This window comes from Maylandia zebra, linkage group LG1 (genome assembly GCF_041146795.1).
Source record: "Maylandia zebra isolate NMK-2024a linkage group LG1, Mzebra_GT3a, whole genome shotgun sequence".
NCBI lineage: Eukaryota > Metazoa > Chordata > Actinopteri > Cichliformes > Cichlidae > Maylandia > Maylandia zebra.
The window spans coordinates 32,344,401-32,416,489 of NC_135167.1; the positions used below are offsets into that span (position 1 = coordinate 32,344,401).

The window sequence follows — 72,089 nt, forward strand, 5'->3', positions numbered from 1 at the left end:
AATCAAATATTCCTTTTGGTGTACCGACAGTAACAAAGTGGACTGGCTGTTTGTTTGTGCAGTTTCCATGATGTGATGACTTTTCCCATGTTACTTTACAACTTAAAGGAGCGGCACCCTACCTGCAATTTTTTTGTTTCATGCCAGGTAATGTTCAGTGAAGCACATAGTCGGCCAATTGCATGTTCAGCACAAAAAAATAAAAATAAAAATGCCTGCCTAAACAGAAACAAAAACACCATTTAGTAATTTAGAACAGGTTATATACATGTTCCTTTTTCTGAAACATTTCTGTACGTCCCTACCTAAATAAAACTACTGGCTGGTTGATAAGGAAGAAAATTATTTGGCAGAGTCCCATTCTATCTGCCCTCCAGTTAAACTGCTTTCCTTCTTGTTGCTTCCAGGCAATATGGGGCATCTCTGAGGTTGGAATGTCATCCAGATAGGGTCACAACTCATAACTGTGTACTTCCTCAGAATTGTTAGCAGGTCTGATCTGTTTTCCAGCGAAGATTAACCCATATAACAGAATTCCAGTCCAGAGCTGAACAAGGAAGTAATGGTTAGAACAAGCAAAAGATTTTTTTGTTGCAAGAGAAATGTGAAACGGAAGAGGAGAATGTCATTGCCTTCAATATACGGCACTGTGCAAAAGTCTTGAGAAATCCATCATTTCTTTATGAGCAATGCTTTAGTGAAACTTGCAAACATTCTTGGAAATACCGGAAAACTGGACAGTAAGGTGAAAACTACACCTGTAGATCAATACTTGTAAACCTACAATAATTTGAACCAGCCAATCTGTGAGAGACACATGGAACTGTTCACTCTGGTGGCTCAGAGACACTGCCCAGTGTTATATAAACAACACAGAAAAAGGTGATCTGCAGTGTGTCCAGCGGACATCAGCAGCAGAAGCTTGAAAGTCAATATTTGGTGTGATCAGTTTTATTCTTCAGCACAGTCTGAACTCTCTTAGGCAAGCTTTCTTGTCATTTCTCCATGCTTTCTGAAGAACATTCAAAGCTTTTCTTTTGATGTTGGCTACCTTTTGTTCCCTTCTAGGTAGATGTTCCCACACTGCTTCAGTAATGTTGAGGTCCGAGCTCTGGGGAAGCCAATCCATGGCTCATATTGTTTCACTGTGTGTGTTTCTATCGAGGTATGCTTTTACTGCATTGGATGTGTGTTTGGGACCATTGCCATGCTAAAAAAACCCATATTTTTCTATGTACAGAATTCCATTAATTTTGACAAGATCTCAAACCATGACAGAGCTGAGAAGACATTCACTGTAGTACCTCATTCCCGACCTCCCTGATACATGCTGCAGATGATATGAGCCAACAATTTCTCATTTGGATTCATCACACCATGGCTTTTTGAAAGCACCCTTCCACTGAGGCCACTTTCTGATGAGGCTGCAGTGAACAGTAGATGGATCAACTGAAGAACCAGTGAAAACATTGTTCTGTTTTCATTTCCCTAAGGACATGACTTTTGCATCTACTGTATAGAAATTGTTTTTAGACCTGACACTTTTTCTTTTGTCATATGCTTCTCTAGTTACCTCAAATTTTTTAGAGACAGTTGTAGAGACTCATACTCTGACTATGATAGGCCATTGAAAATCTCCTTTCTGTCCCGGCTAACAGATGGATCCAAGTGCAGACAAACACGGGAGGTTCAACGTTCCAGCACCGACTACTCTGTGCTGCAGCGTTAAATAGTCCAGAGGGACGCTGCCTGATCAGCAACAGGTGTAGTAATCACTGCTGGCGGGTGGGCCAAGGCTGAGAGCCCACAATGAGCTCCACCCAGGCAAGCAGGAGAAAAAACAGAACAAACTTGTGGCCAACATGAGCAAGCCAGAGAGGCACAGGGACCATGACACTTTTTGGTGCATAAATCAACTATTAAATCAAAGTCGAATGAAAAAAATAGGAAAAGTATTATTTTTTGAAAGATTACTTTTAATAAAGTGAAGTTTAAAATTTGTTCTTTGCTAGGCTTTCTGTTATGTGTAGAAACAACAGTTGTTCATCCATTTAGTTGGGTAACTTTTTTATGCATGAAGGATTTCACAGATCAGTCTTAAGTGGCTTGAAAACAAAAAAAATGGTAAAAGGACTGGACAGAAAATGACTGAAATAGTAATGTCCAAAGAAAAACTTTGAAGCGCCTTCAGAAAGCCTGGAGAATTATTTCTCATGGTCATTTTAAACAGTATTTTTTATTTTGATGAGCATGTACACATAAGCAAAGTTTTTTTAAATTTTACAAATCTTAAATTCACAAAGTACATTTTTATTTATTAGGTTTTTTGTTTTGCTTTGTTTTGTTTTTTAGGGCTCTTCTTCAGTTGATCATATTGAGCATTATTGTTCTTTGTTTCCCACCATGGTATGTTAAATCCAAACACAGCGTTGAAAGCTCTGACTTAAAATAAAAGTCATGCAATCATGGTTTTAATTTAAAATACAATCAGTAGTTATGTATAAGCGTGTGGTCATGTCTATACAGTGGAATTACATGCAGAGTTATTTATGCATAAAAGTTTTAGAAACATCCAGTAAATATAGTTATTCCATTTCATCCATCCATCCATTCGCTTCCGCTTATCCTTTTCAGGGTCGCGGGGGGCGCTGGAGCCTATCCCAGCTGTCATAGGGCGAAAGGCGGGGTACACCCTGGACAGGTCGCCAGTCTGTCGCAGGGCTAACACACAGGGACAGACAACCATTCACACTCACATTCACACCTAGTGACAATTTGGATTATCCAATTAACCTATCCCCACAAGCTGCATGTCTTTGGACGGTGGGAGGAAGCCGGAGTACCCGGAGAGAACCCACGCAAACACGGGGAGAACATGCAAACTCCACACAGAAAGACCCCGGCCTGATGGTGGAATTGAACTCAGGACCTTCTTGCTGTGCGGCAACAGTGCTAACCACCGTGCCACCGTGCTAATTCCATTCCATTTCAATTAAACAAAAATGCTTATGGAAATGAATTCGACAGTTGCAGTGTGTAGGTCACTGGGTTTGAATGCCTTGGGATTTTGAAGAGGGGAACAATGGTATGAAACATGATAACAGTAAGGCAGAGGGAACAAAGAATGGTTGCTAATTGGTCTGCACAAACCCAGTGAATATGCCACTTGAAAAAAGCCATGCTGTTTTGTAAGTGTGCTACTGTTTGTCCATTCATGTATCCCCACCCCAATATTAAGGGCTCCTTTAATATTGTCTTAAGGATGATGAAACCCATAGTTGGCTTTCATAGGTGTGCTTCGTTTTCCACATTTTGCCATTGCTTCAACTTCTCCAGAATCCTTGGGCAAGATGCTAACCTCAAGTTGCACTCAGATGGATACATATTTGTGTGACAGAAAGCCCTTACATAGAAAGAGCATAGAAAAAAGTGCTGGTGTGAGTGGCTGAATGAGGTAAAGTGCTTTGAGTGCTCTGATAGAGTAGAAAAGCTCTATATAAGAACCAGTCCATTTACCATAGCTATAATCTGAAAGCTCAAAATACTCTTAAAAGTTCAACTGAACAATTTAATCGTGACTATAGTTCTACCAAACTATGTGAAAGACTAAGGCTTCCATGCATTGTACCTCATTATCATTGAATCACTTGCACCGTCTGGTTTGTGTTTTAGCCTGGTGATTCTTCCTACTGTGCATCATAGCTAATAAATTGTGAAATTCCATTCTTAACAGTAACAGAAACAAGCCTCTACTGGGTGTGGAATACAAGTCTGGACAAGAGCTCACCCACACACGCTGAGTAATTCATGACGAATGTCACAACTTCACGAATGCACCAGAACACCTGAGGCAATAGTCTTGCTGTGACGCATGCATCAATTTCCATCAGATACCAGCATATCACAAGTGCTATTATATACAGCACACACTGCCTGCAGGAAGGTGATATTCAGCTGAGATTGTAACAAAAATCTTCCTAGTGAAGTCAAAAATTGGATATTAAAACTATGAAACCAGGCCAACAATGTATTGCCTTGTTTTGTTAAAATGCCAGGCTTCTTCTGTGACATGGTTATGGAAGATAGAATGATAAGAAAGCAGTGATAAAAAATGATGTGTTGTCTCATGCATCTGTAGAACTGCACATAATGTATCATTTGTCTAACTGAGTCTTGAGCAGTTTCCAAGCCTCTCTTCTGTCATCAACAGATTTTTCCATTTCTGTGAAGGCTTTTTTACATGGTACCCAGAGTTTCACCCGAGTTTCCCTATTATTCAACTGCTGGTTGGATTGCATTACATAACACCCGAGCAATCAGTAATGATCCCTTGTATGTTTTTCTTTTCTCTTGCATGCTTCTAGCCTGCATTACCAGACATGGAGAGATGTAATCTTACACTCATACACTCCTTTCAAACAAAGGCAACAATGGCTAACTTTATTAGGCTTTTAACAGATTCAAATGTGTCAGAATAAGTTCCCGTGTGTATCTTTCTTGTTAAAAAAAAATCCACATGTCATACTTAAATGTAGGTCAATTAAAAAAAAAAATTGCACCTACCCCTTTAGTGACAGGCTCAGGTCCTTGCAAGTATTTCATGCAAACTGTATTTTTCCATTTCTTATATAATCTTAGTAGGTTTATAGATTAGGATACTGATACTGTTTTGACATTTGGTGCATATGTTTGTGCAGCACTTTCTTTCAACTTTTTCTGGCCCCTGTTAAACACCACAGAAACATAAAAGAAACACATGGACTACTACACACTAAAAAATGTTCTTGTTTTGCCTTCATGTGATACAGCCCTGCAATAAATGATAACCAAATCCCATCATGCAACGCATTTGTTAGAACTTTCACTAGGCAAGGAAAATCCTGAGCAGGAACTTTACATTGATGTAATTTTGACATGAGTGCTGTGCCTGAGGGAGAAAAAAACCGTGAGAAAGTGGATAAGGAAGAAGGCGAGTCAAAAGGTGTGTCTGAGCTCTTGTGTGTTTCTGTGACGCTAGCTTTTGTGCTGTTATGACCTGCTGCTGTATAAAAAGGCAAAGGCATGATTTATCTGGCTCAAAGTATCAGTTCACTGTGCAATATAGTTCCAGCTGACTCTTAGTTACTTCCAATCCTTGATTTTAGCACCTTTCTCTATTATGAAGATGAGGAATCTTCTTTTGGGAGTTCTTCTGGGACTCCTTGCTGCTGTTCATTCAACACCTGTTAATAGTAAGTGGTATTTTTTTTAATAAGTATTGTAGTAAATTGTTTTTAGCAGAATTTTCAGCTTTTTTATTTCAATGTGGATTTGTCTTTGATAGTTAAACTGTAAAAACAACCACAACAAAGCTATTTATTAATTGATGATGAATGATGCTGTATAAAAAAGATTCCATCGCAAGATTTAGGAGCAAAGGGTGTTCTGTCTCAGACAAAGTAATTCCTTTATATCAACTGAAAGTTCACCACTTCCTGTCGAGCCTTTCTCTTTACCCCGTGAGTCAGCACTCTCCTGCTACTACCTAAATCTCTTTATATTTGAAGTATGGCACTTCCTTAACGAGTCACATTTCATTGTTAATGCACAGGTCTCATTGGCAGAGCTCAATTAAACACAGAAGTCTTTGTGAAATGTTCTGTTCCAGGAGGTGCATTAATGAATTTGTCTTGAAACCAAAGATCAGCGAAGAGCTGTTACACATGTAATCTCATAGGGAACACCAGAGCTGAATGTGACTGGGCAGAAATGTAGAGTGGAGATGTGTGATTTGAGCTGAGCCGCTTTCTTTCATTCATCCTTCCTTTCTTTCTGTATAAATCTAAACTATACATAGTTTCATTGGTTTACTTACACTATTCCATCAGTGTATAAGTGGCATTTAACAACATAAAGCATTTTAAATATGGGCTACAAGGTTAAGGGGGACCTTTGGTAGTAGAACTGCTAACAACTCAATTCATGCTCCAAGATACTGCTAATGTAAGGTCTACTTGAAAAATACCAAGTAGTTGTAGATGTCAGGTAAATATAAGAATGAATTAACTTATAAAGTATCTTAAAATAGAAATATTTGAGAAAAGAAGCAATTAAATAAAAATTTAAATGTTTTCTATTCACCAGCGATTATAATGGTTTACCAGAAGATATGTGACTTCCTTCCTTTGTGACACAAAATCCTAACAATGGCTTAATACTTTTTGAAAGACAGAAAGCAGTTATGTTGGCCTGGTTTATTTGGCGTGGTATTAAAACTGATGCTTTGATGGAGCTGTCTCTCTTTTGTTAACACACTAATACACAAATAGTCACCTAGGTTAATTATTACTGTCTCTCACCACACCTTATCAAAGCGGGTCACATAACAAGCTAACACAAGACTTTGGGCTGAAGCAACATAAGCTCTGTGTGGTCCTTTTGTGTTTAACAAAGCTTGGTAACTTTCCTCCCTACTCATTTCAGAGCCAGTAGGTAAACACTTAAGATGATACATGGATTTTTTCCTTTTTCTTTGTCCTAGCTGTGACCCAGAACCCTGCCAACCCTGATGCAGGCTTTCTTGAGGATGCCATGACGGAGGGGTTCATTGTTGGTCCATCGCCTACGCTTACAACTGAAACACCCAAAATAAGTGCCACAGTTCAAGCATCACAGACACCGGTTTACAACTCTGAAGATATGACCGAAGGAAGTGCTGCTGGAAAGATCAGTGACATCTTAACAACGTCCATCTCACCTCATGAAACCACAACGCTGAGTATTTCAAATGCTCAGACCTCTGGATTCATAGAGAGTGCCGTGAATGATGGCAGTGGTTTAGGAGAGAACAGTGACGAATCACCGATCGCCTTCACACTCGATATCACAACAACGAATGCCACAAATGCACCGACTTCTAACTCCACAGACAGTTACATGTTTGAGGGGAGTGCTGTCGAATCAACAATACCCATCGCACTTGATACCACAACAGCAACGCATGCTCCGACGTCGGACTTCACAGAGCATTACATGTTAAAGGGGAGAGGTTCAGGATATACCTCACCTTCCCTCTTTAGCCATACCACCACAACATCAGTGACAAGTGAAGACCAGTCAATCAACACTTCAAACAACAACGTCTTCTCGCAAACTACTGATCCTACTGTCTCTACCAGTGACGTCACAACAAACCCGGATTCTGGTTCAGGGTCTGAACTGGTTTCTAAAAGCACCACTATGACATCTGGCTCGAGTGTAGAAACTAGCACTGTATCATCAATACTATCAAAACAAAATCGAAATTTTCAGCATCGGGAGAACATTAATAAAGGTAAATATTTTGTAATTAACAATAAGTACCTGTATGTTAAATTGTTGTGGTGTATATGGAGGGGTTTACAATTCTATTTTTATGTGCAATTAGCACCACAGACACAGACGCAGACGACAAACACTGAAACGACACACAAAGGACACGTTACACCTGGTGAGTCAGACAAAAACCACACTTCTGCACAATTAATACATGAATAACACTCATTCCACCTTTATAACACACCTCTCCCATATGACCAGATTGGATCATCATCCTTGGCTTTATCGTTGGTGTTGCAGCACTTGTAATACTCTGTGTTGCCATCGCAACCAGACACAAGTAAGACTCATATGTCAGAGAAACGAACAACATATCTGAGTAGATCTTCTCAAAGCACAGAATTTTAATTAATGTTTTTTATGTTGCAGGTGGAATGGACCAAACCAGGCAAATCTGACAGTGGCTTCAAATAACCTCTCGAACCAGAAGAGGGAGCGAGAGATGGAGACTTTCCTGCCTAATGAGAAACCCAAGGAGAATGGACATTCAGGGGAGTACACTGTCATTCCCCTGGAAGATGTTCCAGAAAATGGTCCCTCATACTGAGATCCAGAAACAAACCCTCTGAAAAACAGAACCGTGAGACTGTGTTTCAAGCACAATAATTTAAAAGAGGAACAAAATTGTCCAAACTGCGGAGCAAAAGGGGATTTGTGGACTCTCACACCTCTGATTCCTGTCTGAATGACAACAATATGTCTTTTCTTTTTTCCCCCACTGACTTTGAAAAACTTTGATGACACCTTTATAGCTGCAGTAAATTTTGATTAGTCTATTTATTGCATTATTACGTTTTTTTTTCTTTCTTTTTAAATTTTTAAATTATGTGTTGGTCAGGTAAAGTGTGGTAATGTCATTTATTTCAAATGGAGCTAAACTCTCTACAGTGTTTTTTTTCCCAGTTTTTCTTTGTAATTCACGTGGTTTCCTTTTTTCCAGCTGGCCTTTTTTTTTTTTTTTGTTAAAAGTGTCATTTGTTACAAAGCTATTTTCTGTAATAATCTTATTGAAGACTGTGTTGTGGACTGTAACTTATATTAAGCTGCTCTGTTGTTTTTTTTGTGGAATCTTGGAGTACTGAATGGTACTCAGGTCACTGAGTCTAGTTCCTCTTGAGAGCCTGCACAGCACTTCAGCAGTGGTAACATGCACTTACTGAACATTCATATACTGTACTGCATCCTGCCTCCTATGAGGAATAATCACAATGGTAGCTCATCAATAAACATTTATTTGCTTACAATAATCTTTACACACATGCATTGAAACATTTATACACTTTCGGTCCATTTTTCAGACGAATATTTTTGCTCTTGTGATGGTGAAGCACAAATCCCTTCACTCTTACTTCCATTTAGCCAGTCAGAGCTTAGCATGATGATGAATGTCAGACACAAGAAAATATTTAATGCATTCTCAGACAGACATGTGTACAGAATCCCAAACAAAGATACAAAATAGGAGTTTAATCATCTAAAGATGGTACAAGTCTTACATCTTTATAGAAAACACTTGCTATGGTAGGCCAGTTGACTAATAACATATCATCAACTAAAACAATGACCAATAATAAATTAAAGAAATGGAGAAGCATAAAGAAAATCAGTGACAAATGACTGGCTTACTGCAGTCTTTCCCTTTAGAGATACCCATATTCTCACATACTGAAAAACCCCCATAAGCTTGCTCAGAACCCTTAAGCAACCAAATATGCAGTGGGTCAGTAACAATTTGTACCCACACTGACAAATAGTGGACTTTTTTCCCAGAAAACAATTTGCAATCTTTCTTAAAAACAAACACATGTAATGGATTCTTTGTTAATGAATAACCCTAAGGTCACAACCTATTGAGATAACTAATGGCCCGTTAAATAAATAAATTAGCATTGTTCTAGCATAACTGCAAAGTTGTATATCATTATGGTCATTATATAAATTTTTTAAATAGCAAAAACCATTATGATGACAAAAATATCAAGTCTATACATTTGATTTGTACACTTTTTACCTAAAGAGAGTATATACACAAAGTGCAAGCAGGCACTTTTATTTATATATATATATTTATATAAGCTTCTGCTTATATGAAAAAGAAATGAATAATCCAGTTTCATCTAGTTTTGAACACCAGAGTGAAACTCACAAACATGTACATACTGAGCCAACATCCAATGACCTTGTTGTTACAGCGTCAGATTTATGCGAGTGCTGGAGGCAGAATTTAGTGTGCACTTGCTAAACAGACGTGACCATAGCTAATTAACTGTAGGTGTAATTACAAGCTTGTTATTTCTATCTAAATCTGTTTTGTAGATGTTACAAAACCTTGTGAAGAAGGCCCAGCCATCCTCACTCACAAAACTTCTGTTACTCTTTTCTATTCTAGCGCGACAATCCATACTAGCTTTCATCCAGAAATGCTTCAGTGATCATGATCATACTAACTGCACTCTGCAGGTGACATCATCAAGGCAAGGTTGTCATATAGTAAAGAAATAAACGGTTTGAAATAAAACACTGGACAATGCACTGGTCTGTTGAGAGTTTGAGAGACATCCCCACTTCTTCTCATTAAACCTCCAGTTTTTTGTTCCTTTTCTTTTCGTTAATCTCCCCCACTCTCTGTCAGAAACACACTCGTACACACATGATTTCTAGGACACAGCAGACTTTTGATTATTAACAGAAACTCAGTTATCCATACATTAAGGACATACATACAAAAAACAAAGAAACAAACATATGGATAAATAACTGGGAGGACACCCTTTATGTAATCTATTTGAGCTTTACTCTCAGCAACACATTCTGTACTTTGTGTTGCTACATTTAGAGGCCACGCTCTCTGCTTTTAAATCCTAATCTTCACTTATCAGCTCTGACCTTGTGTGTGACATCAGGGAATAATCCCATGAGCTGAACAGTCAAAGGTGATTCAAGGTTTAACTGCCATGACCTTTCTCTGCAATTCAACAACAAGACACTCTTTGCTTTGGTTTCTTTTCTTTTCTTTGCCATAAGCTTACAAATTGTGAAACCGCTGATGGTATCAACAATTCAGCAATAAAATCTGTCAGATTCTGATGCCTTTTATATCACATGCTCCTCGTATATAAGTTAAGCAGCAAGGCCATCAGTCACACACCCTCCTTTAAGCTACAAAGAAAATGGTTTGGTACAAAAGAAACATGACATGTTGCACAGAGTAGAAGAATTTGTTTGCGTTGACAGGACAGGTAGCTTGCAGCAGCACCAAGTAAGGCCCTGAGTGTTGTCAACTGAATGTTGTCTCTACAAGTGCATGGAAGTTTATTACAGTTTGTGCAGAAGTTATACAAACACAAGATCTGATCTAGGGTGAAGATTTGATCCATTCAGTTACCCAGATGGATAAAGGTATTTTCAAAATCTGTCCGACTCCTGTTAACCTCCCCTTAATGCTTTCTTTTCTTTTCTTTTCTTTTCTTTTATGTCTTCTTCTTAATATGATTGCTTTTTGTCGTCGCTTGTATTTTTGCAGTTGTGTCGGCAGAAGGTAAAAGTAATACTCATGTAAGGTGCAGCGGCATCTGAATCTGCTTTACCCGCATTTCCATGGGTCTTCCTCAACAAGAGAGAATTCTGCAGTGTTGCCATTTTTGCCCATGGTGACCTGTAAGCAATTATCAAGAACAACTAACTGTTGTGACCAAGGCACTGTTACTGACAGACTGTCAGTGGTTGGGAGCAGAGAAACCATTGCTTCATTACATGTTGGCCATTGACCTTGGGGCTGAGTTTAGTTAGTCCCCGACAGACAAAAACACGTTGTCATGCAGTGATAGACAAGTACATTAAGTCATTTTTCCAGAGTTGGCCATGTATTTAATGGATTCTCTCCCCAACCAAATTACAATAATGATATTCATCACTATACAGGCAATGAACGTGAATAATTTTTTTTTTCTGTTGTTTGTTTAGAAATCTAGCTACAGTATAGACAGGAGGCATGAAACAGGCATTTCTTAAATGAATGCATCACTTTGGATGATTGATGATGATATGGAAAAAACAGCAGTCTTTATGTATACCACTGGCTAAAATCACTTTGAAAATATGGTTAAAAATGTAAGAACTAATAATTTGGTCAGGGCTACCATAAATACATGTCCAATTAAGTAAGCAAATGAAATAAAACAGAAAAATATGCCACATGTACGAGACAATGAATTAGATTAGTGTTGAGCCTTTAAAATAAACTGATTCAGTTTTTATAAACAATAAGAACAATGTATGATGTAGAAGTGAACAAATTTTGATAAACCTGGTATCACAAAAACTGCTTTTTCATATGATCAACAGGTGAATAAATAAATATAAAAAAAATATTTATTTAGCTTTTCACCACTTTAAAGATGACATTTTTCAGTCAAGAATGACTTTTACTATTCACACAGACACCAATATGCCAACATAGGAAGCCACAGAGAAAAGAGTAACAGACACAAAAAGAAAGACAAACACACAGCTGGGAAGGATGCGCTACATACAGGTCTCTATGTCCGTTAACGTGAAATGTACCTTGCAGTCGTCTATCAACACTGAGTTGTGGTGAGCGTACATATTCTGGTTGGTGTTATTTTCAAAGAACGATTGTGTCTTTGCCATCTCAAAGTCGTCCATCCGGACCTGCTGGGCGTCAAAGGAGTCAAGCTCGTCTTTGGAAAGGTGGTACACGATGCCTGCTCCATAGGAGTCCCCAACCACATTAACAGAGGTACGGAAACGATCCCTACATGTTAAAAAAAACAAAAAGAAAAAAGCACTAGATGAATAAAAACACCATCCATGCATGCATCCATCAATTGTCTACTGCTTATTTGGGGCCAGGTTGTGGGGACAGCAATCTAAGCAGTGACACTCATATCTCCCTCTCCCCAGCTACCTCCTTCAGTTCTGGGGGAACACCGAGGCATATACAGGCCTGGGTCTACCCTGGTGCCTCCCTCGGTCCTCACCCAGGAGATGCCCAGGAGGTATCCTTGTCAGCTCAAATCACCTCAGCTGGCTCATTCTCGAGGAGTAGCAGCTCTACTCCGAGCCCCTCCTGAATGACTGAACCAGCCAGCCTTCATAGAAAGCTCATTTCCTTACTTGTATTTGTGATCTCAGTGTTTGTGACAATCCAGAGCTTGTGACCACAGGTGAAAGTTGGGACGTAGAGCAAATGATAAATCTATAGTTTTGCTTTTATGCTCAGCTCTCGCTTCACAACAGTGGACTGTTACAGCAGCACCAATTAGTTTGTCAAATTTCTGCTCCTCTCTCCCACCACTTGTGAACAATACTCCAAGATTCTTAAAATACTCCATTCCTTACATAAAATCACTTTATTTTGTTTTTAGGGAGTTTTAAATGATGATTCATTTTATCAAGGGAAAAAAGCTAAACCTAAACCTAATTTGGCCTCTATGAAAACATAACAATTCCCCTTGCTAAATCATGAATTAAATGTGATTAACCACATTTTTGGTAAAGCAGGGTTCAGTTTCACTAGTCAAACCGAGGCCTCATTCCTGCCACTCCTGATAAATCAAGAAAGCTCATAAATAAAAGCCATGATATAAAGAAGCAACTTAGAAACAAAGTCACTGACACCTATCAAGAGTTCCAAAGCCATCTCTAAGGCTTTGGGACTTCAGTAAACCACAGTCAGAGTCATTATCCACAAATGGAGAAGACTTGGAACAGTGCTGAAGCTTCCCAGGAGTGGCGGGCTGACCATAATTACCCCAAGAGTGCATCAACCACTCTCTCAGGAGGTCATAAAAGAACCCAGAGCAACAGCTAAAGGACTACAGTCTTCATATGCCTCAGTTAAGGACATAGTTCAAGTTGCAACAGTGAAAAAAAGGCAAAAATGCCATACATGGGAGAGTTCCAAGGCGAAAAACGCCTGCTGACCAAAGACAACATAAAAATCATCTTGATGGAGACTTAAGAGAAAATATTCTGTGGACTGATGAGATGAAAGTCTTTGGAAGCTTTGAATCCCATTGCATCTGATATAAAACTAACACAGCATTTCATAACGAGAGCATCATACCAACAGTTAAACATGGTGGTGGAGGTGGTAGTTTGATGGCCTGGGGCAGCTTTGTTGCTTCAGGACCTGGACAACATGTCATAACTGAACCATGAATTCTGCTCTCTACCAGAAAAAACAGGAGGAGAACGTATGGTCCATCAGTTCATGCCCTGAAGCTCAAGCTACCTTGAGCAGCACCTCTGAATAGCTAAAAAAAAAGAAAGAAAACAACCTCTGAATGCAAAATGAAGGCTCTGGAGTGGCCTAGTCAAAGTCTGGACTCTTTAGATGCATTTAGATGCTTTGAAATGATCTTAAACAGGCGGTTTATGCTCAAAAACCATCCACTATAGCTGAATTAAAATAATTCTACAGGGAAGAGAGGGCCAAAATTCCTCCAAGGCAATGTGAAAGACTCTTGCTGTCAAGGGTGGCAAAGCCAGTTATTAGGTTTAGGTAGGTAGGTAGGTAGATTTGGATAGCTTTTTTCTTCTTAATAAATGAAAGATCATTTTAAAACTAAACTTTTACTCCAGTTATCTTTGTTTAAATTTGTTAAAGATTTGAAATGCTGAAGTGTGACAAATCCCCCCAAAACAAACAAACAAACAAACAAACAAACAAACAAACAAACAAACAAACAAACAAACAAACAAACAAACAAACAAACAAACAAACAAACAAACAAACAAACAAAAAAGATCTAAGGAAAGGGGAAAATACTTTTTCATGGAGCAAATGTGTAGGTGCTAGAACTTTAGACATTTACTGTGGTTATGTGTTTTCTGAAACAATACAAATATTTCACTGTGTGACTCAATTAAATGGTTTTTCATTAAATAACTTAAAACCATAACAACCACAGTTATAACAGTGATTACACATGTTAGAGGCCAGTAAAACAGGCACTCTACTCTTTTAATATTAGCAAAAATGTGTACATACAAATAAAATGATTACTTTAGCACATATGCTCGGGAAATTTACAAAAAAAAAAGATTACTTATTTGACTACACGTGATAATATATAGCGGGAAGGATTTGTCCTTATTATTGTAACATCTAAAACTGCTTACATAAAATTTAAAAAGTAAGAACATTGAATGGTGTTAGAATATGTCTGCATGCTTTTGTCATGATAGCAGTGTTGATGTGGCGCTCACAGAAGCCAGTCGACAGCAACCAGGAGGCTGATGTCCTGAGTGGGCAGCCCTACTGCTGTTAGGATCAGAAGCATGGTCACAAGTCCAGCACTCGGGATACTAGCTGCTCCAACACTGGCCAAGGTAGCTGTCATGCTAAATAGGAGAAATTTTCAAGTGTAAGGTTTTAATACACACACATCCTTACTATCTGTACACAGCTAACACCCTATACTATCTCTACAAAAGGTTTTATGATGACAAAAGTATTTTGATAACTAAGTATTGAAACTGGGAACTGTAAGAGTGTACACTGTCTAAGTAAATTTAAACCACAACCTTATTCTACACAATGACTTTTCCTGTAAAGTGAAGGGGGATAATGCAATAAAAGAAATAATGTGTTTTAGTAATTTGGACACCATGTCCATAGGACAAGCTTTTACAAGAGTGTGGACGTTCTCCCCTGTCTCCCCAGTTTGGGTTGAGAAATGGTGACTGTGTAGGCTACAGCATGACTGACAATGCTTTTATACTAATCAAAGAACAGAGGGACTCCTTGTGTCCTATGGATAGGAGGACTGTAGGCTTACCTTACGGTAACAATCTGGCCCCAGTCGAGGCTGATGCCATTCATCTGAGCGATGAAGATGGCAGCAACAGCCTCATAAAGTGCTGTGCCATCCATATTGATTGTAGCTCCCACCGGGAGGACAAAGCGTGTCACTCTCTTGTCAATGCCCAGGTTTTCCTCTAAGCATCTGAACGTAACAGGCAAGGTACCAGCACTGTGGCAAATAAAACAAGACGAAGCTTGTTAATATGACATGAGAATGAGATTCAGCTTGGAAATTGTGCACCCAATTTGACACTATAAACGTGTAGGAATAAAGAACTCTGCAACAAATAATAGACTGTCTGTTGAGAATTAATTTGCCTGAATCACTCTTTATATTCCATTGATTTTTAAATTTAATTGCACCATTCTTCCATTCAAAATGAAAATAATTTACTCCAAACTATGGTAATTTGATTCATATAAGGTCTTTCAGGCGTTTTACTTTTGAAAACAATCAAAAACTTTAACTTGTTTGAATTTAAGACAGAATATCATAGAAATAACCACAGCTGTGACTCCAAACTTGCTTGGCTTCTTTCTTCTAAGGTTGTGGAATGGTGAGCTGGAAGGAACTGGGAAAAAGCTGAGCTCACCTCTGTAGAGGGAAGCGTGTATCTGGTGCCATTAATAAAACATGGAGATATTCCATGTGGAGGCAAAGTGAGAAAGTGTTGCTAGCAAGCTAATTCCATAGTTATCACTCCAAAAAAACGGTTGCCCTGATTATTTAGCATCTGTGATAGAGTATTTACAAAAGTATTTATAAAAGCATATATCACATTGAAAAACAAAGCCTGATTTCTAGACAGGGATACTGTGGTCCTCTGAGGGTCAAGGAGTCTGAATTCTACAATGTTCAACACAAACAGATGCAAAATTCCCCATACCTGGACGCTGTTCCCAGTGCCGTGACCCAAGCCTGGAATATTCCCATGAAGAACTTGTAGGGGTCTTCTTTTACTATTATAAAATATATCAGTGGAAGAAAAATTCCTCCATGTATGATAAGGCCCACTATCACAGTAACCATGTACATTCCCAGTTGTCTTGCAACCACCTCCAAGTCAGCAATAGAGATGATTTTTCCACAGATGAGGCAAGCAATACCAACAGGGGAATACCTGAAGACAGAGTGTGTATTTTGGTTACAAATATGTCAGGCACAGGAAAATATAGTATATAGCATTCATGTCTGTGAAGGTTCTCAGTCATCCAGGTCATTGTAGTCAAATGAGCTTGCAAAGAAAAGCGTCTGGACTTCTTTAAGTTGCTTGAAGACGTTTCACCTCTCATCCGAGAAGCTTCTTCAGTTCTAAGGTCAAATGGTGGAGAGTCTGGTGAGATATCTGGGACTCTCCACCATTTGACCTTAGAACTGAAGAAGCTTCTCGGATGAGAGGTGAAACGTCTTCAAGCAACTTAAAGAAGTCCAGACGCTTTTCTTTGCAAGCTCCTTTGACTATATAGCATTCAGCTTAGATCCTACAACAAGTTGCTTCATGCTGTACACACATATATGTATATATATATATATATATATATATATATATATATATATATATATTAAAGAGAATAAATTGTTAGGAATAGGCAACACAGTTTTGCTTTGATTTAGCAGCATGTTGTTATTCAAGTGGTTTGATAGTGTACAAGGCTCCTGTATTTACTCGAGAGTCTCTTTTCAAGCTTTAATGTTCCCCACAATAGAAGCTTTAGGCCAATCACTGGGCTTTTCAATCCAGATAATGAAAGTATTAAAGAGCAAAAATACTTATTATGGAAACCAACGCAACCTGTTGAAATGCATTAGGAATATCCCTTCAGGGAGTGGCGTTTTAGTGTTAGGGGCTTAAAATGGAGTGGGGTGAACTGCAGGTGGGGGGCATGTACTTTTAAGTTCTGATAGCTTTTTTCTACCTTTTAAAAATTGGGGCCTGCAGCTGTTTTAACCTTGTGTGGAACAGTGCTTGTGATGAACTGAACTTACCACATAATTGCACCAACGAGCTTCATAACAATCTCATTGAGTATGTTGAAAAACTCCAACATTAGCTTGGCCTTTTCGCCCATTTTCCCCATAATAACTCCAAAAGCAACAAAGAATCCAATTAAACCTGTAAGACACGGAATATGATAATTTAGTATAAATTAATAGAAAGTTAATCATTTTACTTGCTCGGAGGAAGAATTATTCAGACATATTACTAGACAGCAAAGCAACATTCTGCTATGTACAATACCTAATTTTAGAATATATAAAGTACATTTGTATGTATTGTAGACTAAATCTAAAGTGACAGGCAACCAATCATTCATTTTAAGTACTGTACAGAATGAAAGGCTGTCCTAGGTGTTGGGAATGTTCAAAATACCAACTAGAGCATTTAGTTATAGCATTAATGAAATGAAATACAAATTAAAGTGTGTAAAGAAAATTCAGCCAATGTAAAGTTATAAGTCTTTCCTAAGTTGGTAATAATGTTAATAAACATGAGCACAATGGAGAGGGAGACACCCTACATTAGGCGCCCCTGGTGAGGAGCTCAAAAATCTGTGTTTGCAGACACAGATGCCAATCGATGCCTTTGTGTTATCTGAATGTTTCCCTTTGATGATGGAACTTTTTTTTAAAACAGAACTTTTGTTTTACATCAGTAACCCTGCTAAGTGATTCCATTTATGCACTGGGCGTGCTTTCAAACCTACCCAGGACATTCATCCCACTCTTGAACTGAAGTGACCTTTTGACTGTGAACTGCGGAGGTGCTCTGGTCCTGTTAGTGGGTACTGGTACTTTGGTGGTTACTGTCTGGATCTGGACAGCAAGCAAAGAAAACAAGAATCAGTTGGAGGAACTGACATGTGAATCACATTTTTGCGGTGGACGAAGACCATCTGTGAAACTCCTACCTGCTGGAAACAGGCCTGCACTAAGTTCTCTGGGAAAAGATTTCGGATGAGATCAAATAAAGCATCCACACTGGACACATCGTCGTTCTTCTTTCCCTGTCCAAGATTGGCCCTAAGCTTGGGGTTCCCGGGATGGATGGCCAGCACCAGGACCACTCCTAGGACAGCCGCAATCACCGTTGTCGACATATAGTACACCATGGCCCTGGTGCCTAGTCGCCCACTGGATTTGGCATCCAAACCAGCTAGTCCTGTTGGCAAAGTATGTTTTACAGGATATAATAATATTTACTCAGAATGACAATAATGAATCAAAATAGGCACTAAGATGTCATTAAATTAATCTGTTTAAATTAATCGGCTACTGTAACCAAATTGCTAAAGTCCTTCCAATAAGAGCAGCATGTGGCATGTGAGCTCTAAAGTCCACTTTCAGATACATTAGGATAACATACAGATGGGAAATAAATCAAGTGATTTAGAAATATTAAGTATGAAGTCCAGCAAGGAGTTAGGTCACAGAATGCCATTAGAACAGCTCAGCTGCGCTGTGACAGTCTCAAACTCTGAACTTGCCAATGATTGATGTTTAAATGAGTGCAGTAAAGAGTGCCATCTAGCATGACATGTTTTCATCATAAGATAAAGGTGAGGACTAAGTAACCTTTTACTGATGGATGCGACTGCGGTGGCAAAATCAGGAGGTGTGTAGGAATAAAGGGTTAATGTTCTTACTGTAAAACTGCCATTTAAGTATGAGCAAACTTACAGTGCTTAACAAATTTATTAAACCAAGTATCATAAAACTAAGAAATCACAAATATTTCAGACATCTGTAAAAAAGCACATTTAAAACGTAATAATTATATTGCTATTTGTTAGACAAACAACAAACTGAATTCGTGTTTTTCTACCCGAATTTGAGCCAAACTTCTCTGAGAAGTCTGACATTATCAAGCATAACATTCAACCAATAAAACTAAAGTTTGCTTTTTAGGAATGGAAGTAAATAAATGCATCTTGATATAAAAAAAATAATGATAATAATCATGTGCTTTACTATTTTCTGTATGTTTACTAAAACACTAACATCAACAAACAAATTATTAGATTTTATAATTAAAAATATAATTTGGATTTAAGAGCATGCACACACTGATGGATTAACCATTATAGAAACATAAAAACTCATTTGATTTATTGGTATTGCTAGTTTAAAGCAGCTGTGGCCATAATAAAAGCAACGTATCAGTCTGAGAGAACACATTTTGCAACTAAAACTAAAACTTAGGGAAACATAACTGCTGTAAATAATGATGGGGTGTACAAAAAAAGACATTGTGCCACAGAACTGAATCTTTTAACTAGAGACTGATACAGTATCAGTTTGCTAGTATTATTTGCTAATATATTGGTCAGCAATATTTAGTTTTCTTAAAAGTAATTTGATATCTCATGTTGTAACCTCGGATATTTTTGAAATGAATAAATATAAAGCTATAACACAACTATAAGGCATAAAAAGGTCAAACACAATCCTATATTACAGTCATTCTGCTCAGCTTGTTAAAAAAACACCTGGCTCACAGGGAACTTACTGTAACTGTGTCTCTATGCTTCACACCAATGCGACTTTCAGCTCTATTTTTTTCTTTGCACAGTAACAGACTGTGGCTCATGCATTCACTAAAAATAGATCCCAGTGTAGAAAAACAGTAACACCTGTGTACTTGTGCAGTATGAAATCAACAAAATCTGTTCTGTGGCTCTTTTTCCTCCCACTGCTCCCCCCCCCCCCCCCTTTTTCTTCTTCTTCTTCTTTTTTTTCTTTTGCCAAAATGTAAAAAAAGCAATTTTAAGATCATTTTTTCCCCAGTTTACCAGGAAAAAAAATACACCCACTCTCACATCTCTGCTGTTGCGACTCAACTCCAAGGTAACAAGTAGCACCGTTGACCTCATTTCACGACAGTTGTCAGCAAATTCAGCAGAACATCGTATGTTCGAGTTACTGTGCCTCACCCACCTGTGACCAGACTGGAAACAACAAGAGGCAAAATAAGCATCTTCAGCATCCTCATTAGGATCTCTCCAGGAAAAGCAATGATCATTATAACATCAGGAGAGAGAGGTGATATGTGCCGCAGAAGCATTCCGGAGATGGAACCCAGAAACACACCTGAGACAACAAATAAAAAAGAAAAAATCAAACACAGAGCCAGTCATTTGTTTAACATCACCTGTCCTCCCACAGTCACTGTGTCATAGTATTACTTGTAGAAAGGTGATAAAGTGTGACAAAGTGTGAAAAATCAGACTTAATAAGGTTGCTTATTTTTCACCTTACAGCAGCTAATAAAGTAATGACACCAAAAATGTTATCACCTTGACTTCAGTCTAAATATTTTTCCAATTACCGTACATCTGTAAAAAGTTTGCAGGGAAAAAGCTCCAAAGGATGACATAAAAGTTACTGAAGCTTGTAAACTATTCTTCTTATACACTGAAATTACGTTTCAAAGTTAGTTCCTACTTTAGCGTTTTGCACGGCAGTCTAAATGCAATACAACCTAGGCTGTCATGGCTGCCTGCTAGTTTAACATCAAGAAAGAAGCTGTGAACATTTATGCATTTAAATGGCACTCAGGAGCACACAGTGAGAGCACTGATAGAGCAAGAATTAAAAAGGGAAAAAAATATTGGCTGCTTTTTTTTACATTGAGTGGAGGGGATTTTTTTCCCTCTTTTTCCCCAAAGGTGATTTTCTTCTAGAAATGCAGTAAAGGTCAACTGCAGCTGCTTCACTGGTCGGAGCCAGGTGTTGCCATTCTCCCCTGACTGCGTAACCTCGGGGCACACGATGAGAAACACCTGCCTCTTATCTGCTCTAACAGCTGATCAGATGTGGGATCAACAACAGGAGGTTCCATTGAATAGAATTGTATTTATTTATTTAATAGGAAAGGTATTGATTTGTTTAGTTGGATTTTGTACTAAGAAGGTCAATAGACTCTGTGTACTTTAATGGGGACTTCTAATCAGAAAATATCTGTGAATGACGTTAACATGGCACCGTGCTTGCGGCGTCTCTTGTTTGTTTAGTTGTTTTTCAATATTTTCTTTTTGCCTAAAATTTCCTTTACAGATTGTTCTCAAAAAGTGCACAGTACAGTTTACGATAGTTCCATTTACACAACACAAAGCTTTTGCAGCATGAGGAGAACAGTGATGGCTATGACAGTCGAAATATCCTATAGCTTTTTTTTTTTTAATATTCTTCCATCACGCACCAAAACATTGGTCTCATAAGAAAAATGGAAGGAAGAAGTTCCTTCTGTACTCTCTGGGCAGCGTTTGGCAGTTGACACACAGTGATGGATTGGTATGTCGACATACCTTGCATGATGATCCAGATGAATCTAAGTTTGTGTAAATACCATCATGATGATTACACTACCTATATGTATTTTAATAAGTTCCCTGTCATAGAAGAGCCCAATAAAACAGACTGGAAAAAAAAAGATCTGATAACATTTTATTAACCTGGCATCATACCTTACAGGATGTGAGGCTTTATTTGCTTTTATTTATTTATTTATTTATTTATTTATAGGGTCACTTCACAGGCTATAACAACTGCTGGAAACTCAATCCTCATTGCAGATTTCTATCGTTGCCCTCCTGCTGACAACACCTGCACTTTTCCATCTGCACTTGGAAACCTGCCGTTCATCTAGAACACAATTTCTCTCACTCTGTTTTAAAATCACCCATGAAGCATGTATCCAATAGGGACAGTTACAGTGTTTTTTCACATCTGTAAGCTAAAGGTCTTGGACAGCCTAAAACTGCACAGTGTAAATGTAACCATGAATAAAAGCATATCGTGGAGGAATGAATGTAAATAAATAACTTACCAAGGATGGTGAGAGTGAGAACCATGTTCTTCATAATCTTATCACAGAGGGTTCCACATGGATTCTCAGGTGGGTCTACCCCTGGTCCCAGATGGCTCTCATCCATCCTGACCTCAACTTGCTTCTGCATTTTGTTGGCACTGGAACAGGTAAAGAAGGAAGATGTTATAATAATAATTGAGACCCATCATGACATCTCCGCCACACTACTATGTTTTTAGTGTAAAGCAGAACAAATGCTTAGTAAACAAAACTGCATTGATTTGTAGCTAAGAGAACACATAATCAATGTTTAGATTGCACTCAGATAAATTGTAATTATAGCTGAAATGCAGGAACACTCAAGTGCGATGTCCGCACGTGTTAATGCAATCTCACATACTGAAAATATATAAAAACAGTAGTGTGTGAATAGATGAGAAGGCACGAAATGTCCTTGGGCAGGTTAGTTGAAAGCCACTTAAAGATAATGCTGTTGTCACTGTACTAGCAACTACTGCTAATGCAGTAACGGTCAGCACAGATGATGATGGGCTCTATGAATCTCACTGTCCCCCCATATCCAGTTGCTCCTCATTGCAACTGATTGACACCGTAGAGGGGGCTCATGCCCATCTACTGTATACACTCAAGTTTCAACAGCCAAAGGAAGTTGCAGTTAGAAGAAGTAACATGAATACAACCCAGTGTGTTGCAGGTTCAAAATCTGCGAGGAAAAGCTGGCAAAATAAGGAAGAAATTGTGCTTGTAATTGATATTACACTTCTGGACAAAAGCACTGGGTCACCGACACACTACACCCACAGGAGTTGCTCAGTCATGGAAACGCATACCAGAAAGCACCTGATGCACGGTTTTTGTGCTGATGCTAAAACCACAGGAGGTTTTATTAGTCTGCATTCAATGAGTCACCAGAGTTGTGGCGACTTCACTGTCCACTATGTAACTCCGCACTCTGTGTGTTCTCCTGCTTTGCAGTAAGACCACTCACAGTTAACAGAGAGTATCTGGCAGGGAAGAAATTTCACAAACTGACTGTTTGCAATGGTAGCATCCTCTTATGGTAACTCACTCAAATTCAGTGAGCTCTTTAAAATGACTCATGCTTTTATAAAATTTGTAAGGGCAGACAACATGGCAAGAGGGTTGGTTTCATCACATGGTAGCAAGAAGACTGAAAACACCTGAATTCAAGGACTAAGCCCAAGGGTGACCCAGTATTTTTGTCCATAGAGAGTATGCTGAAATACTAGCTGTTAAGAGAACAGATGGCTGGATGGATTGATGCTTCTATGCTTCTGACATGTTTCTTGGTTCGCCTCTGCTGATCAGTCTCTTGTCTCCGGGAGCTTTTCTATGTGGAGTATGAATGTGCTCCCTGTGGCTGTGTGGGAATATTCTAGTTTCCTTTCACAGTTGGAAGACATACATACTGAGTTAAATGGTGATGCTATTCTGGGTAAAATACTACCTCTATATTTAATTTAAACAGAGAGCAATGCTCTGTTTAAATATATGAGTAACTTTGACTTGAGGTTTAAAGGTGTTTGAGTGGTCAGCAAGTCTAGAAAAGAGCAAGTGGCTAGCTAAGTGCTGGAGTTTTCTGCAGCTATTGTATAAAAATACAAAATGTATATATTTGCTTCACTGATTCATTTTTAGTTTTGAGGATATTTTCTTGGACATGGTGCTTTGTGTTAATTTCAGATAATGAGCTCATCCATCTGACTATGTACTTCTTTATTTTACTACCTTTTGATGCCTCTGAAGCAACAAGTATCTCAGGTTTGCTGTGGTCTGGAGTAAAGCCTCTTTGACTTAAAGATCAACTCTCAGCTGTACAGCCTTTAAATCCTGTAGAGCATAGACGTACACAGTTATGCAACAGCGCGTGCCTGTGTCATTTGGGCAACCATGACCTTGATGACACGAACAACTGGAATGATGTTTTAAAACAATAAACTCTAGAAAAATCCCTTTTCACCTACTAGTTAAAGTATTTTAAATATCCTGCAGATGAAAATTCACGGGTAACAGGAAAGACAAAGCTTCAGTAATGTGTCATATATGTATATCTGCTAAATCAATAGCATATTTGATGATTCATTATTTAAAAAAACCCTTCTGTCTAAGACATGTAAGTGGGCAGGGAACATGCAAGGTAAGGACAGAACAACTGCCAAGTCAATCATGCCTGTCTGATACACTGTGCTCTGGCATTAATGACATGTAAGCCTTTTAAAGAGGATAAATTTAGCACTTCAGGCATTCAAGTGATTGAGTTATGCAACAGACAAGGGCTTCCCAGGAAAAGTCAAAGTGTCACCACTACCTACCTAAAACTGTTATGCATGCATGTGAATGCTAACTTAATTTATAGTTTGGTATTCAAAGCGAATTTCTTCTTTTCTGCAGAAGGAGAAAATCAAAAGCACTGGACAAATAATTGGATGTGAAAAATGAGTAAGCAGGGTTGGACAGTGACCTCACAAGTGAAAGGTCTTCTGGAAAGTGCAGGCTAGGTAATAATTTTATGCTTTTACCATTAAAAGAAACACACCCCTTCAATGTGAGGTTGATTCAGAGCGAACTGAAGAATAGAACAGCAACAATGAAAAACAACGTTATCTACTAAAACATCACCAAGGACAGCAGGTCTACTGTAGCTGTACAACAGACAAAAGATTGTCCTTATAGCTTTTGTTTCTTAAATGCACTTACTGTATAATGCATCAAGCCTGTGCATAAAGTTGCATGATCCTTTGGAAAGTTTCACAAAAATTGCTAAAAAACATATGAAAAAGTATTTTGAAGACACACCGTTCACTGCCGTTACTCATCTCATGAACTACCACCACATCACTACATCCTGCGAATTGTGCTTACCAGTTGGTTTGTATGCTGCTTGAAGTTGGAATTGTACTTGTAGAGAGGCACTACACAACTACTGACTTCAGTGAAAAAATTAACAAAATCATGGCTCATGCATTGGTAAATCCTCCAATCAAAGCCCCCCCAAAAGTATGTTTTTCTCCCTTTACACAAAAGCACCTTCAGTGCTTAAAATTCTGCAAATGACTTCCTCTTTAGCAATTGATGTACATCCACAATCACAGATGCCCGTTCATTCAGCTGCAGGAAGGTGCATAAAGGTGACTAACCTGGAGGTCTGACAGAAGCCTCCCAGACAGGAGGGGTGGAGTCACCTTGCTAAGATTAGCCAGAGAGTGGAAATCCTCGTCGCCATCTTTATTTTGTCCCTTCTATTTTTGCGTTTTTTTTTGTTTTTGTTTACTTTGTATTTGAGACAGAAAGGTTGCATGTATAAGTCCTTGGGGCAATGCAAATATGCAAAGTCTATTCGAGAGTATATAATTAATACTTTCAAATTCAGGGGCTGCACAAATACCATTCTGTACAACCCATTTTACTCATAATGACAGTACTGTAGATTTCATCATTCAAAGCCTGCTTTTCATGGCTGACACCTTTCATAATAGGAGTACTTCACAAGCTCTATTAACCAGTTTTTTAAATGTAAATGTACATTTTGGTGGAGATTAGGTAAAATCATAAGCATGGCCGTTTTACATAAGCAGTGCTGCTACCGTCTTTTCCCCTTGAAATTTTCAGCTTCATATGGCTCATGCTGCTATGTATTTATATCAGGTGCTGCATTTAATAATGGCTAATCAAATGTGGCCCGCTTATTAGTACTGCCTTATGGCTTGTTGCAAACTGATTTATTTGTAACATGATTTCGCTTGAATGTTAATCGCATGCTTCATTAGTACATTTGTTCAATTAATTGAAGGGTTTATGTCAAATTCTCAATTAATATTAAGCAAGAAGTTTAGAGTAAACAAAAACTTCCAAATTAGTCAGCAAAAAAGCTTGAAGGAGAAGTCATTTAGCAGAATAACGCTGGTTTATTAGAGCATAACGGAAAAACTGATTGCAGCTTTCGTGTTATTTTCATTTTGGAATATTTAATCAGACACAAATTAACACTCGTGTTTGAGTAAGATTTTGTGTCTCTCGTCAATTTTAAAGGCAGTTTTAGGATGCAGGGAGCGTCTGTCGGAGTCACAGCTTAAAAACAACAAGACTGAGATGATTGTATGACTTTGTTGAAGGAAAAAGTAAATCAAAGTAAATTAAACCCTATATATGTCTGTTATAATCCAATAACATAACACTGAATGTTTCTCTAATTCTACCGTGTTTAAATCAAGCAAACTTAGCATAGCAACAGCAGCAGCAGGTTATGCGTTTATTTGAGGTATCTGCAGAAGCTCGTGTGTTTAACACAGCTTCGACATTGATTGGCCCCAGTCTGATTGTTCTCTTGCTGAAAGTTCTTTTGGTCTAACAGGGTGACATGAACATGTTACATGCACTCATTGGTAGCAGGACTCCAGCCTTTATTTTAACAAATTAAAAAGAAAGATAGAACAAAAGTGTTGGAGTGATTGACTTTAGGTGGAAAAGATGATTACAGAGATGTGCATGATATCAGAGGAGCATTTTAACAACTTTGATAGTCGTCACACTGGCGAGAATCAAAGGAGATTTTTATTCAAAGGCTACATAGCTGTTCTAAGAAGTTGGCCTATTTTCCGCGCAGTTTGCAGAGTTGCTGGTTATAAGACAGAGTGAGGATTCCAATTACGGAGCTGCTCTCAGAGCATGAGCTAGGAGAAGAGATGGAGTCAGAGCACATGGCAAAGCATTTGTTTGTGCAACTCCGGACCTAGCCCCGCCTTTTTCTCCTCTCAGCAACAAGCCCGCCTCATGCCGCAACACCTGACAACACAAGCCACGCTTAGACTGCAGGTGTCTATAATTAACTAATCTGTCCTGAGCCGCCCTAATCCAGTGCACATACACACCGAAATGGATCAGGCACACTTGGAGAGCAAGTCTTAAGCTGTCATAGAATAAATTTCATAAAATCATTAAGATATCTTCTTTGAATTCCACAGCTAGATGGTAATATTATCAGATTTAGGAAAAATAATAATAGTAACACTCACTAATTATAAAAAAGAGCAAGCTAAGAACACCAAGCCCCACCCTTATCACAACTACTACTGCCCCTTCCAATCTACACAAATACCAGCCATTCTTACATTTGCAATCACTCCTGACTGCAGTTTGCAGTGCAGACGCTGAATTTCACCGCAAATAACCACAAGTCTGATTTTATTTTTAATTGTAATATTTGGTTTTGCAATTTAATGACATGCACGTTAAAATTCAAGCAATTCCAAGTGTCTACTATTTGCATTCAGATGTGCAAACTATATTTGTGCTGACCTCAGCTATCTAAAGACAAATTCAGTAAACCAAATGGCCATTTTATAATTGAATAAATGTTTAACTGAACAACTTATTGTTTGATGAGCAATAACATCAAGTGCGTAAAATTTAGAACAGCTGTTTCTTTTAATCTGATGAAAATAAAGCAATAGAATGGTGTGCACAGCTTGTAAGAGAATTACTATCAAATGGTTTCCTTATTGGTTTAATGTTCATTAGTTAATCAGGTAGCTATTGTGCATATAACTGAAGAGGATAAATCAAAGCCCAGGAACTGTGGGTTAGGGTTTAACAGTAATTGTTGTTGTCGCTAATGGGCCAGAGAACGAATGGCACAATGAGCTTTGGAGTATTTATATTCAGTTGCAAATGTGCAACACAAGATGCATGAATGCTCTTTTTATGTTTTTTTCTGGAGTCTGCATGGAACATGCAGGCTTAGGTGGTGAATTGAAGTTTAAGGTCCGAGCAGAACACCAAGTTGGTTCATCATCAAGTGATGAAGTGTGAGATCATGGGTATATACTTTGTCATGGATCCCAATTTCACTGTTCAGTCAGGCTAACAGTAGCAGATCTGATCAAAAAGTAGACAATTACATCAGCAAACAGTCTGTATTTATTTATTTTTCACCCCAATCAAGGTCGGGGGTTCGATTCCCCTGAACAGCAACCCTGAGGTACCCCTGAGCAAGGTACCGTCCCTACACACTGCTCCCCGGGCGCCCAGTGGCTGCCCACTGCTTCACTGAGTGAATGGGTTAAATGCAGAGAGGGATTTTCCCCACGGGGACCAATAAAGTACACTTTCTTCTTCTTCTTCTTTAAAGTTTGGTTGAATGAGTATTATGGATAAAGCATGGTGGCAGCACGGTGGCTGGTGGTTGCAGCGATTAGCACTGTTGCCTCAAAGCAAGAAGGTCCTGAGGTCAACTCCACCACCTGGCCAGGGTGTTTTTGTGTAGAGCTTGCATGTTCTCCCCATGTTTGCGTGGTCCTCTCTGAGTAATTAACTCCCACAGTCCAAAGACATGCAGTTAGTGGCATTAGCTTAATCAAGGATTCTAAACATGCCCATAGGTGTGAATGGCTGTCTATCTTTCTGTGTTAGCCCTGCGTCAGCTTGGTGACCTGTCCAGGGTGTACCCCACCTCTCACCCTATAGTAACTGGGATAGGCTCCTGCCTCCCTGCGACTCTGATGAGGATGGGTGGATGCGAATAAAGTATGCTTTTAACTAAAACCAAAGTCATTGCTACACAACTTATAATAGGACCCCTGCTAGTATGTTCTCATATTTACGGGACATATTTTAAGCAAATTAAGAAAGGAGGAATAATTGCCTCTTTTTTTCTTTGTAAATGCTACAAGGTCAAAGGAATACAACTTTACTGTAGTGCTTATTTCTACAAAACACACATTAAGTGAAAATGAGTAATTTCAGTAGGATTTTTTTTCTTTTTTCTTCTTGGAAGAAAATAAAGTCCTGTACAAAGACTAAATGTCTCATCGAGACAGATGGCATTTTTACTGAATCACATTGCAATGTCCGAGATAGATATGCAGAATCTGTTCTATTCAGAGAGTCAGAGGAATACTAAATCAAAGCACTTTATTTCTTTTATGCACCAAGAAGAAGTAATGAAGTAAGTTATGTTTTTTATTTGTCCTTTGAATTTTCCTTTACTATTGTGTATGGTTTTGCCTTGACCACTCATTTGTATTCTGAGCATTTTCAAACTAATAACACACACAAAACAGTCACCACGGTGTTCTGAAAAATAGCTTTGACACTTCAAAGATATAACAGCAGCACGAGACTTTAGTGTATAGACACCGCCAATCAGTCACGTCTGCTCACATCCTGCAAATACTTTTATCAAGAGATTCTGTGTAGAGAGCAAACCAGAGATAGTCTATGCAAAATGTTCACTTAATATCGCAAAACATGACATCTGAGAAATCCATCTTGTTTAAAATATGTGTTGTAAATAAATAAATAAATAAAAATAATAACTTAAATCAGTTCATGATAGTTTACTACTGTAACATCCTCAATTGTAAGTCATGACTGATGGACTTGATGATTTATTTATTATTTGTTGTTTTTTTTAACAAAGACATGTATATGCCTTCAAACTGCAACAAGCTAAATGTCATATAGAGTGAGTGTTGTCACTGGCTAACAGCAGCCCATCATGCTTTGCATAAGTATGGATTGCAATCATGATTTACCACTACGACTGATGATCATATTTCAGTGATGATTTTAATGACACGTGTCTCGTAAGAGCAGGATTTCAGTTGGATCCGAGCCAGGGCTTTACTCCAGCTCCTGATTATGAGAGTTAATTGCTCTTACTTATGCAGGAGATGTACAATTAAAACATTTCAGATCGGATAAGGGGCTCTTGACTGGCTCTGCCATCATGCTCTCCACTTCAGAATGAGAAGCAGAGGAGGAAATGCTGTTTCTACTCAGACTCGTTTCACAAAGTCCACTTTTCCCTCATCGCACAAACTCAGGCAAAATAAAGCTAAATTATGCACATGCGCTTCTTTCCTGTTCTACCAGGCGTTGGACAAGAAGACTGATATTATTTTTTTTTGTCACTTTGCATTCAGATGCTGAAAGTGTGTAGTCTGGCACTAGATGCAACTGGCACTGATAATAAACAACCCATTCATTAGCTCCAAAATCATAAGCATACCATGTGTCAGGTTTTGTTTTGTGCTTTTTTTTTAATAAGGAGGCATCATGAATTTAGGAGCTGATGAAAATGACTTACACCTCTTCCCACGCTGCACCGGTGTGACGTGTTTTATAGACAGTGATGACATTTTCAGTATCGCATCTGGTCTTTTAAAATCATTTCAACATCTGCTACCAACTGCACAACTGAAGCTCACTTATAGAAAACTGGGGAAAAAAATCTAAAATGAGTGTTTGCATCTGTAAATTATAGTATGGCACATGTCAAAGTTCCTCTTGGTGCTTTTCAGCCTTCCTGTACTCTCTGTGCCTACTGAGAGTAATTGCACTTTTAAAGGTTAACAGTTTCCCTTATGCCTGGGGTCCTGAATAGACAAATGGAAGAGTTGGAATTTTAAGCCACAAAAAGATTTTAACTAGGCGAAAGACTTAGAGGAGGTATTGATTTAATTGTAGAGTAGAGAAGGTAATTCTACCCATTTATGAAATGATTAAAAACAGATTATTGTTTCATAACCAGCTCGCTTTTCTTTGCTATTGTTTTTTAGTAAGTCAGTAACTTCTGCAGATGCTCATCCGAAGCATCCCCATATCGTAGCAAAGAAATGAGAGATGAAGCTCTGATCCTTTTGCATCTGTGGAACTTTAGTTAGGTTTAAATATACAGTAGCTGAGCGTCACCTATAGGAAAAAGATGATGAAGTTCTCAGTGATTATAATAATACTATTTGGTATCAAAGGCTACTTAAATCTTTCTTGAAAATTTCACACACAGCGTTAAGAAACAGGAAGTCGCTACTCTGAATGGTTTTAATAATGTAGAGTGTTTTGCAATCTGCTTCAGCTCGAATGTGCTTGGACATGTAGTCCCAGACAGGAAATCCCTGACAGTTGTATCTTCAGCTTGATCTTTTACCTGTAAATGTCATGGCATTTACAAGGGCTGCCAGCCAATAGAGAGTCCTTTAATAATACTAAAACAAATGAATATTAAAAACTAATGTATAACAGCCATCGAAACTACTGAAGCCACCCTGGACAGGTTTGGCAGTCAGTCACAGGGCTGATTTATAGAGACAGACAGCCATTCATGCTCACATTTAGACCTACCTTTACAATTTAAAGCTGCCAGCCAGACTTCCATGTCTTTTAACTATGCCAGAAAACTAGAAGAAACTGGATAAAACCAAACCCAGGACAGGGGGACATTTTAAGCTGCATATATGAAGGCTCCAGTCTGCCAGGACCCAACATAAATGGGCACTGTGTGCAGAATTTAAGGTATTTGCATGACTGCGTCCAAGTCTTCTGTTGCACCAGTTGGAGGATTTTTATGTATTTCAGCGTATTTTCATATTTAATCAAATACTGCCACTTTGTTAAAGGCACTGGCATCTCAGAGATGTGCCCAAGATATTTCAGCATATTCTGCGTAGGCGTTGGTGCAGTAAACCAGGTCTTGGCAATAGTGAGATGGGTCTGACTCCAAACTCATCACATTTGGATGCTTGTTGAGCAACCCCTGGCATCATGTTTAAACACACTTTGTGGCCTTAAGTGCAGAAGAAAAAGGGCACATTTAAACCTAAACCACTACTTCTTAAACTTAACCTGAATGAAGAACAGTTTAGTTAAAGCTGTAACAGCAGCAGCCACATTTCCCTCCCTCCAATGGTAATATACTAAAAAAAAAGTTGATAAATATTTTAAACCAGACTATTCTACAGCACTTTTGACCAGGGCCCACTACTGCTTCGTCACCCTTATTAGCTTACACTCCCTGACAGAAGAATTTTAAAAAACACTTTTTTAAAATTAAACTAAAAATAGAAGTGGGATTTGCAGTGTAGCCCTTTGGGATATCCTTCTGAACGTCATCCCCTTGCAGCCCTGTCTCCAGTTGAAGAATGTGGTGGGAGTCAATCGCACAGAGCAACAAATCTTTAATAATGCACAGTTGGCCAAAAGCAAGCAGTTTTCCATTCCTCTAAGAAACTGTCAGCTACATAAAATGCATTATGATTTGTTCCTCTCTTCAGATGTGAGATGTAAGTGATTCATTTTGTCTTTTAAAAGGATATTTGTTTGTGGCTTAATTCAAGTCTTTGTGGATGGATGATTTTCACTGGCTAGGCACTTTGTCAGTATCCACTGCTGACCTACAACAAACAATTGCCCTAAGAGCAGATGTGGGAATACAACCAAGCACCAAACATTACATTTAAAGTATACCTAGGACTCTGTCACAGCACTAAAAAAAAAAACAGTTTGCAGATTTTTCTTGCCAAATAGTTACAGACAGCTTACCTCACTGTGACCAAAAAAGAACTTTTCCTGACCTTGAGTGGACTCCATATGTAGTGACTTGTACACAAACCTGCTTTCCAGTTATATGCCTATGAAAATTTCCTGTAAAACAAAGGAGGGTGTTGTTATTCACCTCTCCTCTTCCTTAGATGTAAAGTGCTCACCTGTGGAAGTCTTCTCCTTGATACATTTATCGCCTTTCCTGCTCAGCTTCCTTGTAAATTTCTTTAAAACTGAAGCAGCATCAAGATTCTTTGGAGAAAAGGTAGCTGCTTCAGCGGGATCCACCTACTCTAAGGTATGGAAATCCAAGCAAGCTAAACAAACACCCTGCACATGCACAGTGAGCGCACTGATGCACGCACAGAGGGCTGTGGATTTGAGATTAGAGGTCAGTACCTCCTCTCAGGTGTGGCTGTGGTGTTCTCTCTTTTAAAGAGTAACAGAAGAGCAGACTTTCCACCCATTTTTAGCCTCATGACATCATACAGTAAAATGGAAACCTTGGGAGACCTGTGACATTGCAAAACTCAAGGTTTCCAGTTAAATGTAAATAATAAGAGAAGGGGCTATGAGTGCATTTGCAATATTTGTTGTTGAGTAGGGTGGGTTTCTCGACAATTTCTGAATGAGCAGTAGATTCTTTTATGCGTTACTGTCTAAGGCATTATAAATAAGAATATTGCATTTTCTCTGGTATCTCAAGATCAGAACTGCAACCATAAATAAGACGGCCAGCAGTTGCTTTAATTCTTGCAGTTCTCCCTGTAAGTTGCAGAGACCAACTACTGTGCTGCTCACTGTTTAATTGGCCAGCCTGAAAGGTGTCCTGCACAAAGCTGTAGAGAGCACAGCGGATGTCTGTGTCTCAGGAGTAAGAGCTAAGTTTAGCAAATCCTCTCAGTGTGTTTCTCAATGACAGCACATGTTGGACGGTCTTGCAGAGAAACTCACGAATGCATAACCTTACATGCCAACATGCTGCAGACACACAGGCACTGCTCATAGCGTATGTGCTGTGACAGATACATGCGCACACAGTGTGCTTCCATGCATCTGGACACATGCACAGATTGTAAATAAGTGCAAATTCAGGGAATTGTTTCTCAGTGTATTTTCAAGTACTGATAATGATGACGTTACTAAATTTCAGCTACGAAAAAAAAGCAAACAAACGCCTATTTGCACAGCTACACTCATCTTTAAGATGGTCAGAGGTATTGAGCCTTAAGTTGGCAGAGATTCAGTAACTTGTCAAACTTTACTTGGGTGAAGAGAGCGAACAACAGGGTGGAGATTGTAACTGGGCTCTTTTGCTTTGAGAGACGCATTGAAGTAGCTCTTATTTCAAACTCCTGATTTGTGAGTCCATTTGAGTTTTGAGACAGACTCTAGAGTTTGATCGAGAGAAACATTTTCTTAAAATGATCTGTGAATTACAAAAAATAATAATAATAGCAATTTCTTTTTTGTCAGTGATAATGCCAATAGCATGATTATACGCTACACTATAACCAAAGGCGCCAATATTCTTACCTGTGACAGTCAAATAATACTATTTAAACATCAGAAAGTATCTTAACCCTCTCTGCCTCTGGTATCAACACAGCCTGAAGGTATGCCTTTTGTCATTTCTCCCAAGTACATCATTCTATTATTCAATTTTTTATGCCTGCCAGTGGAGCTGGGCGATATGACCAAAAATATTTATCACGATATACATTTGAAAATTTGCAATAACGATATAACTGACGATATAATTGACACTAGACAAAACACTTTACAACTCCACAACTTTATTAGTGCAAAAAAAAACCATCAATGTATTTTCACTTAAACAAGCAGCTGTTTTTTAAGTGCATTAAAGTTATATAAAAAGTTTACAGTGCAAATGCAAATTCCTTGCTGACAGTTTAACCAAAAGGCATTTCCAGTGGAAATTGGCCGACATATCCTCAGCATAACCACGTATAATATCCACAAAACTTAAAAAGAGGTTATACACACGTAATACGGTAATACTATGTTGAAGCACAGTACGTATCACTCCGCAGAGGCTCCTGCCTACGATAGCCATAATGCTCCGACAATCCATCAAGCGGTGCGGGTTCCTAGCTTAGCAAAGTCGTACTAAAACATTTGACAGATTTTCGTGCGCCGTGTACGACATAAAATTATTTCGAGGTCAGTAAACACAACCAGAATTCATACATAAGGCACACAGGATTATAGGGGGCACTGTCGATTTTCAGAAAAATCAAAGGATTGATTTTAAGTGTGCCGTATTTTCCAAAAAACACAATAATAACGACGGCCCGCTAGCATGCTCTACCAAAAATAGTGCTTTGTTGTTTATCTGACAGACGAAAGCCAAACCAGTTCCACACCACTGAAGTTTTACAAACCAATTGTGGTTCATCTGTTTCATTCAACGATTCGCTTTCTCCCTTCTTGTTCTCCGTCATCACCATGCTTTTTCTGCCATGTGCATATGAAAACAAAGGCCCTGCGCATTTTACCCATATTCTATCGTGATATTTTATTTTCTTATTGTTGCCCAACATTATACTGGTATTACTGTGAACGGTATGATATGGCCCAGTCCTAGCTGCCAGTCAGTTTGTTCCTGATAAGTTAATATAGGCTAACTATTTCATTTGCAATTGAAATAATTCTAAAGTACTTTATAATGACTGAAACAATGTGCAATAAAAATAATAATAATAAAATAATGATAATAACAATAACAATAACTTTATTTTTGGAGCAGTGTGTTTGAAAAAGTGCTCATACGTGTCAAAACGTATAAAAACACGAGCATATATCATACACTCCTTCCTGTCACACACTTCCACACATTAGATGTGAAAAACAGCCAAGAATATTGGGTGAAAGATTAAGAAAAACCTAGAAAAAAAAGAGTTATCAGCAAACAAAACACAGATTCAGCCACCTTGATAGGGTAGGAAGGCTCAATCTGTGTGCAGATGCAGCTACAACCTTAAAAATGTGGTGGCCAATGGTTATAAAATAAGAGCATGGAACAGTTAAAAGACCCATATTCAGAGAGGCTGATAGGTGGAATTGGGTCTCAGCAGGTTTACTGTATATTTGTTTGTAATTAATGAAAAATAAAAATGAATTTTGAATTTCACTGGAAGACAGTGATGTTAGTTTTTGTTAGCAGCCTACTTGGTATGTTCTGGACCAGATGAAGATGGGAGGACTGCTAAATGTGAAAAGTAAGTGAAAGTAGTCAAGAAAGCACTGGATGAGCTTTGAGATATGAGATTCAATTTAAATGCTGGTCAAAAGTACTCACAAGGTTCTTTGCAGATGGTTTTTGTGTCAAATTGTGTGATACAATTATTTAAACACAATTCATTTCCTAGTTGTAAATAGATTGTAAATATAACACAATTAAAGTTTACTTGAAATGGCAAAAAGTTAAATGATGCAGAAATACACATTTTCAATGCATATTGTGCAATTTATATTGTAGAAAAGCATGTTACATGTTTCACACAATATACTTTATAAATCAACTAGCTTTACTAAAAAAACAAAACAATAACTGCTTGGAACTAATGTTTTAGATGTCAATAATTACATAACTACCCGTGTTTTGAGAATAAATAGGTCAACAGTTGTCTGTCTTTTTTATTACAGCAATTTATTCTTAGAAGCATGAGGATGTGTTTTATATGGGAGTGATCGCTGCAGGTGCAAACACATAATAGAGTTCTAACGATCACATGGTAGTATAGGAAGTAGGTATGCATTAGGTGCTTAAAACCAGTTTAGTTTAGTTTGTTTTGCATAATTAGCAGCACTGAAATATACAGAACTCAGATTTAATTATTAACATTGCTGAAATTCTGCCTTTTATAAGATTGTACCAAAAGCACCTATTTCACATGTTGCTCTATCCAGTCTTGAAAGTTTGCAATTTGTGTGTGAACTGTGTAACTCGGTTGGTTGCAGTTGTTTTTCTCAAAAGATGTTGCTCTCTCTAAACCAAGCAGCTGCCAGCCTGCACTAGAGGCTCGGTGAGTATCCTCGTGACCTGACAAGACAGCCCTTGTGGATGAAAACACAGCTGGCATGGTTGTGATGCCTGGAATAACAATTGGGCAGGCGCTCTGAGGACTGGACGGTTTGCTAATGACACACAATGAATTGTCACTGATCGCTGTGGTATGTGCCCCTCCTTGAGCAAAATCTCTTTCACAATGAGTAACATCAGTCAGCTCAACAAGTTTTGTCAGGCTCAAGGTTGCAGAGTGGCCCAGGTGCCTCGGATTGCTTGGTAAAATCCACCTCGCGGTGTAAGCCTCCTGCGCAGTCACCTCCCCTCCTTGCGTTTTGGGTAGACACACAGGCAACACGCGCTCTCTGATCTTGGCCTTGTCTTTTAGCTTAAGCACAGCCACATCAGAGTCTGGTGAGGAGAAAAAATTTGGATGGACTACTATCTCTGAAACCTGCTGGGGCAGAAAGAGAAGATGAGGGAGAATTGGAAGTTAGACTACTGAGTTGCATGCCAAGTTTTGTTGTTTTTGGAATACACATCAAGATTAGATTATATGCATGCAAGATGTGCAGAACCAAAGAAAATATAGCTGCATTCCATGTAAGCTTTAAGTGCATATCAAATATCCACCTTATCCACTTTATACCTTTACAAACAAATATATATCCAAAAAATAACTTCAATTTAATTAAGACTGATTTTTCTTTTTCTTTTTTATCAACTGTTGTGCTGCAGAATTTATAAGCATTTCTGCACTTTATGACTTACAAAAAAAGAAAAAACTAATGTAAGACCACATATTTATGAGCACTGTTTGGTCATTTTCAGGCCAAATGGTGGCTTCTAGGTTTAATGTGGGGTGAAAGTGAGATGACCATTTGCCATATAACCTGACCTGCAAAGGATTTACTGATATAAAAAGGCATTAATGAATATTTTTTATTTGCATATTACATGCTCATCCATTTAGACTGCATTGTTTAGGCAAGTTTAAACAGTAAAAAGTTGTCATGCATATGGGACTTTACCCTCAGGTGGTGCTGGCTTTTCAACACATCCCTGGGTGTATGGTATTGCTTGCCTATGACAACCTTCACATGTTCAGGCTGAATGTGCTGCTGCTTGTTCTTGTCTACCACACACTGAGCCACCACCAGGACTCTATGCTGGGCGACAAGAGCTCCACTGCAGGCCAGGAACCAGAATGTGGACTCCTCTGAGGCCCCCTGCTGGTCTGTTATGATCCTTCCAGGGGACGTGTAGGTGCTCACAGTGTGATCAGGTGGTGAGCGGATATAAATGGCTGCGTGCCACGGCCACTGAGCGTCGGAGAGGTTGTGTCTGCTGAAAGCGTCAAATTTGCCACAAACTGTGACATCAGAGAGGACAAAGAACAGAAACGTATTAAATTTTACAGTGCAGATGTGAAAGTGGCTTTAAAATTAGAATCTAGCCCTTAAAAACAGACAGACAGGTAAGAATGATGATCAGTTGACTTCCAGAAATGTCAAAGAATTACTTCAAAATCAAAATAAGTCTGCGTAATTTTTTTCTTAATAAGATGTCACTGTGACCAAGATGATTCATTTAAAAGTGTCGTGACTCGTGTAACTGCAGAAGAGTCACAAAATTGCAATATAAATGTTACAGAATGAATCTAATATCTGCGGTAGGTTGCTTCTGAACTCAAACAGATCATCATTATTTCGTTTTAGTCAAACTACAATCTTTCAGGTGTAAGAGCTAAGTTCACACATCAATTTAGCTTACTTAAGAATATACTTCTGAAATTTGCTAACAACGCTGGAATGTATTGGTCAAGAAGAAAAATAAAGCCAAAAAGTGCAGTTCCTCAAATGACCACTTTAGGTTGGCTTTTTAAAAAACCCACCAAATTCCTACCATTTGTTTTTGGAATCATGTTATGAAGCCTCAAGATGAGTGTTTCCACCATCACCATCTTTGTTGCAAAAAAACTTGATATTATGAGGAAAGGCTAACGGGTAATGTGTGGTTAAAACTGGTTAACTATATGTAACTAACAGCCTGTCAGATGAGTCTATTCCTCACTTGTAGTCAGTGAAACTAATACTTTTTCTGTACACAGAAGTACAAAAGTACACATTTGTCTTGCATGCAAAAGATCCCTGGTTTGAGACCAGGAGGAGACACAGGCTAACATACTCCTGGTACTGTACCAGCCCAAAACCAGGATAAATCAGATTGTTGCTTCAGGAAGGGCACTCAGCATAAAAGCATGTGCAAAATCAAACATGTGGCTCCACCTGCTTTGGTGACCCTTTGCAGCTAAAAGTATCATCTCCATAAGCACGAGTTAGCTGGTATTTGTGTCTGTGCAATGTACCAATATGGTGTTTTATATTTCTCTGTTTTTTAAGAGAGATTTCACTTAACAAGCCAAGCGTAAACTTTTGCTGATCTCACCTGGTGAGCAGGAAACATAGTGCCCACTCCACCTTCCAGTCTTCAGACAGGTGCGTCGAGAGCTTCCTTTGTTTCGATAGAGAGGTGAAGCACACTTGTAGTCGATGCTAGTGTAAACTGGGTGAAAACCTCGAGGTATCTCAGCCAAAGAGGTGTCATCATTTTTCTCTCTGGACAATCCACCGGATGTTAGTGGAATAAAGCCAGCGGACAACAAATCATCCACGCTGTATCTGGATGAGAGGTGAGTCTGGTCTGAACGCTGTCTAAAAGAAAGAGATAGTTTGCCTTTAAAGCTCATCTTTTCAGTGTGATAAGCATTGTGAGTTTTTATACATATACATACATCTTGTTTATCTTTTATTTACCCATATACAGATTTGCTTATTCATTGTTTACAAACTGATATTTCCAATATTTTTTGAGCCTCCAAATTCTACCAATGTGCTCCCACTCATGTCCTTTCTTATTTTGTTTTAGAGCTAAATGACATTTCATTTTCAATGTGTGGATTTACTCAATCATAAAACCAAGAAGAGAATAACCTATGTTTGCTTCAAGTTCTACTAGTGCTTAGCATCTGGGACACAATAAGGGGCATAAATGACTTCTTCTTTCACATGCATGCTACATTGCTTTTTTTGAATATGCTGCACTTAAGTGCGCGATTCTGGTCTTTGAAGCACCCATGGCATGAATATGAGCAAAATTCAAAGATGTGTCAGGGCAATACACCAGATAGCTACATAAACTGCTGTCACTGCTATCAAATCAAAGAACAGGGAAGAGGAAAGTCTGACGGATTGTTCAGTTTTTTTCCTCACAAAGTAAAACCATCACAGCAATTTGTATAATGACAAAGTAACATAAAAAAATCCAAAATAATAACTTTAGGTGTGCAAAACTCATACATACACACATATAACATTACCTTAGCAATAGGTGTGGCTTCACAACACTTTGCCGTACAAGTTCAGAAACTCTGGGCTCTCGACAGACTGTGAAGGTAAATCAAGCAGGTGGCAACAATAAGTAGATGTGTATGTAAATGATTCTGCTTAAAAATATCAGGGACTTAAATACTGTAGTGACAAACACATAAGAATGTCTAATCTTTCTTTATAAACTTCCCAGTTTACAATATATTACAATGTAATACTCTATACTCTATTTTTTTTCCTCATGTAACAACGAGGAGGAAAAGCAGCTACAACCTAAATCTTTCTTCCTTTTTTTTTTTGAAAACTATTACCTCTAACACACTTTGGTGACCTGCTACTCCAGGATCCATTAGAGAGACAGGTACTCTGGTGGTTTCCACTTAAAATGTAGGAGGTTTTACAGAAAAACTCAATTGTCTCAGCACCTCCAGCTGAGTCAAGAGCAGGTCTGTGATATCCGTGGAGCAGTTTGGGTGGAGGAGCGCACCGGACCAGGCTTGTTGGACCTGTATGCAGTTGAGACAAAAGAGAGAAAAATGTATTTCCTAACTGTCAATAATAGTGTGCAAACACGATAACAGAACACAACAAGCACCATGGGAGGAGTTAAAACACACAAGAAAAACCTTTTACACATGAGGGAGCAGTGCCACTCCATGTGCCATTAGGTAGACAGGTCCTCTGCTGCATGCCAATCAGCCTGAAAGGTGGATGGCACCGGTAGTTTACCAATATGAGCTCCTCTTCTGGACCATATACAGGCAGCAGGTATCCATTCACTGGTTTGTCTGGTGCTGCGCATGCTACATTCTTGATGGCTGACACTGTAAAGAAATTTTCTGACTGTGATAAATGAAAGATAACACTGAATAACCAATAAACATAACATTTATAAGGGTGCACATTATTATATTGACATAATATAAACAGCTAAAGTAACTTATATCTATCGATAGATAGTATCTATCTGTGTAAATCTCTTAGACAGATAGATAGATAGATAGATAGATAGATAGATAGATAGATAGATAGATAGATAGATAGATAGATAGATAGTAGGGGTGCAACGATACTCGTATCGATATTGAACCGTTCGATACAGTGCTTTCGGTTCGGTACGCATGTATCGAACAATACAACATTTGTAATTTATTTTATCAACTTTCCTTCTGACAATGCTGTCTGTGTTGAGCGCTCAGTGAATCTGCGTTCGACTACTCCGCCTAGGCTGCACTGTCGAACGCAGATCCACTGAGCACTCAACACAGACAGCATCGTCAGAAGGAAGAGCGCAGGGCAAGCTAGCGAGACAGAAGTTAAGCTCTCCTTGCAACATGGCAAATTGAACCTTCCCCACCCTCATTCAGATCTGGCGTTTGGAATTATTTTGGTTTTCATGTGACGTATGACCCTGAAGGTAAGCGCGTCATGGACTAAAGTAAAACAGTATGTTGGATGTGCCACGCAATGCTCAATTACATGGGTGGGAACTAGTGTGTTAGCGCAGTTAGCTTGTTAACGTGTTGGCCGTCTAGCCCCACGCACGGGGCGATCAGGGGTAGCTCGTTAACGGAGATTTGCCGTGTTGTGGCGTTAACGTCATTTCAACGAGATTAACGCTGACAGCACTAGTGGGAACACAACGAATATGACTGCACATTTACGCCGACATCATCCTAGTGCAAAGACAAGTGGAAGCAGACAAAAACAACAAGCATGCATGCTACAAACTTTACCCGAGTCATTTAGACAGCCGTTAGCACATGATTCTCCTTATGGAGACCTGATATGTTTAATATTGTGGCGAGCTCAGACAAGGTGGAGACAGAGGTATCGTTTGGTCTTGCTTCCCGTGAGCTAGCTAGGGAGCACAGCCGTTTATTGACATCTGCAGAAGAACACTGCCGCTAGCTAACTGGGGTCCGTTCTTCGTACCTTGCTTACTACATCCAAGATCAAATGACACATCCAAGATCAAATCATCGTGCTAACTTTGAGCTCGCTATTCCGGTTCTCCGAACACACCTGTTGTTGACGATTAGTATAGCTGGATGAAGTAATGTGAGATCACTGGGTGGCTTAACAGGGGCTACGCATCGATAGTAGAAACATTGATCGGCAACCCTTTGATTGGTCGGCGAAAATGTCGAAGGAACGCGCTCAGCATTTTTCGGCAGCAGAGCAAGAACTCTTGATTGAGGGATTTCAGGAGTTTCAGTTTAATTAAAACGCAAGGGAACACTGCAAAGGCTGCAAAAGCAAGGAGAGAGGGCTGGCAGAAAGTTGCTGACAAATTAAACTCGTAATTTATTATTATTAATAATAATAATAATAATAATAATAATAATAATAATAATGGATTGGATTTATATAGCGCTTTTCAAGGCACCCAAAGCGCTTTACAATAACACTATTCATTCACTCTCACATTCACACACTGGTGGAAGCAGCTACGGTTGTAGCCACAGCTGCCCTGGGGCAGACTGACAGAAGCCAGGCTGCCATATCGCGCCATCGGCCCCTCTGGCCAACACCAGTAGGCGGTAGGGGAAATTTATTATATTATATTATATTATATTATATTATATCCTCTTTCACATTAGAGCCACGACAGGACCCACCAGAACATGGGAACAAGTAAACGTGAAATATAAGAATATCCTACAGAATGGTAATATTTATCACTTATATTGCTTTTAGTCTCTTGAAAAGAGACCCTGAAATAAACTGTTTGTTTGTTTATAACAGCAACCAAGAAAAGGGCAGAGCAAAAAAAGACAGGTGGTGGTCCTGCACCCCCTCGTCAACAAGTTGGTTAAGTAAATAATACCCTCACGGGAAAATCGATATCTCTCTATGAGCACACTGTCGCGCTGAGCTAAAGGATCCTGTCTATCCCGCAATATACGCTGAATTCTGAGAACTCTCCATATCAATCTTGCACCTTCCACAATGGGTGGCTCGCGTATACGGACAGGACATGGCTGCGACAGACTTCCCAAATCCACCTTCACTTTTATAGCCATGGTCTCTCATCCTGATTACACGAAGTAATTTACTATTACTACTCTAAAATATGAATTACATCTGTAATAATCAAATACATAAAATAGAATGATTAATAGTACATTTCCCTTTTTTTAGGAAATGACCTGTATGTATCTGTATGGAATCAATAAAAGAATCAAATACTGCATTATCTTTAGTTACATTGATACTATTTATTTATGGTAAAACAGTGGTAAAATATTGCTGTTGCTTTCGTATACATGAAGCGGACATACCTGAGTGGCCGCGATCTAATCCTGTTTACATAAAGTAAACCTGCTCCCGAGCAGGTTTATGCTTACGGATCTGTTGCTATGACAGCAAGTCCCGGATGAGCTTCGGAGAACCGAACGATCCAAGATCAGGCGAAATCGTCAACAATTAAATCCAGCTAACTTACTTAGCAAGGTACGAAGAACGGACCCCTGCTCAGCGCAGCAACCACACAACAACAACACACAGGGCGCCCTCTGACCCCGGAAGGACACACCGTCGCAGTGAGAGGGCGTCACCTGTCACTATGGCAAGATAAACAAAACATAACTGTACAAACAGAACCCCGAACAGCCCTGACCCGCTACATAGCCCCCACTTAAGGGGTCAGTCGTCCTTGACGACCCCATTACCCCACAAAAAGTCCTGCAAATGTCCAGGTGCCTTCTTTTGGCGCACTCGGGTCAGAACATGGGGTGCCACCATCATCCCACTTCTGACACCAATGTGGCGAGCTCAGACAACGAGGAGACGGAGGTGTCGTTTGGTCTTGCTTCCCGTGAGCTAGCCAGGGAGCACAGCCGTTTATTGACATCTGCAGAAGAACACTGCCGCTAGCTTACCACAAAACAGAAAAGTTAGGACAAATCAGACTATAAGGCAAAAAGAAAGTGCAGCTTTATGGTTTCTTGGACAAAAGAATTTCTGTGGCTGCAATATGACGAGCTAAATAACCAGGGCTGCACATAAGTGTTTGCAGGTGCGCATTCGCTGTCAAAATAAAATAAAAAATACGTGCACAAGATATGAAGTTGCAACGCGTGTTTGCATACATAAGATTTTCTGGAGGAGGACAGACATTTGTTTAGAACTCTTAAAGATGTCGAAGAAGCAAGCTCCTTTAAGCAATTACTTTGGTGTTCCTCCACCTCCAAACAAATGTCAGAAGGAGTCCGAACCACAAAAGAAGCGCGTATTCTCGGAAAAGTGGTTGCAGGAGGTGAGCTGGCTTCAAACAAATGATGAACGCACAGAGATGTGGTGCAGAATGTGCCGTGAAAATCCCACTCTAGCGGACAAAACAGGGCCTTTTAAATGGACGCAAACGCGCGTTGCAACTTCTTATCTGGTGCGCGTCTTTTATTTTGACAGCGAATGCGCACATGCGAACCACTTATGTGCACCCGTGTAAATAACATAATGTTCTGCCGGGTGTGTTGTTGGTTTTCTCTCGATTTCTGAGTCGACAAGCGCCTTTGTTACTGGGACCAGTCATTTTAAGAAAGGCCCCCATTAGAACCCATGAGAAATGCAAGAAATGCATTATTGCTCAGTCTGCAATATCTTTCCCAGAACAAACACCAATTGCAAATAACATACTAAAAATAAACCTGAAAAATCTGTTTAGAACAGCGTACTATGTTGCAAAGAGTGAACTACCACTGGCACAATTTAGCAGTCTTTGCAAACTTCAAAAAGCAAATGGCGTAGTTCTTGGTTCCACTTGCCTCTTACCCGTGACTTCAGTGGAAATTTCAAATTCAGGATCTGACACAGACTGATTCATGTCCTACACAGTTCTTACAAGTTCATAGAAATTTCTGTTCAATTAGAACCAAGTACAGTGGGGCAAAAAAGTATTTAGTCAGCCACCGATTGTGCAAGTTCCCCCACTTAAAATGAAGACAGAGGTCAGTAATTTGCACCAGAGGTACACTTCAACTGTGAGAGACAGAATGTGAAAAAAAAATCCATGAATTCACATGGTAGGATTTGTAAAGAATTTATTCGTAAATTAGGGTGGAAAATAAGTATTTGGTCACCTCAAACAAGGAAAATCTCTGGCTCTCACAGACCTGTAACGTCTTCTGTAAGAAGCTTTTCTGTCCCCCACTCGTTACCTGTATGAATGGCACCTGTTTGAACTCATCATCTGTATAAAAGACACCTGTCCACAGCCTCAAACAGTCAGACTCCAAACTCCGCCATGGCCAAGACCAAAGAGCTTTCGAAGGACACCAGGAAAAGTATTGTAGACCTGCACCAGACTGGGAAGAGTGAATCTACAATAGGCAAGCAGCTTGGTGTGAAAAAATCAACTGTGGGAGCAATCATCAAAAAATGGAAGACATACAAGACCACTGATAATCTCCCTCGATCTGGGGCTCCACGCAAGATCTCATCCCGTGGGGTCAAAATGATCATGAGAACGGTGAGCAAAGATCCCAGAACCACACGGGGGGACCTGGTGAATGACCTGCAGAGAGCTGGGACCAAAGTAACAAAGGTCACCATCAGTAACACACTACAACGGCAGGGAATCAAATCCCGCAGTGCCAGACGTGTTCCGCTGCTGAAGCCAGTGCATGTCCAGGCCCGTCTGAAGTTTGCCAGAGAGCACATGGATGATACAGCAGAGGATTGGGAGAATGTCATGTGGTCAGATGAAACCAAAGTAGAACTTTTTGGTATAAACTCAACTCGTCGTGTTTGGAGGAAGAAGAATACTGAGTTGCATCCCAAGAACACCATACCTACTGTGAAGCATGGGGGTGGAAACATCATGCTATGGGGCTGTTTTTCTGCCAAGGGGACAGGACGACTGATCCGTGTTAAGGACAGAATGAATGGGGCCATGTATCGTGAGATTTTGAGCCAAAACCTCCTTCCATCAGTGAGAACTTTGAAGATGAAACGAGGCTGGGTCTTCCAACATGACAATGATCCAAAACACACCGCCCGGGCAACAAAGGAGTGGCTCCGTAAGAAGCATTTGAAAGTCCTGGAGTGGCCTAGCCAGTCTCCAGACCTCAACCCCATAGAAAATCTGTGGCGGGAGTTGAAAGTCCGTGTTGCTCGGCGACAGCCCCAAAACATCACTGCTCTCGAGAAGATCTGCATGGAGGAATGTGCCAAAATACCAGCTACTGTGTGTGCAAACCTGGTAAAGACCTATAGTAAACGTTTGACCTCTGTTATTGCCAACAAAGGTTATGTTACAAAGTATTGAGTTGTATTTTTGTTATTGACCAAATACTTATTTTCCACCCTGATTTACGAATAAATTCTTTACAAATCCTACCATGTGAATTCATGGATTTTTTTTTCACATTCTGTCTCTCACAGTTGAAGTGTACCTCTGGTGCAAATTACTGACCTCTGTCATCATTTTAAGTGGGGGAACTTGCACAATCGGTGGCTGACTAAATACTTTTTTGCCCCACTGTATTTGAGTTGATGATTGTAATTTTTATACAATGTTGTAATTTGTTTTTCAACAATTTTTTGATTAATGTTTTGTTTCCTTTACAATATTGTACTTTAATGTATTATATTGTAAAGGAAACAAAACAGGAAACAAAACATCAATCAAAAAATTGCTCTCTTTTTTATTCGGGCTACTTAAATTTATTTTGGGCTACCAAAAACTGAAGAGTCCCTGCCCGAAGGGCTACCAGGGATTTTGAAATTTTGAGAGCCCTGAGATATATTTATTTTTTTAATTACTTTTGTTTCAGCAACATTAAATTTAAAAACTGTACTTTTGAGTTAAAATATATATATTTATAATTTTAATAAATGACAAATTAAAAAGGCATGAACATTTTTTTTGTATCGAAAAAATATCGAACCGTGACACCAAAGTATCGAACCGAACCGTGAATTTTGTGTAGCGTTGCACCCCTAATAGATATAAAGATAGATCTTGTAGGACTATGAAGCTCAATGTTGCACTAGAGATTATTACTAATAATAGGGCATCTTCTGCATACATGAAAAAAAATCTTAAATCATTCTCTGGATACGTCCCTCTATTTTTTTTCCAACAGAATTATTACTGAAGACTGCCATAACTCTCATTCATGCCGTGGTGCTTTGATATGTTGGGATTAGGAAACCACAGTTGATGCCCAATGAGGGAAAAGACTGTATAAATGGGACTGAAGTTAGATGCATGATTTGCTTTAAAGGCGGTAAATGGGGCAGAGAGGAGCAGGTATGATAAATCTGTGTCATTGACTGTCCGTCTCACATCACTGCCCTATGAAGGAGGCTGCACAGACACAGATGAAGAGTGAAAGTAAAGGTACGTCGACGAAATGTGCTGCATAGAAACAAAATACATGAATAGTGCCATGTATTTGTTATATGTATATCATAAAACAGACGCTATCAGTCCTAACAGCTTTGTACAGGTCTGCTGTAACTCTTCCCTCTAATTATAATAAAAAATGCTTTTTCTCTAATTTGTTAACTGCCTGTGTGCACACTGAGCCTAACACATTTGTATTGTTTGTTTTGTATGTGGATTACATAGAGGAAAAAAACCCTTCACACAGAGCATACGCTGACTCATATACCGTGATAACAAAATAAAAGGCCACGTATCGTAATGTAATGTAATCCAATATAAATCCAGTCTGCCTCCATGGACAGGCTTTAAAACATTATTGTGACCAATTGTATTACGCTGCATTATAATGTTAAGTGTTTGTGTTATATTGTCTGTCCTGCGGCAGTGTGTATGCATTCACATTGCTTATGATTAATACCTACCTGAAATTTTCTGAAATGTAAGAACAAAGCCATCAAAGTTATTATAGCCATCAGAGGTGAAGAGAATGTGTAGGAAGTTCCCGGAGCTTTTTATTGGAGGAGGTAACTGATCCCCACAAAACCGACCAATCACAGGAGAAGTCAGGCTGTCACCATCACGGACCTCGACGTAATCGTAATGACAGCTGTGGTCAGACTCCAAACTCAGCAGTGAAAATCTGCAGCAAAACAATACAGAAATGATGTTTGTCACCTGATGTGAGTTAATCCCCATGCCAAGTCTGATGTATAGCACGTTAACAGGACAGATATAAAGCGGGATGAATGAGTTATACTAGTTAATGGCAATCCAAAGTATAGATTTGAAAGAAATTTCTATATCTTATGTTAATGTTCTACTATGTATTTTTACTGAAAAGTACATTATTTTCCCAAACAAACAAAATGATACCATTTGTTTTGTAACTGTTACCCTGCTTTGAACCCAAGAATGTCCTCACTCTAAAGTACGCTCATCTCCAGCTCTTTTATTATTCCAACACAGTCAATTGCAACCGCCAGATTGCTTGACTCTCTCCTGTATCATCTGCAGCTCAGCAGTTCTTTATTACCTGAGGTCACATTGATCCCTTCTGAGCCTTTCAAATAGAGACTTAACTAAATCTTTTCTCTTTGATCAAATCATGTGCCTTCAGTGTTGAATGATTTTCATATCAGATCTTTGGAAAAGTTACCTACCTGAGCTGGATACTGCTTCCCCTCTCCATTTGCACTATCCATTCACATCGAGCATTTGTTGGGTAACTCTCCAGGGCTATGTGACCCTGAGCTCGCTGAATGATGCCTCCACATGCTACCAACAAGAGAACTATAATTACTTATACTTATACCCATTAAATGTGTACTTATCTCAGTGGCACTGAGCATTTTGACTGTTGCAAGCTAAGCCCCATAATTTGACATGCTGTGTAAGAGGGCAGATAATACCAAAAAAAAAAAGGAAAAAGAAATATACATATATGTGCGTGTGTGTGTGCGGGGGGGATTCGGATGGTTCTGATTATCATCATCATGCTGCTATTAATGCTGTTAAGAAAAAGAAAGACGAGATACTAAAGCCATGTTGAATTGATGTTGACCAGTCTTCGCTAAGGGAATGGGGTTGTTTAGAATTTTAAAAAAATATCCCAGAATAAGATCATTCAGTCTATTCAAGGAGTTGGTCAGCCTGTGTAGAACATTCTGTAAAAAGCCTGTGTAAGAGAGAGATTGCCCAATGTCCAAATGTCTTCTTTTGTGTAACTCAGAATGTTAGAACATGACAGAATAACACCTGAGTGGCAATTTCCCCAACGCCATTAAATGTAGAGAATGGAAAAAGTACCATGTGAGAGAATAGGAGTGGCAACTAAGTAAACTTTTTTACTTTGCACTAATATCAGCTTCATGTTGCACTGAGTCTCACACTACAGTTGGTCTAAATTATTACGTGGTGGTTGTTGTTGTATCTGTATCTGTAGTTGTGTATATATATATATTTTTTAAAGTAGTATTCATCCATCTTTTTATTCTTTTTGTGAACTTGAGCTCTAAGTAGACACTAGGCTGCATACAGTTGTAGGCAAACCAATAAAAAGCACTGTCGCCACCAAATGTCCATAATGTGTATTGCAACGAAGGTTGTGTCATTTTGAAAATTCTTAACCATAGATCTGATTATTAAACAGCTTTTCCCGTATATCCTTTGCTGCATACATGAACTGTACATACTTTGGAGATGCTAAAGATATTTATTTTACATTAAATGGTGGTGATGTTTCCTCTTGATGTTTTCTTCCCTTTACACAACACTCTGAGCCACAGGATGTCATAGGGTACCAGCATCTCAGACAAAAACAAAGGTTCTTATGTTCCTTGGAGACATGTATTAAGTAATTTAATTAATTTAATAAAGTAGTTTACTAAAAGGACAAGGTCTCAAGGTTATTAGCCCTGCGACAGACTGGCGACCTGTCCAGGGTGTACCCCGCCTCTCGTCCTATGACAACTTGGATAGACTGCAGCACCCTAACGCCTCCTCACCGCAACCCTGATAAGGATAAGCGGATAAGAATGGATGCATGGATGGATGGATGGACGCCTGTTATTCAGTCATAAGTCACTTTTACATTTTTTGTTTTACCTGCCTTTCAGCAGAATTGTTGCATTTGTGGCAACGAGCACTGTCAGCATCAACTCTAATGAATTGTAACTAAGGCCAGGGTCTGTCAGTGTGTGTGTGTGTGTGTGTGTGTGTGTGTGTGTGTGTGTGTGTGTGTGTGTGTGTGTGTGTGTGTGTGTGTGTGTGTGCTGCACAGTGCTATTCAGCATCCTGTACACAGCTTCTTCCACAAAAACTGGGCTCTGAGTAACAAAAAAGGAGAATTGAGGATTGTTTTCATCTTAGTCCAAAGAAGAAATAGAAGCGGTGAGATGAAATATCATTATGCACATGTTTCTGCTTGGCATTATTCGCAGAGCAGCTGTCTGTCTCTTAATATGATTGCATGTATTTGTACTTCTGTTGTAGTAAATAGTGTTAGCTACTTATCATGTATGCAGGGGGATGAATAATAGGACTTCTCTGCCTCACTGTTCCATGTAAATGTCAGATCATGAATATGATTTACTGGGTTAGTGCTCATAACTGGTATCCTGGTGCACATCTTATCACAGTCACAGAGAATGGAGCCCTTTGGCCAATAAAGAAAATAATTAAGTCAGTTTGTGTCTTAGTTATTTCTTTATTGGTTGTGATAGTTCTTTTTAGTATTTTTAGAGTTATTTGAATGAATTTATGTAAAGTCTTCAGGTATGTATACAGTTTGTATGCAGTGTATTCAACTGAGCACTGCAAACAAGCCGGATGGTCCCACTCTTCTTTAACCCAGAGGATAACAGCGTCCATGTTTTCCTAAAAGAATCTCAAATTTAGATTCATCTGACCACAGAACAGTTTTCCACTGTGTCTGTGAAGTTTTCCACTGTCTATTTTAAATGTGCTTTGATTCAGAGAAGCTGGGATCATCTTCACATATGTCTTTAACCTGTATCTGCAGTTGGCACAGTGAACTTTGATTTCCGGAAGTGTTCCTGTTGTGTGTTTTTAATGCACTACTGCTGGGGGCCAGAAGATCACAGGCATGCAATATTAACTTCTTGATCTTATATCTTATGCACAAAGATTTCTCCAGATTCCCTGAATCTTTGAATGGGATCTTCTGACTCTTTACAATTTTACAATGAGCAACATTATTTTGAAATTGTTCCAAAATTTGCAGATTAAAGTTTTTGCAGACTGGTGAACCTCTGCCCATTTCAACTTCTGAGAAACTCTGCCTCTTTAAGATGCCCTTTTTATACAGATAAGTATAAAAAAGTGAGAGTACAGACTCTGTCAGGGATGCTGTCTTCATACAGAGTCATGTTACTGACCTGTAGACAATTAAACTAACTAATTATATAGCACGTCTCCAAGTATTTCTTTTTAGAACCAGTTACTTTTCCAGCCTTTTGTGGCCCCATCCCAACATTTCAAAATGTGCTAATCACTTTTGTGAAATAATAACTCATCAAAGTTTAAATATTTGATGTCTTCTATCGTGAATAAAGTGTGGATTCATGAGAGGACACATTATTGCATTCTGTTTTGATTTACATTTTACATAGCATCCCAATATTTTTGACTAAATATAAGACACTACACTGGCAAATGTGACATAAAATGAAAATCCCTTAGAGAAAAACAACCTGGGATTGTAAAAAAAGATCAGCACTGCACTTATCTGTTCATTTTCACTTCATAATGTAGGCTTTGCATGATCTCTGTTTTCCTATCAGCAATCACATTTAAGAATATGATTCATAATATTAGACATTTCTGTAGCTTGGTCAGGCCTCACAGGAATACTTCATTAAAGCACTTACTCACTTTTACAATCCCCTCCACTCCAGCCTTGACGGCACTCAGTACAATACTTCCCATTCACGAAGAAGTCATCATTAGCTCTCCATGTTCCATTGTTGCAGGTTTTACAATTCTCAAATAGACTGCAGCCTGGAGAGAGACAACGGCAGAGCAAAAAGTAATAATCGAAAACATTTTTTAAGATAAATTGGAACTCCTAGTCATTTGCAGTATACCACAACAGCTCTGATATTTTTTCACAACAATATATCATGTAATATGTTTTGTTTAGAAAAAACAGAAAAGGACAAGAATTTACCTGGATGAACAATACAGGGGTCACATTCATCCAGGACATTGCGGCAGCAGGGAACAGTGTAGCCTACCCTTGTGCCTTTTGATGGACACCGACACTGGATCAGGTGGTACTCACAACACGGGCGACACATCACGTTCCACTGAGAGCTCGGGCAGTTGTCTCCCCTCAGGGCTGTGAAGGAAAAGGAAAATATTTAGATTTTAAATCTAAGAGCTGCCAGTGGAAACCTCAGCATAAGTAAAATAAGTAATCGTAAATTATGTGTTTGTGATTGTAGAAAAATAGTCAACAGTACCAACAAGTCCCTTTCAAATATCGTCTGATGAGGCAGATCAAACTTCCAAGAACATATCACATGACGGAATGGCACCATATTGATCTTTTACAGCAGGTAAAAAACATCAAAATCAAACAGGGCTATACGAGTATACAGTGTGTGTACACCAAATCTCAGTTTGCCCTTGTTTAACCTCCTAGGACCTGGCATCCACATATGTGGCCATCACATTTTGACCAAAATACTAAATTTTGCTCTACAAGGGCCTGATATCCACTTACGAGGACATTATACTGCTACTGTTCTATCGAAATTTTAAACAAATATCCTCATATGTGGCTCTCATTTTTCTTAGAAACAAAAATTAGGTAAAAAAAAATAGGTAATTTTGTTTTTACATTCATCGATATGCCCAAAGATCAAAGAGAAATTAAAAATGCATGCTGTGGAAGAGTTTGGGTCTTAGGAGGTTAAACCTAGTGTCACATTGATGCTGATCACATTGAGCAGCTTGAGAACGATCCAAATACATCCCAAAATCCAATTTATGATGCTTCATTTGGAGCACTAATGAATATACCTGCTGTGTAATGGTAGTTTTCTCTCAAACAGAAAACTGCAGTCAATCAGTGAACATGTTTCTCAGGTTATAGCTCCCAAAGGGCAACAAACAATTACAGCTTTCCCAGGTTTAATTCTACTCACAAAGGCAAATGAATTCAACTGTAAAAGTATCCCAGCTTTAGTCACTGGTATGCCTGATATCTGTATCTGTGTACGTTTTACTCTTGTTTCAGTAAGCCACACTGAGTGCATAGCATGAAGTGACTGAAGTCTCAGATGAGCAGAAGAAGTGACTCATAGTTATAAAATAACTCCACAATTAGTCAGCAACTCAGTCAGCTGGCTTATTTCTTGTTAAAACTTTTTTTTTCCCATAAAGACACAAAAGTTCACAAAGACGGTCTCATTGGAATTTCAGAATCAGAATATAATGTATTTTACTTACCGTGTGTCCAGCCCATTAGACACAAACTGAGATTTAGGAAGAGGTGGAAGATTAGGGGGACGCTCTTTGTGAGGAAAGGAAGCATGGTGGCTGCCAAACAACAAGAAACCTCCCGAGAAACTCCAAGAAAGGAGCAAAAGCTTGATGATATCCACAGTATCCTGGTCTGTCTGAAGTGTAACTGGCTATAGACGATTCATTTTCCTGTGTTAGCACGGTGGACGGAAATCTTTAACCCATTCCTTCCGTTGTGCTCTCATCTTGTGAAAGATTGCATTTGGTCTGAAGTTGTGCACAACTGTACTGGGTCTGCAAGCAGTTCCTGTTCCTCTCCTCTTGTTATGAGTCCGGTGTGTGCGCTGAGTAAGAATGGAAAAATATTGGCAAAGGTAGTGGAAAGTGCATTTAGTGGGAATAAAAAGACGATAATGAGAAGAACAGCGGAAAGTGATGAAGAAAGTGCAGGCAAAAAATATCCATCAAGTCCAGTGAGGAAGGTTTTTAAGGGAATCTTTCTGAAGCTGCAAGTTAGACACTCAAAACCAGTTGTTTTTGCACAGAAACACTTCATGATACAATTGCAGATTTTCATGTGCATCGACCCAAATGCGTTTACTGATAGTTCATCATGCACCAGCTGTCATACTAGACGTGACAGCTTCACAACATCTTGGAAAACGAATAACAGATGTACTCTCTAAAGTTGTTATGAAATGTTTATGTGCCTGAAGCTATGAGGCTGACAGCTCATCACCGCCTACTTTATGTCCAAGGTTTCTTTTCCATCGCCTAAGCTTTTAGTATTTCCATATTTAAGTATCTGTTTTCATGCTTTCCCTTACAAGCAGGGCGTGAACAGACAATTTGAGACTTTAAAAGACATGAGGTAAACTTGTTGTGATACCTAATATTCTAGATATTACAACAAATTTAACATTGCTATTAAATTCTTTTTGTTCTTTTTTCTTTTTTTTCTAAACGAGTTAGAGCATTGAAATTATTCATCTTGAAGATGTGGATGGTGTTGCCTTTCACTTCTTTTATTTTATAAATAACAATAACAAAAAAACATGGTTTCATCACATATGTTGATATTAAGTTGATCTACAGTACTTTGCATAGATTTTACATGTCATGTTTGAATGTTTTATGTTCCTTTTAGTCGCTGTAATGGTTTTTGTATAGTTGTCTGTGGGACTTTTCTGTTGTTTTTTGTTAAAACGTTAAATAGACTGGCCTAAGAAAAGCTCAGGAGAGATAGCATTGGAAACTTTTAAAATTAAAAATAAGTAAACTACGCTTTTATTTTTGAAAATCTAACTCACTGAGGGGTTTTATTTTGAAAATCTGATCCATTTCGGATGATCAAATTTATTTTCTAAAGTTAACTTCGGGTTTTCTAGCTTTACAATTTCACACCATTAAAGCAAACAGTTAACATTTAATATGTAATTTGAGTCTTTTATTTTGTAATTCTGAACATCCTGTAAGTATGCCTCAGCTTTTAGTCTTAAAAATAGAAATGTGGTAAATTGACACATACTTACACAGGACGTTTCTGCTCTAAATCAGTGTTCAAAGTGCGTTGTACTTCTAACATGATTCACCGAATTGCTTACATTCATAATTTTTTTTTTCTATGCCCAAGCGATTTTATCTAACATTCACACAGTCGTAAGTCGTAAAATGGCTGCGCGTCAGGCAGATTTGGACCCAGACTCAGGACCCCTGACACAAGGAATTAACTTCAAACTCAGCTATAGTCCTGGAAAATCATAGGAAACAACCCAAAACATACACAGAGCAGGGAATTAGCAGAACAAACTGAAAACCTGAAACCATGTCACATAACCACGAGGGAGGACACAACAAAGGGAAATGCACAATTCAGACAATAAATACACACCAGATACCGAGTACAGGAAACAGGTGAGAGACGAGCTAACACTAATCACAGAGGATGAGGCAAGGAAGTAGAACTAAATACAAAGTGAGATTGACAGAAGAAATTACTGGTACAGAGACAGAAAATCAAACAGGAACATTGGGAGTAGCTCAGTTCAGTATCTGGACCAAGACATGCAGAACAGAGGAGCTGGAGATCCAAACACCAACCTTTCAATTGGTAGCCGACCAGCTCTGCTTTCTGAGCTCTAAACTGAAGGCTTTTGTTTTTAAAATCTCACTCATTTTAAAATAAACTGGTGGCTTTTAATTTGAAAGTTTGAAAGGCTGCTGCTCCCTATTGTCACTGTTTTCTATCGTTCATCAGCATATCTGTGTATAAGGCAGACATGGGAAGCTTTAAAGTGTAAATATCAGCTTAAATACTTGGAGTTGTGATGATTTGCCTTTAAACTGAAATATATCAACTAAAGTTAGATAACTTACTCAAAAATATAAGCATTTCTGTTTCCCACACATTATGTCTAACCTCAAACTTGCAGCCAGTCAGGGATGCTGGCAGGCTGGAGAATAAATAACTTTAAATTGGCTGAAATGTGTCAAAGTCCATTTCAAGCAGCTCCATGTATATCAGTTATTTTGAAGATCTAAGGCTTTAACAACTGGTTTGGCTTCACATACAGTATATGCTGAGATTTGAAATGTCTGAGACTCTGTGGTGTCAAGGTTATCATGGATGACACATCCAATATTTAATGTTGCAGGTTGTATATATCGTTAATGTATTATATTAATTTTCATAGAAGTGTTTAAAAAGAGAATGAGCTGGAAATACACGTATATCCAAATAAGCTACACAGGGCTATTGTCTCTATAAATGTGATTATATTTAGCTTAATGAATCAGGGCTTTCTCTTATAGATACATTTGCACGACTTGATGCACTTGTGCACAGTTTGGTCCAGTCAGCAAAAAGTTTGTCAACATTAACATTTAGTGAATTAAACTCATGCTGATTCTTATTAGTTCTACGAGAAGGCTGCCACACAGCCAACTCACAACAAGTTTGACAAGCTTAAATTTCTTGACAGTAGGAGTTATTCGATAAAATCCAGTTCATCTTGTTGCAAAAGCAATGTAATGAATCTTTATTTTTATTCTTGAACATATTTCCAGTCTTACCTAGCCCGTTACTGAGCCTGACATCTCAACAGCCGTGTAGGTTTCATTTAAAAGAAAGAACTGAATTATGTAGTGCACCTGTAAAGTACCTCCCAGGTTTTCTGGCAGTGAAACTGGCCTTTACAGCTCCGTCTCTTATATTATATTATCCTGTGGTTACATGCCATTTGACTTTCTGAAGCTTCTGTTCTCTGTCCGTGACTCAACATCTTGACTGGTACATTGACTCAAATTTTAAAATGACACCACAAAATTCATTCTGTGTTTGCTGGGGATTAAACGGTCCTTGAGCGGCCTTTGAGGAGTCTCTCATGATGCAGAGAGCTTTCTTCTTGCATTGATCCTTGAAACTGGTTTCCAAGTAGGGGAGTGAGATCCTGATGACCCCTTCAACCATCCTCACACACAGCAAAATCTTCGTGTCAGTCACCATGCAACTTATCAGAATGCTCTCAATAGTACTTCAGTAAAAGATGGTGAGGATTGTGTATATATATGTGTGTGTGGCTGCGCGTGTGTGTGTGGCTTCAGCATCTTAAGTACGTGCATCCTCTACCTAAGTCTCCTTGGCCAGGCGTGTGGTGTTGAGTTCCACAAGAGAGCGTCTCTGATGTAGACAACCAGGAATTTTGTGCTGCTGACCCTTTCCACGGTCAAGCTCTTGATTTGAAGTGGAGCATGCTCAGCTTTTGTTGTGTCCACAATCAGGTCTTGGGTTTTGTTGACACTAAGAGACAGATTGTTGTCTCCACACCACACCAGCTCCACCACTGCTCTGCCAGATGTTTCATCCTGTCTGATGATGGGTTTTATACTGCTGCATCAAACTAGACGAGCTGATTTGTGCTAAGAATTTGGCAGTGCAGTCGTGTGTCACCAAAGAGAGCCTTGAGGCGACTGTTGGTGTGATTTGGTATTTGATATATACCAAATATGTTTTTTTTTAAAAACTGAATTGAACCTAATTTAACTGAACATGAAAAATGATCCCCTACCCCACCCTCTGCTAGAGTTTCAACTGAACCTGGTCATGCTAAATCCTTGGCTATCCGTCACTCTGTCTTTACAGCTTTTTGTAAGCAACAAATACGAAAATCTCAATGGTTGTAATGACCCATCTCATTTTAGGAAAACAGATTGGACCTCGCTTACATAATATTCCGACTCCTTACGGAATTAAAAGTGAAGGGGCTGTGTTAGCTTTTATTGCATGATGAGAACCTGTTTCTACACGTCATGGTTTTTGATGGAAAACATCAAAGTAGCAATTAACTCTGCCATCAGTGAAGTGACAACCACTATTTGACCACCACTTTGAGCAGACAGACATGAAGAGGCCTGAGTGATTTCTTATGATACGTGCAGCCTTTGAAGTGGCAGTCATTGCTGAAGATTTTTTCCTCATTCTGTCATGTCAAATCTGACCTAGAGAGAAAGAGATGAGGAGTAGGGGATTATGTATTCCGCATTATGGCACAGTTATAAAACTTTCATCAGTGCCACAAGGCCAAACTCACTGTTGAGATGAGTTCTTGACATCAGAGACCAGTGTTTTTTAGCTCATGTAATTACGCACAGTGCTCTTTCAGCTATTTTAGCCCTCTGTTGCTCAGAGAAATATTTCATTTGGACGTCAAAGACTGTCTCATCCAACCCCACTCCGACATCCACTGGCCCCCATCTTGTGACAATAACCAAACTACCCAGTGAAACACAGAGACCTCTCACCATACACAGTAAAAAGGATTGTGGAAGACATATGATCGCGATACACCAGTTACATGAACCTTGCTGTTAATGTCTTTACCACAAGACTTAAAGATTTCATTTACAACAAAATTAAAACCGCAATAATACATTTAAAAAATGTTTTTGGAAGAAAATTCCTTAAATACATGAGACATATTGATCAGTATGCCTCACATATTTAAAGAGTTATTCATTTGGAGCATTGAATGCTAGGGTTGGGGACTGAATTAGATGGGTCCTACGGAGTACTAATTCATATGAAGTCATTCAGTGCCAAATTTCAGTATAAGAGGACATCTAGGCTAAGAACTACAAACACACATGGCAATGGCGGCAGCTGTGGGCCAAAAGCAGTCTCATCTGTGGTAATGCTTTTTAAAATTCAACACAGACAAAAATCTCTGCAACATTTGTAATGCTAAACTGAGCTAAGCTAAACTGAACTTTTTCCACTTTGTTAGTTGATGAAAGCACTTACATAGGGAAAGCACAGGAAAAAAGTGTTTGCATGAATGGGTGAATGAGGCAAGCTGTATAAAGTTTCTTTAAGTCCTACAAGTAGAAAAGTGCTAATTAAGAACTAGTACCATTTCACCAAATTTATTATAAGCATGCCATTCAAAATAAACACATTAGTTAGGATAGTCTGTTAGTATGTAACCATCTCACTATAATGATTGTAGAGTGCGAATTAATGTTTTTACCCTAAAGCTTGACTTAGACCTACCTACATAGTGAATGGAAACTATTTTTGTCCCTACACTGCAGTCTTCCACGGCGTTGAAGTCATTGTGGCATTTGTTGATCCGACGTGGTTACATAGAACGTTGACGCATAGGATTAAAATTGGGTTCCAGTTATGCCGTAAGTTAAAACGTATATTTGACGCAAAGTATAATTCATATGTCACTCCTCTTAAACGCGTTAATCAATCTGGATGAAATTACTATATAAACTGCCTGGGGTACCATGATTATCAGCATCTATATCTCTTCAGGGAATTGCAGTTTAAAAAGAAGAATAAATATTTTTATTATTCATTTTTGGGTGTTTATGAACAACCATTTTTCTATCTGACTAAAAACAGTCATATGTATTAGTGATAAAAAGAATAACATTGTAGACTAACTCACATGTCTGTGTTTTAATGCCTTAGCAAAGCAAACAAGCAATGCAGGCCTGACAAAAAGTAACCAATGATAGTACATTACTTTTTAATACTGCACTATGCAAACACTATGACTGTGACTTCAACATGACCGGTATTGTCAGAGAGTGACCAAGGCAGCTGAGGGGTTGCTACATGGAAGGTTCAACACAGCCAGGCTTTCTTTGGCTCGACAAAACCTAAATCCACAGCCGGTGATATTGTGATGGCGATTATCAACTTTCTCCATTAAACTGGGCCTTCTGCTTTAGGATCTGTGTGTGCCCACATAAAAAGGGGTGCTTCACGTGCCACATTACTCTTTGTCAAAATAACCCTGCACCCGCCAGTCCTTTTACTATCAGATGTTTTGATGACGATAAAATTGTGATAAAAATGTATAAAGAATAGAACAAATAAAAAAGTAAATCCAACTCTGCTGTAACTAAGAGATTAATGCTGCATAAAATTGTTAATCTTGAGATTTGCCACGCAGAGTGATGAAATTAACATTTTAATTCAAGCTAATATATTGATTTTAATGCTGAGTGCACTGTTGGTGATGCTGTTTATTTTTAACATGATAGCTGCACTTTAGAGTTCAGAATCTTTAAAGTGGGTAAATTTAAACATTAATGACTACTCATTGTGTTCAGCTCTGACTGTCCCATACAAAGGCGCTGTGAAAATCGCTTTAGTTTCTCAGCAGATCAAAGGAAAATGTGTTTTAGGTGAACAGATATTCTACTGCATGACTTTTTAATTTTGGGGGAGCTTTAGGGTCCCTATTAATATATCAATCATAAAATTTGACACCCTGCCCCCCCCCCAAACAGATATTGGTTTGTTGCTTCAAGACAACACTGTGCAACAAGGGTAGTCAAACACCAAGTTATTCTATAATAAGCTTTATTATTACAACAAGGATGAACAAACAATAAATAAACAATGTAAACATTTCACAGAACAATAAAACACCAAAATACATGCAACATTTGACCCTAACCCCATGCCCATGCGCATGCACACACACACACACAAACACACACACGTTGTGTTTCCATCACATCTGGGGACTTTACATTAACTTACATTTATTTCCTGGAGACTTATCCTGACCCCACCCATCACAAGTCCCTGCCTGAACCTAACCCAAACCTTATCCTAAACCTAACCTTACCCTAACCCTGACTCAAGCCTTCACCCTAAAATTTAATGATTTTCCTTGCAATTTGTCCCCATAAAGTAGGCGAGACCTCACAATGTTTGTAAACAGATTTGTGTCCCCACAACAATAAATAATACACGTCCACACACACACACAATTACTTTACCAACTGACCCCTGAGCGCCCAAGTGTCCCTGAAACCTGATTCAGGGATCCACTACTTCACTGTCACTCCCCGAAAGCTCGCTGTCCTCACTTTCTGAGGACAGAAAATGCACATTCCCTTGGTTTCCTTCAATAAAAGGTTTTTACGTCCGTGTCCTGTAATCACCAGTAGATTGTAAAGTAAAAAACATTGACTATGATCATATAAATGCACACAAACACATCTCTACACACATATGCTAGTGCATTTTATTGCCTGAAAAAAAACTAGGCTAACAGCACAGTGTTGCCTTGAGGCAACGAATGAAAATTAAGTTTTACTGTATAAATAAATTTTAAAAAGTAGAACAAACAATCAAATATGCTTCTTAACATATTCATGCACATACAAATATTTTTATATACATTTATTTCACTATAAACATGTAAAATAGTGATCTTTATCTTACCTCCTAATGGGGATGCCTCTCATGTACTGCAGCTTGCAGAAAGGGACCCCCCCCAAATGAAAGTCACACCACCTTCAATTCATCATTTTATTGGAAAGAGATGTGCCTGGTAGCATTAGTTGAGAAAAAAAAAAAAAAAAAAACGGTTTTTTTTTGTGAGGCATGAAAATGTGGTTTGCTGCCTTAGGGCAACGCTACGCAGTAGAGGGTTAGGGCGAAGTACCGAAAACATCAGTATTTTTTGCATCAGCTGAATGCATGCAAGTTTCAGTGCTAATGTGATGCAGTCTTAGCGGCTACAGCGTTACAGCTGGGCTTCATCCACGATGTTGGTAACAACTTTCACATATAAAGCATACTGGCCCAGCAGAGAGTCTGTATAACGCAACATGCTGTAAATAAAGAATCGGTGAAAGCTCAAGACTCTAAACATGACTTGCTCCCATCTAGTTTATGTATTCAGCATAAGTTACCATGGTGATTTTTCCTGGTGAAAAGAGAGCCACCTTGATAGAAGGTAGAAGAAAACAGACTTTAAGCTCTACATAGCATTGTAGCACACATCTTTGGTGTTGTGTTTAAGAATTTTCAATCAGAAAATATTGACAAATTTTGTAAGAAAAAAACAAAACATAAATTTGTTATTTTAAAATAAGTACTGAAAAAAGGTTATTGAGAGATACTAGAGAACTATGTAGATAAATAAATATACTGAAAATGACTAAAGTTCATCATATACATTTAATAAAGAAACATTGTTTTATAAGAGTCATTTCTTAGCTTTTATTCATTCATATCAAATAGCTTTATGTTTCAGGGAAACTTCTCCATGTGCCAAGAATCAGCCACATTAAGTGGAAGAAAATATGTCACAATGACTGATCTTCTTTCCCATGTCCCAAATGAGCTACTGACATGACAACCAGGTTCATTTATCGCACAGGGAAGTGAAAGGGAAATGAGGAAAATGAGGCTGGCCTTTAACATTTTCTTAACAAGTGTCACACAGGAAATGATGTCAAAACTCAAACTTTACTACATTTGCTCTGGACTTTTGATCTATGGAAAATGTCTGTATAAAAATTAGTGGTGCAACGGATCAAAAATCTCACGGTTCGGATCGGATCACGGTTTTAAGTCACGGATCGCATCAATTTTCGGATCAGCAAAAAAAAAAAGAAAAAAAGAAAAAAGACAAAAATTGAACATTATTTACTTATTGAAGTTTTTTTTTTTCATTCCACGCAATTATTAAAAAAAAAAAAATGGTACAATATAGGGAGTACAGTCTTTGTATCTACCACTCAATTCAATTCAATTTTATTTATAAATCTCCAAATCACAACAACAGTCGCCTTAAGGCGCTTTATATTGTAAGGTAGACCCTACAATAATACATACCGCTCATTATATCGTACTCTGCTGTGATATAATGAGCTGTCACGGTCACGTAGCTTTCCGTTGCCCTGGAGGTCCACCCATTTGTAGTAGTTAGGGCAACAGAAGATGCCTGGGACAGTTCAGCCATAACTTAAATCTTCTCCTGCTCATACATGCTTGGAACGATCTTGCCACTAAAGTGGACGCGAACGGGATATCATAGTTTAAACCCCTTGTTTTGCACAACGGAATACGGCCTCCAGTCTGCAGCTAAACACCCCAATAGCTTTTGTAATAGCTTTAGCCCGGTCGGACTGGGCAGCAAAGGGCTGCTTAAATACCGCAAACTCCTCCGCTCCTCCACTTGGACCGCTAGCGCTGGCCATAACTATAGCTTGACCCACCACGCGCACCATACACATACTTTTTTTTCTCTTCTTCTTTTTCGAATCTTCGGATCACGTGCGTACCAAACCGTGGAGTGGGATCGGTTCGGATTACGGATCAACCATGATCCGTTGCACCACTAATAAAAACTATACATTTCATTTGTCAACTGTAAATCAAAAGAGTACATGTGAAAACTATCATTTCATTAGCAAAGAGACCATAAATTACAATCTTTCATTCTGTTAAACTTAAATGCTGCGATGATTTTATGACACCTTAAAAAGCGAGATCACAAATTATAAAACCTTTTCAAGTAGCTTCTTTTGAATAAACCAGGTGCAGTTATAGTAAACTGTGGCATATGAAAATACATATTCACATATTCAAACAGGTCCTTTTCCTGATCTGCTTCACATTTGTTTGGAAATGTGATTATGAAATGAATATATCTCATGACAATATTTACTTTTAATTTCCAGTATTATTTAGTTCAAAAGCAAGTAGTAAATGGTGTACAGTTCAAAACTGTAACAGACTAAAACATTCATGGACTGCTTTCCTTAAGGATAAAAAAGGCCTGTAGTAGATCAATCAGTTACACAAGGTTTCTGATTACCTTGTCCCTCACATCTTCAATAAACTTCAACAAATTACCAATTCCCCTAACCTCTCGACATTTGTCACATAAAAACAAACAAAAACAAAAAGACAGGTTCCACAAATATAATAATTAACTTACTTTCCTTTTTCCTCTGGAATAAAAGTTACTTCCTTTGTACTGTCACAACATTCTCAGCCCACATAGATAAAACGCCAAAGTTTAATAACTTACACTGCTTGGTTTTCTTTATCCCCTGAAAGCAATTTTTCCTTTGCTGAGTCCTGAGGGACTGTGTTGGGACTCTTCTTCATTTCTAGACTTTTTACCCAAGTATAAGCAGACGAACCACCAAGAACCATCATGTTACTGGTCCACCACAGCAGGGTTTTAGTGGAAGAGTTGTACACTACTGCGATGACGGTCTGTGCACAGGCCTTTGCAGTCCCTGAGACATTATGCGTGAGCGGGCTTGTATATTTGATCTGGAGCCCTGTAACATAGCCTATGGCAAAACCAAACACTCCTCCGAGAGTCATCATTCCCCAAAAGCTGATGTCAGTGAGACGGCTAAACTTGATGAGCTGGCCCAACTCTCCGAACACAAGGATGAGAGGGAGGAAGAGGACGCAGGCGTTAATGTTGTTATAGTAGGACAGTTTCCAGATGTTTCCATCCAGGGCAGGCATTACCTTCTTAGTATAGATGGCATTGAGAGAGACGCAGGCGCTAGCCAGCACCCCAAAAAATATGCCTGTCCAGGAGAGGGACCCTGTGATGCCTTCCTGGTCCACACCAAGCCAGAAACCACCTGGAAAGCACAACATACAATCAAATATTTTAAACACTTAAATATCTAGTATTTCATTTTTAATCTACACCCATTCAGTGTAACCCTATCCTGTCACTGTAACACTGCGTGTGGCAAAAAAAACCCCCAGCTCAAAACAATGTGACAAAGGATGGAAACTGCACAGTCTTAGGGTGATATGAAGTGTTGCAATGTTTATGAATGTTAACATACACGAGGTATGAGTGTATGCATGTGATCAGTGTGAATTGGGAGGGTGAGCAGAGCAGAGAAGAGCCAATGAGAGGTTCTGGTAAGGCTGTTTCATGGTGCCTTAAGTCCAGCCTGTTCAGGTGTGCTACATAAACTAGGTCAACTCCACCCACCAGTTTCCTGGAAGTGATTAGAACGAGAAAGCCAACATGGAAAGTGAGCCCTGTGGCTGTCACATGTGGTACAGCTCTGCACACGCACGCAGTTTGTGTCAGGAAACAGGGACACACCAGGGAGTTTATTTCCCACTTCCAGGTTATTGTAGAAACTGTGTTTCTGTGACAACCTGACCTACTTCTAAGGTGCATGAAAAAAAATATAAAAAAAGAGAAAAGAGTGTAATCTGACAATGTGAAAATTCCATGACAATGCCCATTTCTAGGCTATCCCAGTATGGAAACATTTTGAATAGTATAGTATTAACACTATAACTTTTCCCTCCCTAAAATTTGATGCAGTTCTCTAAAATCGAGTATTATCCAGGCTGTATTTACAGCACAGCAAACTAAAAACTTCTATTGGCCTGCAAACCTTCTGAGTGTTATATTTCATATTTTCTTCGTTTCATACAGTTCTGTGCAAAAGTCTTAAACAACCCTTCATTTCTTCACATTTTGCAAGCGAAATGTAAGTAGGTGCAGAAAATTTGCAAAGATTTGCACATGGGTCACCATGGCAGGCCTGAACTGTCAAATCATAGTATGGCAGTGAGTTTTAGAGAGGAACGAAAAAAGCTGCCTGTCAGCAGCTAGTGAGTAGTAACAAATGCTTTGTCTTTTGAGATGTGGCGAGGTACGATAGACGTATTCCAGGCTAGCAGTTATCCATGAAATGAAGGTAAAATTTTCAGGTTCTCCACTCACAGCACCGTCTTCCTGTTTTTACTTTTGTTGCTCCCGCCTCATAAACGTTTGGCCAATATGCAGACTGAAAATTGTCACGTGATTTGTAGTGAAGCATTTCGCTTGGAGTTTACAAACTCACGAACTGATTCAGACCAGAGTAAACGAATTACAGCTGAGAAAACGCTCTATTTTAAAAGTGAGATATAGATATATATATAGTCAGTATTATTATTATTATTATTATTATTATTATTATTATTATTATTATGCAGAACCGAGCGTCCGTTTCCACCACTGTTGGTGTCATTTAGCTTTCTGAAAGGAGAAACTAAGTGCAGACTTATTTACAGCCAGTGACCAATTATCACGTGCAAATCATTATAAGGAACATGTCAGGGTAAACGCACCTAATATGATCCCACAGCACGCCAGAGCCCTGAAAGACGTGGTTTGTTTCAGGATAATGTACGATAACAGCACATTGAAAACTGTGCTCAGAGAGCGGCCGATCGTGTAGAAAGCCACCCCGAGATGTTTCAGGCACAAGTTGTTGAAGGTGATCATGCCGATGAACACGATGGACAGCGGTAGGACCTCCCGGGACAGCTTCACGTCAAACCTGACCGAGGGGAAGTCGATGAGTCGGGGGCACATTTTTGATAGCAGCTGCATGAGCCAGCAAAGTGCCACAGTGACCACACACTGATAAAAAGTGACGAACAACGGCGCGTCCAAGTCTTTGTTGTCCAGCAGGTGATTATTGAGGAACACCATCGTTATCGAGATAAACCAGTATAGCGCAACCACAGCTGCTATTCTCACTGCTCGAAATACGAAAGTCTCTCTGGATTCGTCCCGGTCCATCATTTCAGAACCGCTCAAAGCCATCCTCAAGATGCTGGAGCGCTTCAGCTGTGTCCTGTTCATGAGTGCAGATGAAGAAAACGAACCTGAGTAAAAGCTGGGACATTTACATGAGCTAATACGCCGCTCAAGACCAGCAAACTGACTGTATGAAAAAGCCAAACATGACTGCTGTTTGGTCAGTGCCGTCATCTAAGAGATTTCCGATCTGATCTTTTCAACATAAAAGCCCAATTCAAGCCTGTCAGAAATCGTTTCGTATTCCCATTAAAAATACTTTGCAAACAGATTTTATGTTTTACTCTGCTTTAACAGGCTAATTGCTAATCTTTGGCTTCTGTTGTTAAAAAGTGAATACTGTAAATCGTTATTATTGTATTCTCTTCTTTCATTAAGTGAACATTTGCTCTAAGCTTTACGTTTACTTTGAAAGGCTTCGGCTCCAACCGGAAGACTCATTAAGCGCCACAACTTCCTTGTTTGAACGACCTCTATTTAATTTAAAGACATGCCCAGTTTGTCCCTGCCAAACAAACAACTGCCAAAAATCTTTGTATGTACAGGACATTTGGCATGTACTTACATACTGTTTTCAAAACTGTTAAACTTATGGCCAAAACAATAACACAATGCAAAACTTAAAAAGACAGCAAAATTCAACAGCAATATTTTATTGAAACATATTTTAAATCTAAAAATGCAGTTTAACCAGCCACAGCTGATTCTCATTGTAGATAGTATTTAGTATTTAGTATTTATTTATTTATTGTCATTGTCAAGAACAATGAAATTGCGTTTGGGGCTTCCATACAACCCCAAAAAAAGAAGAAAATAATAAATACCCCTTAAAACCCAAGTGTACATATTTAACCCAGTGTGACTCCAATGCAATAAGACAATCCTTAGCAATAATGTTCGTAGAAATTCAGACAAAGACCTGAGAAACATGACAAAATACAACAATGCAACCCATTCAATATTATTGTACTGTGAGATATGATATCAGATATGATAGTTATCTATTTAAGAAAGAGGGGGGGGGGGGGGGGCAGGAGGGGGAAGAGAATAAAGATATGATGCACCAATGCAGACCAGTTCATTGCTATTAAGAAGTTAGATATGGTTATTGTCCGTGAGAGGGGGGCAGAGAGTTCAGGAGCCTCACAGCCTGTGGATACAGGCTGTTGGCCAGTCTGGATGTTCTGGCCTGTATAGACCTGTACCTTCTCCCTGAGGGCAGCAGATGGAAAAGGTGGCGCGCAGGGTGATGTTGGTCCCGCAGGATACTGTGCACCCTCCTCAGACAGCGAGTGGGGAAGATATTACTGATCTCTGGCAGACTTGTTCCAATAATTCTGCCAGCTTCTTTCACCACCCGCTGGAGTGCTTGCTGATCGGCCTTGGTGCAGCTGGGGAACCACACTAGAAATCCATACGTCAGAACGCTGCTGATGGCACAGTTGTAGAAGTTCAACATCAGAGATCTGGGAATGTGTGCGCTCCGCAGTCTCCTCAGGTAGTAGAGGCGCTGTTGGGCCTTCCGTACAACTGAGGTGAACATCTACACAGGTGTTACTCCTTCAATTTTTCAACTCCTTCAATTCTGGCATGCCAGAAGATTATTTCCTAGGTGTATTGCCCTAGATGACATAAGATGTGATATGGATGAGAACCTGTGGCCAAATGGAGAAGACCGAGTAGATTAGCATTACTATTGTATGTGTATCAGTGGATGGTGTGTATACAAATTCTTGTATTTTGGGATTACTTAGTGCAAAAAAATAAAAATACATAAACAAATATTAACGAATTCTGCATGATGTCTGATTCATTCCAGTAACATATATTGAAATTATAAAGAGAGATGTGTCCTTGTTTTACACAAGAAAACACTGTGTAATGCTACATGTTGTTAGTGTTTTTTAGCTCATTGTTTTGTGGGTGACAAAGTGTGTTTGTCGACTGTCAACCTTAGTGTTCTGGAAGAATGAGTTTATTTGAGACCTGAATAAAGTGTTTTGGTAGTTGTAGTGCATTTTGAATGTGAAATGAACTGCTTTGCCAAGCTGAAGGTCAGTTAGGAGAATTGTGTGAAGAGTTTTGCAAAAGTGACCTAAGTATTGAGAAATGTGTCCTAGCGGCTGTAAAAAACTGTAATAGCACCAGTTATTGTGCTGTGTTGTTTTCTGAATCCTGACTGATGTTGGGAAAGAACTGAATTTTTGTCCAAAAAGTCTTTCAATTGTTCACTAATGAACTTTTCTAGAACTTTTGCTAGAACACACAATTTAGATATGGGCCTGTAGTTATTAACATCTGAAGGATCACCTCCTTTCAGCAAAGGGAGAACATAGGCAGATTTCCATATTACAGGGATCTCACTGTTTGAGAGGCTAAGATTAAAAATGTAAGTTATTGGTTCTGCTATAAAATCTGCAGCCAACTTAAAAAAATAGGGATCAAGTTGACTGGTCCTGCAGATTTATTTAGATCCAACAGATTTAAAGCCCTGTGGACCTCAAAAACATTTAGTGGAGAAAAACTGAAGGGTTGGACCACAGATTCAGTTTAAACGGTTGCAGAGAGAGCCTCTTGTTGATTAAGCTGTTTTAAATCTGGATATAAAGATTCAAATAGAGATCCTGAAGAAACAAAATGCTCATTAAAGCAGTTTAGAATGTCACATTTCTCTGTTAAAGTGCAGGAGTCTTTTACAACAAAAGTTGGCATCTCATTTGTAGTTATGTCCCCATAAGAAGATTTTATTATTTTCCAGAATTTTCTAGGATCGTTCAAATGTTTAGTAGTATTTGAAAGATAGAATTCTGATTTGGCCTTTTTAATTAAGGAAGTAGAACAGTTTCTGAGCTGTCTAAAAATCAGCCAATCCACTTCGGATTTAGTTTTTCTGGCCTTAGCCCAGGCAGCATCCCTTTTTTTGAGTAGACTGGAGAGCTGAGGAGAAAACCAAGGGTTGTTTCTGCATTTTACTCTAAATTTGCGGATGGGGGCATGTTTATTTATAATTTTGATAAAAGTATCATAAAAATAATTCCATGCCAGCTCAAGATCAGTTGTCAGGTAGATTCTACTCCAGTTATAGTCCCATTTCTTGCTCACAGAAATGCTTAAAATCTCGTTTAAAAACTATTTGTGGCCTTGATTTTGGGAGCTTCGATTGTCTGACTACAGCTACCACACAGTGGTCACTGATATCATTTGCAAAAACCCCAGTGTGAGAATATTTATACGGCATATTAGTTAAAAATAAATCAATAAGTGATGACTTTTCTGGGCATTTAAGATTTGGACGAGTTGTGCTGTAAATTAGTTGTGTGAGATTATATGAATCACACATGGATTTAAAACTGTCTGAGGCAGAGGACAACTAGTCCCAGTTGAAATCTCCGGCCAGCACAATTTCATTAAAATCTAAAGTAGATAGTTGTTCATTAAGTGAAACTAAAGCCTCACTACTAGCTGAGGGGGATCTATAACAGCCCACAATGGTAATAAAATAGCCCTTGAAAAGTTGGAGCTTGAGGGCAAGAAGTTCAAACTGTTTACAAACAGATACCGATGAATCGACAGTAACATGGAATTTGCTTTTTACATAAATTGCAACACCGCCACCCTTTCTGGGGTGGTCGCAACGGAAAAGATTATAGCCCGTTATTGCAATGTCTTTGTCAGTAATTGATTTAGTAAGCCAGGTTTCTGATAATATAAGAATATCAGTATCTAACTCTTTCATCCAAATTTTCACAAAATCAAGTTTGGGAAGAAGACTTCTGAGTTTTAAAATCACAAGGAGTACTTAAGCATTTGCAATCTGGACCGGGATTAGGTTACACATTTCCAGATAAAAGAAGCAGAAGAGCAATAAAACATTTTCTTTTCACAGATTTTTTTTGTAGGATTACAGACTGATTTCTCTTAGTGCCCAATCTCTTTGGGGGGATGAGAGGATTGGGAAATAAACCAGTGATATGGAATGAATAAATCAGTTAAATCAGTTGAAATGAGATCTCTGCTGATGATCATGTTTGAGAAGCTTCTAAAAGATGTAAAATCCCACCTTGTTCCCTTTGAGAGGAGTAAGAAGTATGGTGTCTCTTGCTCCACAGACTGTTCCTGCACCTCATGTAGACAAAAATCTGTCAATAAAAGCAATAAAGGAAAAAAGGCTACTGAGGATAACATGCTGACTGATAGATAGACCCGGTAGACCTGTGGTAGAGCCTGGTTGTGGCCTGCTAGGTGATAGTGGAGCCTGGCTGTGGGCTGATGGTGGAGCCTGGTTGTGGCCTGCTGGCTGATGGTAGAGCCTGGTTGTGGCCTGCTGGCTGGACCAGCTAGCTGATGGTGGAGCCAGGTTGTGGTCTGCTGGCTGGACCAGCTAACTGATGGTAGAGCCTGGCTGTGCGGCCTGCTGGCTGATGGTGGAGCCTGGCTTGGTGGCCTGCTGGCTGATGGTGGAGCCTGGCTTGGTGGCCTGCTGGTTGATGGTGGAGCCTGGTTGTGGCCTGCTAACTAGGGTTGCCAACTCCCTGAAAAATAAATAAGGGACACCTCGTGGCCAGGGCCAGGCAACCCAGTTCACCCTTCCCAGTGTGGTGAATTTTGTCGCTCTTTTTTTTGTGTGTGTGAAATTATTTTTTAACCATTTGACTTGAATTTGATTTAAGCAGATGCATATTCTTTGTGATATGACCATATGGGAAACAAATGATCATTTAGCCATTTATTTTTTAGCTCAAAATGACAACATTAACACAGTAAAACAGGTCTCTTTCTTAAACAGAAGCCTGTCATGCTTAACTTTTGAGAATATAAGTAAATCTTTCTTTAAAAGAACTCTGTCCTGCTTAACTTAAAATTATATGGAGGCACAACTTGTAGAACTTTGGAAAGCTCATCCGAGCCTTTTCGATGTGGCATCACAAAATTATCACGACCACAACAACCGTGAAAATAGTTGGATTTACATTGCTGCTCAATCACAGCTGCCTGATCAATGTTTTTCATTAGCAATTTAGCAAAGTTGATGGTGGTGGCGTGTGTGTGTGAGTGAAAGACAGAGAGGGGGAGCGACAGATTTTCTGTTATAACCTTCATTTTATGGAGGCACAGTGTGAGCACTCAGGTCGCATCAGAGCATCGGGCGGTATAGTGTGAGACCCTGCACGTGACCTACCAACTTCTAACCCCTGCGAGTCAATCGTGCAGTTTGAGCAGGAGCTGAATAACGTGACTGAAAAAAATCGCACAGTGTCTGCCCAGCTTTAGGTGTACTGTCGTCCGAGACTTGCACCACAGTGTCGGCGTTTGTTTCCCTGTTGGCCATGCTTCTTGTTGTGGTCATCTGTTGTCTTCCGGTATTTTCTCCGCAAGCGACCTTTCCTCAACCAATGAGATGAGCGGTAATCTGAATTGTCATACTCGAATTGTCATAAGTGTGCTGTCAGCTCATTGGTCACAAAGCAGGAGAGGGGCCGGGAATTATGTTTTCAAACAAAGCGTTAATTCCATTAACATTTATAGACTACTTTTAATTCTCACTGTATTACGGGACAAAGTGCGTCCCTTATTAGCTCAATACGGGACGTGTACTTTTGTTTCGAAATACGGGACGATTCCGTTTTTTAAGGGACGGTTGGCAACCCTACTGCTAACTGATGGTAGAGCCAGGTTGTGGCCTGCTGGCTGGACCTGCTAGCTGATGGTAGAGCCTGGTTGTGGCCTGCTAGCTGATGGTAGAGCCTGGTTGTGGCCTGCTAGGTGATAGTGGAGCCTGACTTTTGGCTGGTGGTGGAGCCTGGTTGTGGCCTGCTAGCTGATGGTAGAGCCAGGTTGTGGCCTGCAGGCTGAGGGTAGAGCTTGGTTGTGGCCTGCTAGCTGATGACTATTAATTGTTCTTTCCCTTCCCACATACTGTCTATCTGTCGCTCTGCTACTCCTCAGGCTCTCCAGGTGGCTCTGGCTGAACACCAGGGGGATGTGAACTACCTGACTTCAGCTGTGGAGCTGGTCTTCCACAG

General features: G+C 39.1%; 4 protein-coding genes across 6 annotated transcripts; 1 reads left to right on the forward strand and 3 right to left on the reverse strand.

Annotated features, from left to right (window-relative positions):
• The first annotated feature begins 5,050 nt into the window (after positions 1-5,050).
• Positions 5,051-8,609, forward strand: cd44a (CD44 molecule (IN blood group) a). Its single transcript, XM_004558077.5, has 5 exons — positions 5,051-5,231; positions 6,521-7,312; positions 7,406-7,468; positions 7,558-7,636; positions 7,726-8,609. Exons 1-5 carry the CDS (start codon positions 5,159-5,161, stop codon positions 7,901-7,903), a joined length of 1,185 nt encoding a protein of 394 aa, XP_004558134.1. The 5' UTR covers positions 5,051-5,158; the 3' UTR covers positions 7,904-8,609.
• Positions 8,573-32,698, reverse strand: LOC101471102 (excitatory amino acid transporter 2). 3 transcript variants are annotated; one of them, XM_076885093.1, is made up of 12 exons: positions 24,901-25,170; positions 24,736-24,798; positions 22,015-22,154; positions 20,124-20,276; positions 18,098-18,348; positions 17,894-18,002; positions 17,175-17,301; positions 16,075-16,308; positions 15,162-15,356; positions 14,590-14,724; positions 11,920-12,130; positions 8,573-11,011 (listed from the first exon to the last, which is right to left on the reverse strand). In XM_076885093.1, the coding sequence occupies exons 3-12, from the start codon at positions 22,142-22,144 to the stop codon at positions 10,940-10,942; spliced, it is 1,617 nt and encodes a 538-aa protein (XP_076741208.1). In that variant the 5' UTR covers positions 22,145-22,154; positions 24,736-24,798; positions 24,901-25,170; the 3' UTR covers positions 8,573-10,939. The 3 variants fall into 3 exon arrangements, with proteins under 3 accessions (XP_076741208.1, XP_004558135.1, XP_012776449.1); XM_004558078.2 differs by lacking the exons at positions 24,736-24,798; positions 24,901-25,170 and adding an exon at positions 32,520-32,698; XM_012920995.2 differs by lacking the exon at positions 24,736-24,798.
• Positions 32,699-35,093: 2,395 nt separating this feature from the next.
• pamr1a (peptidase domain containing associated with muscle regeneration 1a) lies at positions 35,094-53,490 on the reverse strand. Its single transcript, XM_004558079.2, has 11 exons — positions 53,144-53,490; positions 51,858-52,028; positions 51,563-51,688; positions 48,331-48,445; positions 47,593-47,810; positions 40,401-40,598; positions 40,086-40,280; positions 39,765-39,831; positions 38,834-39,099; positions 37,417-37,757; positions 35,094-36,839 (listed from the first exon to the last, which is right to left on the reverse strand). The coding sequence occupies exons 1-11, from the start codon at positions 53,226-53,228 to the stop codon at positions 36,264-36,266; spliced, it is 2,358 nt and encodes a 785-aa protein (XP_004558136.1). The 5' UTR covers positions 53,229-53,490; the 3' UTR covers positions 35,094-36,263.
• An 8,140-nt stretch (positions 53,491-61,630) lies between these two features.
• Positions 61,631-66,246, reverse strand: slc35c1 (solute carrier family 35 member C1). The gene is made up of 2 exons (XM_004558080.5): positions 65,592-66,246; positions 61,631-64,087 (listed from the first exon to the last, which is right to left on the reverse strand). Exons 1-2 carry the CDS (start codon positions 66,238-66,240, stop codon positions 63,507-63,509), a joined length of 1,230 nt encoding a protein of 409 aa, XP_004558137.1. The 5' UTR covers positions 66,241-66,246; the 3' UTR covers positions 61,631-63,506.
• Between the last annotated feature and the right edge of the window lie 5,843 nt (positions 66,247-72,089).

Coding starts and splice junctions, on each gene's coding strand:
- cd44a (XM_004558077.5), top strand. CDS start 5,159: ATGAAGATGAGGAATCTTCTTTTGGGAGTTCTTCTGGGACTCCTTGCT. Junction 7,313..7,405: donor TCGGGAGAACATTAATAAAG/GTAAATATTTTG, acceptor ATGTGCAATTAG/CACCACAGACACAGACGCAG. Junction 7,469..7,557: donor CAAAGGACACGTTACACCTG/GTGAGTCAGACA, acceptor CCATATGACCAG/ATTGGATCATCATCCTTGGC.
- slc35c1 (XM_004558080.5), bottom strand. CDS start 66,240: ATGACGGCACTGACCAAACAGCAGTCATGTTTGGCTTTTTCATACAGT. Junction 64,088..65,591: donor GTGCTGTGGGATCATATTAG/GTGCGTTTACCC, acceptor TGTGCTTTCCAG/GTGGTTTCTGGCTTGGTGTG.
- pamr1a (XM_004558079.2), bottom strand. CDS start 53,228: ATGCTTCCTTTCCTCACAAAGAGCGTCCCCCTAATCTTCCACCTCTTC. Junction 48,446..51,562: donor GAGTGGAGGGGATTGTAAAA/GTGAGTAAGTGC, acceptor TCTTGTTGGTAG/CATGTGGAGGCATCATTCAG. Junction 40,599..47,592: donor TACATTTCAGAAAATTTCAG/GTAGGTATTAAT, acceptor ATTTCTTTACAG/TGTCAGCCATCAAGAATGTA.
- LOC101471102 (XM_004558078.2), bottom strand. CDS start 32,545: ATGTATCAAGGAGAAGACTTCCACAG. Junction 18,349..20,123: donor TGTTTCCAGTCTGGTCACAG/GTGGGTGAGGCA, acceptor CTTTGCCAACAG/GACTAGCTGGTTTGGATGCC. Junction 17,302..17,893: donor GAGTGGGATGAATGTCCTGG/GTAGGTTTGAAA, acceptor CGTGTCTTACAG/GTTTAATTGGATTCTTTGTT.